The following is a 61,931-nucleotide window of genomic DNA, read 5'->3' on the forward strand; positions in this document are numbered from 1 at the left end:
CGTTCCATCTTGAGTCGATGGGTAGGCTGCAGTCTGGGATCTAGGAATAATGGTCATTTCAACTATTGAACGATTGATTCTATTTTTGGATAATATAATGTATAAATGTACACCAAGGTAATTATTTGTCATGCCTCTTCTAAGCAGTATCTGATGGTGAAAGGGGCTAGGCAACCAGGGAAGACTGGTAGGTGACAGCACTGACGTGAACGTTTACAGATGCAATACTTTATTCTGTCTGTGCAGCAAACACTGGACACGCCCGAAGCTGCAAAGACTGTAATGGGGTGGCAGGGTAGCCTAGTGGTTAAAGTGTTGGACTAGTAACCGAAATTTTGCAAGTTCAAATCCCCGAGCAGACAAGGTACAAATCTGTTGTTCTGCCCCTGAACAGGCAGTTAACCCACTGTTCCTAGGCTGTCATTGAGAATAAGAATTTGTTCTTAACTGACTTGCCTAGTTAAATAAAGGTAAAATACATTTAAAAAGGCAGTCTGACAAACCTCAAGTTGATAGAGGCTTTTCCCGATGACGTAAAACAAAAATGTGAGGAAGACCCGGGAGGCAATATTGATGAGGATGAATGGATACAGATATGTCTGAATTCCGAGTCATGTTCATGTAATCTCAGACATATATTACTGCAGTTTAAGGCCATCCATAGAACACACTTTATGCCAGTGAAACTGAATTCATGTAATTCCTCTGCTGGAGGTGGGGGACATTTGCATATGTTATGCTCTTGTGGAGGCAGGCTGAATTCTGGAAAAGAGTATATTCTTTTATCTCAGCATGTCTACAGAGTCTCCCTTTTCCATGTTTTTGTTTGCTTGGAAATGTTGAAGAAACTGTGTAACCTGTCATTTTTAGCGGCTAAGAAATGCATTAATTGGACGGTTGGTTATCATCCCACAATGTCACAATGGATGGCAGAAATGTCAAGTTATGCATCACTTCATTTGATTTATTACAAGATTAAGGTATACTGTGCAACTTTCATAAGGTCTGGATGCCTTATATGGAATACTGTCCAACAAAATAAGTCTGTATTTTCCTCCCGAGTGGCACAGTGGTCTAAGGCACTGCATCGCAGTGCTAGCGGTGCCACTAGAGATCCTGGTTTGAGTCCAGGCTCTGTCGCAGCCGGCCGCAACAGTGGAGACCCATGGGGCAGCACAAAATTGGCCCAGCATCTGGTTTAGGGGTTGGTTTGGCTGGAAGGGATGCTCTTGTCCCATCACGCACTAGCGACTCCTGTGGTGGGCCAGGCGCAATGCACTCTGACATGGTCGCTAGGTGTACAGTGTTTCCTCCAACACATTGGTGAGGCTGGCTTCCGGGTTTAGCGGGCCTGGTGTCAAGAAACAGTGTGGCTTGGCTGGGTTGTGTTTCGGAGGACGCACGGCTCTCGACCTTCGCCTCGCCCGCGTCCGTACAGGAGTTGCAGTGAGGGGACAAGACTGTAACTACCAATTGGATACCACGAAATTGGAGAGAAAAAGGGGGTATAAAAAAAGACAAAATAAATAGGTCTGTATTGAAAACATTCCCAAGTCAGGTGAGATGCCTATTTAGGCAATCCCTAGCTGCTGGGCTGCTCAGTCCTGGTCCTGGTCCTGGGGGTCTGCCGTACTGTTGATTATCACTCTGGCCTTGGCCTAACACACCTGACACCAATAATGAATGTTTCACTAAGATCCTAAAGCTGAGTGGGGTGTGTTGGCTTGGGGCGCTGCAGGGCGGTTGACCCCTAGGGGCAGGAAGGGGCGATCCAGCTATATTGTGTGCAAATGAAAAGAGCTCTACAGTACCATTGTACTAATTGAGGAGAATTAGAACAACCCTACAGTTCTTTTTAATCCTGTATCTTTTGACACATTCATGAAAATAGTCATGGCCTCGAAACCGTCAAGCTACATACTGGATCCTATTCCAACTAAACTCATGAACGAGCTACTTCCTGTGCTTGGCCCTCCTATGTTGAACATAATAAATGGCTCCCTATCCACCGGATGTGTATGAAACTCACAAAAAGTGTCAGTAATAAAGCATTTCTTGAAAAACCAAACCTTGCCCCGGGAAAAAAATATATACATGAAAATGGGCCTGTATCGAGTCTCCCATTCCTCTCAAAAAATTTAGAAAAAGCTATTGCACAGCAACTCACTGCCTTCCTGAGGAAAAATGTATACGAAATGCTTCAGTCTGATTTGACCCCATCATAGCATTGAGACTGCACTCATGAAGGTTGTAAATGACCTCTTAATGGTGTCAGACCATGGATCTGCCTCTGTCCTTGTGCTCCTAGACCTTAGTGCTGCTTTTGACACCATCGATCACCATATTCTTTTGGAGAGATTGCCTGGTTTAGATCTTATCTGTCGGAAAGATATCAGTTCATCTCTGTGGATGGTTTGTCCTCTGGCAAAACAATTGTAAGTTTCGGTGTTCTTCAAGGTTCCGTTTTAGGACCACTATTGTTTTCACTATATTCTACCTCTTAGTGATGTAATTCGGAAACACAATGTCAACTTTCACTGCTATGCGGACGACACACAACTGTACATTTCAATAAAACATGGTGAAGCCCCAAAATGTCCTACCCTGCAAGCCTGTGTTTCAGACATAAGGAAGTGAAGGATGGCAAATTTGTTTCTTTTGAACTCGGACAAAACAGAGATGCTTGTTCTAGGTCTCAAGAAACAAAGATCTTCTGTTGAATCTGACAATTAATCTTGATGATTGTACGGTTGTCTCAAATAAAACTGTGAAGGACCTCGGTGTTACTCTGGACCCTGATCTCTCTTCTGACAAACATATCAAGACTGTTTCAAGGACAGCTTTTTTCCATCTATGTAACATTGCAAAAATCAGAAATAGTTTTTCAAAAAAGTATGCAGAAAATCTAATACATGCTTTTGTCACTTCTAGATTGGACTACTGCAATGCTCTAGTCTACGGCTACCCGGAAAAAGCAATACATAAACTTCAGTTAGTGCTAAACACAGCTGCTAGAATCCTGACTAGAACAAAAAATGTGATCATATTACTCCAGTGCTAGCCTCTCTACATTGGCTTCCAGTTAAGGCAAGGGCTGATTTCAAGGTTTTACTACTAACCTATGAGGCATTACATGGGCTTGCTCCTACCTATCTCTCCGATTTGGTCCTGCCGTGCATACCTACACGTACGCTACGGTCACAAGACGCAGGCCTCCTTATTGTCCCTAGAATTCCTAAGCAAACAGCTGGAGGCAGGGCTTTCTCCTATAGAGCTCCATTTTTATGGAATGGTCTGCCTATCCATGTGGGAGACGCAGACTCTGTCTCAAACCTTAAGTCATTACTGAAGACTCATCTCTTCAGTAGGTCCTATGATTGAGTGTAGTCGGGCCCAGGGGTGAGAAGGTGAAAAGCAAGGCATTGGAGGAACAAACCGCCCTTGCTGTCTCTGCCAAGCTGGCTCCCATCTCTCCACTGGGATTCTCTGCCTCTAATTCTATTACAGGGGCTGAGTCACTGGCTTACTAGTGCTCTTCCATGCAGTCCCTAGGAGGGGTGCATCACTTGAGTGGGTTGAGTCACAGACGTGATCTTCCTGTCCAGTTTTGCAGGCTCGTGTGGTAGAGGAGATCTTTCTGGGCTATACTTAGCCTTGTCTCAGGGTAGTAAGTTGGTGGTCTGTTGATATCCCTCTAGTGGTGTGGGGGCTGTGCTTTGGCAAAGTGGGTGGGGTTATATCCTGCCAGGTTGGCCCTGTCTGGTGTTATCATTGGAAGGGGACAGTGTCCCCCGACCCACCCTGCATTATCTATGCTGCAATAGTCTGTGCCGGGGGGCTAGGGTCAGGCTTATCTGGTGTCCTGTGGGAATATAAGTATGCTCCCTCTAGTTCTCTTTCTCTCCTTCTCCTTCCCGAGGACCTGAGCCCTAGCATCATGCCTCAGAACTACCTGGCTTGATGTCTCCTGGCTGTCCCAGTCCACCTGGTCGTGCTGCTGCTCCAGTTTCAACTGTTCTGCCTGCGGCTAGGCAACCCTGACCTGTTCACCAGACGTGCTGGTTTTGACTCTCTCTCTCCTCTGATTAGGCCTATAATATGAATTACAGTGACCTCTAATTATTGGGACAGTGAAAGACTTGTTCTTTTGGCTCTATACTCCAAACGTTTGGATTTGAAATCAAACAATGACAATGAATTTCAAGTGCAGACTGTCAGCTTTCATTTGAGGGTATTATCATCCATTTCAGGTGAACCGTTTATAAATTACAGCACTTTTTGTATATAGTCCCCCCCATTTTAGGGGAGCAAAAGGATTGGGACAAACTCACTTGTATGTGTATTAAAGAACTTGGTCCCACATTCATAGCACGCAATGACTGCATCAAGCTTCTGACTCAACACATTTGTTGGATGCATTTACTGTTTGTTTTGTTTGTGTTTCAGATAACTTTGTGCCCAATATAAATTTATGGTAAATCATGTCATTTTGGAATCACTTTTTTTTGCAAATAAGAATGTTTCCAAACACGTCTACATTAATGTGGATGCTACCATGATTACGGATAATCCTGAATGAATCTTGAATAAAGAGGAGTGAAAAAGTTAGACGCACAAATATCATACCCCCAAGACATGCTAACCTCTCACCATTACAATAACAGGGGCGGTTAGCATTTTTAGTGGGGTATGATATTTGTGCATCTATAACGTTCACACTAGTCATTATTCATGATTCATTCAGGATTATCCATAATCATGGTAGCATCCACATTCATGTAGACGTTTTTAGAAACATATTACATTTACAATACAAATGATCCCAAAACGACCCCAAAAGGGTCAAATTACATTTTGTAGAAATGCAGGAAATGAGCTTTAGATGCCCAAAAAATTCAGAGGGAGGACCCCCAGACCCCCCCCCCCCTCCGCCAGTTTAGGTCCCCCCACTACTAAAACCAAAGTTCCCCCCCTGTATAGATTACTTTGATTTTATCATTGGCAAATTGGCTTAGTCTCATAGTGAGGAGCCTGTACAAACTACAAAACTAGCTAGCCAGCTATGAGTAATGGTAGCTAGCTACCTGACAGGAGAGCTAGCTATGTTAGCTTGCTAATGTAGGTACATTAATAGCTTTAGGTTGGTTGTTTTTAATCTCAACTTCAAGATTTCCACTAAGGACAGTGCCTCTCTGACCATCACTCTCCCTTGCAAGGGACATTTAAGGTACACTTGGATGTGACGATGTAAAACCTCATTCAAGTGCCGAGGGTTTAGGGCCTAGTGCTACTTTGAGTTTGGACTGCAGCCCCGGTTGCCTCAGCACGCATAATCTGCAGCTGGATCCTTCTAGTGGGGAAGAAGGTCAAACTCTAGTGTGTAGGTAACTAAACATGAAGAAATACATTTTTTTATTTTAAAACTATGTTTTGTATATGGCTTATATTTATTTTGTCATTTAGAAGAAACTATTTTGAGCCGAGTAGGTGAAAAATCTGTCTGTGCCCTTGAGCAAGGCAATTAACCCTAATTGCTTCTGTATGTTTTGTATATGGCTTATATACAGTGCCTTGCGAAAGTATTCGGCCCCCTTGAACTTTGCGACCTTTTGCCACATTTCAGGCTTCAAACATAAAGATATAAAACTGTATTTTTTTGTGAAGAATCAACAACAAGTGGGACACAATCATGAAGTGGAACGACATTTATTGGATATTTCTAACTTTTTTAACAAATCAAAAACTGAAAGATTGGGCGTGCAAAATTATTTAGTGCTTTATCCAGGTAGCTGGAAAGTAGAGCATTGCAGTAGTTTAGAAGTAACAAAAGCATGGATTCATTTTTCAGCATAATTTTTGGACAGAAAAGTGCTGATTTTTTGCAATGTTACATAGATGGAAAAAAGCTGTCCTTGAAACAGTCTTGATATGTTCGTCAAAAGAGAGATCAGGGTCCAGAGTAACGCCGAGGTTCTTCACAGTTTAATTTGAGATGACTGTACAACCATTAAGATTCAATAGAAGATCTTTGTTTCTTGGGACCTAGAACAAGCATCTCTGTTTTGTCTGAGTTTAAAAGTAGAAAGTTTGCAGACATCCACTTCCTCATGTCTGAAACACAGGCTTCTAGCGAGGGCAATTTTGGGGCTTCACCATGTTTCATTGAAATGTACAGCTGTGTGTCATCCACATAGCAGTGAAAGTTAACATGTTTTCGAATGACATCCCCAAGAGGTAAAATATATAGTGAAAACAATAGTGGTCCTAAAACGTAACCTTGAGGAACACCGAAATTTACAGTTGATTTGTCAGCGGACAAAACATTCACAGAGACAAACATATATTTCTGACAGATAAGATCTAAACCAGGCCAGAACTTGTCCGTGTAGACCATTTTGGGTTTCCAATCTCGCCAAAAGAATGTGGTGATCGATGGTATCAAAAGCAGCACTAAGGTCTAGGAGCACGAGGACAGATGCAGAGCCTCGGTCTGATGCCATTAAAAGGTCATTTACCACCTTCACAAGTGCAGTCTCAGTGCTATGATGGGGTCTAAAACCTGACTGAAGCATTTCGTATACATTGTTTGTCTTCAGGCAGGCAGTGAGTTGCTGCGCAACAGCCTTTTCTAACATTTTTTAAAGAAATGAAAGATTCGATATAGGCCGATAGTTTGATATATTTTCTGGGTCAATGTTTGGCTTTTTCAAGCGAGGCTTTATTACTGCCACTTTTAGTGAGTTTGGTACACATCCGGTGGATAGAGAGCCGTTTATTATGTTCAACATAGGAGGGCCAAGCACAGGAAGCAGCTCTTTCAGTAGTTTAGTTGGAATAGGGTCCAGTATGCAGCTTGAAGGTTTAGAGGCCATGATTATTTTCATCATTGTGTCAAGAGATATAGTACTAAAACACAAGTGTCTCTCTTGATCCTAGGTCCTGGCAGAGTTGTGCAGACTCAGGACAACTGAGCTTTGAAGGAATACGCAGATTTAAAGAGGAGTCCGTAATTTGCTTTCTAATAATCATGATCTTTTCCTCAAAGACGTTCATGAATTCATTACTGCTGAAGTGAAAGCCATCTTCACTTGGGGAATGCTGCTTTTTAGTTAGCTTTGCGACAGTATCAAAAATAAATTTCGGATTGTTCTTATTTTCCTCAATTAAGTTGGGAAAATAGGATGATCGAGCAGCAGTAAGGGCTCTTCGATACTGCACGGTACTGTCTTTCCAAGCTAGTCGGAAGACTTCCAGTTTGGTGTGGCACCATTTCCGTTCCAATATTCTGGAAGCTTGCTTCAGAGCTCGGGTATTTTCTGTGTACCAGGGAGCTAGTTTCTTATGAGAAATGTTTTTAGTTTTTAGGGGTGCAACTGCAGTTGGTGGTTAACTGATTTTTCTCCTCTGACGTCCTTGGGTAGGCAGAGGGAGTCTGGAAGGGCATCCAGGAATCTTTGTGTTGTCTGTGAATTTATAGCACATCTTTGATGCTCCCTGGTTGGGGTCTGAGCAGATTATTTGTTGCAATTGCAAACATAATAAAATGGTGGTCCGATAGTCCAGGATTATGAGGAAAAACATTAAGATCCACATTTATTCCATGGGACAAAACTAGGTCCAGAGTATGACTGTGACAGTTAGTAGGTCCAGAGACATGTTAGACAAAACCCAGAGTCGACGATGGCTCCGAAAGCCTTTTGGAGTGGGTCTGTGGACTTTTCCATGTGAATATTAAAGTCAAAGATTTGAATATTATCTGCTATGACTACAAGGTCCGATAGGAATTCAGGGAACTCAATGAGGAACGCTGTATATGGCCCAGAAGGCCTGTAAACAGTAGCTATAAAAAGTGATTGAGTAGGCTGCATAGATTTCATGACTAGAAGCTCAAAAGACAAAAACGTCTTGTATAAGGTAGTTGTGAAATTGTTAGATTACTTGTTAGATATTACTGCATGGTCGGAACTAGAAGCACAAGCATTTCGCTACACTCGCATTAACATCTACTAACCAGGTTTGTGAGATCAAATTTGATATATTGGACCAGCTAATCTGGCATTTATCAGATGGTCAATCCGCCCGTGTGTGATAGGATGGAGACTTGCTTAACTAGACTAAAAGTTGCCACTTTTATACTATTCAAGCGTAGGCCTATATTTTTAGGGCGTGGAACATAATTCTTTACATCTGCACTGATTTTTTTTATTTATGTAAATGGGCAGATTTGATCCATCCTTAATATGTAACGTATAAAAGATGTTTACATTGATAAGATTGGTTCCTTTGGAGCGTTATGCCATTCAACAGTAATGTACATTTGGTATGCCACTAGCACCCTCTAGTGAATTAAAGATCTCATTCCACAATGCGCATATTATCGTGGAAACATAGAACCAAGTAACCAAGATAAATACTGTACTTAGTGCTGTACACAGATTTATTCAATGAGACATTCCAACCAAATGCTAACATTCACTTCAATGTCATACTACTTTCTTAATGTTCTACTGTCAGGTCAGCACAGCAAATCACACTTTTCATTTTACATTTCTCACAAAAACAAAAATTATTTCAGACAAATGCAGATATACCACATTTGGAAACGTAAGAACCCTTGTTAATGTTTGTAGAGCAGATGGTATAGTTTACACTTAAATATTAAAGTGAACTTGTGTTCATTACATTTACCATGAACAGAAGAAAAATATTTACATATCCAATTACACATCAGATTGCATTTTGTTATGGTTTATCTGTAACAGTATATACAACTTCAATACACCGGCTTCACCTTCGCAATGCACACATGCAATTCTATGTTCTCCATTAAAACTAAAATTACACTGAAAAAAATATAAATGCAACATGCAACAATTTCACTGAGTTACAGTTCACAAGGAATCAGTCAATTTAAATAAATTCATTAGGCCCTAATACATGGATTTCACAACTGGGAATATAGATATGCATATTTTGGTCACAGATAAATAATGTAAATAAAAGTAGGGGCATGGATCTGAACATCAGTCACTATCTGGTGTGACCACCATATGCATCATTCAGTGCAACATCTCCTTCGCATATATTTGATCAGGCTATGATTATGGCATGTTGTCCCACTCCTCTGAGGTGGTGGCGGATGAATGGCACGATAATGGGCCTCGGGATCTCGTCATGGTATCTCTGTGCATTCAAATTGCCAACGCTAAAATGTAATTGTGTTTGTTGTCCGTAGTTTATGCCTGCACATACCATAACCCCACCGCCACCATGGGGCACTCTGTTCACAACGTGGACATCAGCAAACCGCTCGCACACACGATGCCATATAGTCTGCATGGTACAGTTGAAAACGGGATTCATCCGTGAAGAGCACACTTCTCCAGCGTGCCAGTGGCTATTGAATGTGAGCATTTGCCTACTGAAATTGATTACGACACCGAACTGCAGTCAGGTCAAGACCCTGGAGAGGATGACGAACGAGCACGCAGATTAGTTTCCCTGAGACGGTTTCAGATTTTTTTTGCAGAAATTCATCAGTTGTGCAAACCCACAGTTTCATCAGCTGTCTGGGGGGCTGGTCTCAGACAAAGAAGCCGGATGCAGAGGTCCTGGGCTGGCGTGGTTACAAGTGGTCTACAGCTGAGGCCGGTTGGACTTACTGCCAAATTCTCTTAAACGACATTGACATGACTTACGGTACAGAAATTAAACAAATTCTCTGGCAACAGCTCTGGTGGACACTCCCTCAACTTGACTGCACAAAGGAGAAATGCCCACTAACATGGATGTAAACAAATTTGTGCACAAAAGTTGAGATTAATATGTTTTTTTGTGCATACGGAACATTTTTGGGATTTTTTATTTCAGCTCATGAAACCTGGGACCAACACTTTACATGTTGCGTTTATATTTTTGTTTAGTGTAGTTTGGACCACTTCTTTGTTCAGCCAGATATTTAGGCTCTCTTTTCACGTACATCATTGATGATGGACAACACATTAATTCATTGATTACAGCTGTGACAATTGGTTTATTTGCCCCGATTGACTGGGTCTCCAAAAAGTTCTGGGCATCGCTCCTCTCCTTTTGAGATACTGTCACACTTGCGGAGTAAGTCGTAGTTTATTTTGTCAGTTATTACGCTGTCTTGCTTGTATTGAGTGTGCTTGTCGACAAACTCCCTCATCCACTTTGCTATGGTCATCAGTTCACCTACATCAGCAACAAGGAGAAAGAGAGAAATATCATGATTTTGGGGAGGGATTTGATAATTAAGATGTTACACTAACATATACACCAAAAACAAACAAGTTCATGTTTGGCATTTATAATCCTATACATTTTCATGTGACTTCAGTTCAGATTCAACACTAATGCACAAAGAGCTACCAAACCTTTTTGACAGTGTCAGGGAGCAAAATGTGACTTCCACTATTAGAATGCTGCGTGCTTTTACGAAATCCTATGAGCCACAAAAACATGTTACCCAACCCAGTGTCAAATTGTCATTGTCCATTCGCTAAATATACTGTACCTGAGGCGCGTCTCTTGATGAGCTTCAGGTAGTTCAGGATGGTGCATCTTGTATCGACGTCCACCTCCATGTTTTCCAGGTAGCAGTTAAGGATTGGTATCAGCCCTTGAAAAACTCCTTCCTAAATGATAAGAAACAACAACTGTTATAGTTGAAACTCAAGAGTGCAGACAGAGTGTTATCCTACGAAGCAAGCTAGATCTACTCCGGCTTTTAGAAATCTAGCCAGCTTCACATTCCAGGTCAGGCTTCATCCATACTACGAAGGTGGATATCGTTGTCCGCCCAGGGTCGCCATGTCCATGGTTTGCCCGCAAAAATGGGCTACTTTGAAAACAATGTCACAGGGTGAAAACGTATTGGTCGGAGGTTGCAGGATTTTGGGCCACTTCTAAATTGCAGCTGCCATGGAATTTTTCTTTAATTATTATTATTTTATTTCACTGTGACCTGCTACGGCTGACTATCAGGCAGTGAGTGGTGGGGAGGGAGGCAGTCATGACAAGTGATTTGAAAAACAACAAACGATTTAATTAGCACTAGCTAGATACTTCTCCCACTATAATTCTTGTTTGCCTCGTTCATTGTATCCTGACCCCCCCCCCCCCCCCCCCGCAGTCCTACTAATCACTAGCCTACTACAGGCAACACAGCAAGGGAGAGAAACTAAGAAATAGTCATCCAACAGTTTCAGAGAGAAGATCGAAGAATGTGCTTTCTCACTTGGTATGTTGCCAGGGCTTTAAATTAAGGTTGTCCAGTCCTCCCGGGGACGCAAAAAAAAAAAAAAAAAAAAAAAAAAAAAAAAAGTCTGGGATGGTTTAAACAGATTCTGGGACAGTTCTGGGACAACTACCATACATCAAATATTTAAAAAGCAATAATGCTTATGTAACAGATCAGAACATTTATCTTAAAATGTTAATACAATATTATTTCTTCACATTATAAGTGCAGCAATGTGCATACGGCAGTAGGTTACGGGAGAAGGTTCCAAAATGCAATTAGCGGGAACAAACTTCTTTAAAACGAGCATGGCACATGCAAGCGTTTTCATGTGACAGAGATTAAAATATGTTATAAATTTAGAAAGCGGAGATCTAAAGACGGAACAACTAGTATGGGTGTCTAATATGAGTAGGATGTGCCTTTGCCTGGTGGACAAGGAAGTCGATTTGAAAACCAATAGAATAGAAAAATACTGTTTTCAATGGCACATTTTATAGTGTTTATAAAAGAATTCCCTCAACATATGGTCTGATTTTTGCCTTTTAAATGACATAAAACCTCCAGGTTTTGAACAGTTAAGTTTATGGTTAAATAGTTGCAAAATGGGTAATGGCCTTTCTCTTGGCTCATGGCCATTTGATCTGAACGAATCATGCAGAGTATGTCAACAGAATCAAGACTTTATGTTGATTATCCGACATTACTGTCAAACATGACTGGCTTTTAGACTTTATGTATTTCAAAGTTTCATTGAAGTTAAGCTACATTTTCTGGCGCCTCCATGTCAGCATCGGGGTGGACATGATAGGCTGTAGCCAATATATATATAACCTAGGCTACACTTTTACATGTAGGTAAATTATTTCTGTACATTTATGCAAAATATTATTCCAATGTTGGCCTTTTTAGAGGATAAAAAAATGATGTACATTTCTGGCTCAGTTGACAGCTGTATTTATCTATTAGTAGTAGGCAACTCCTTAACTTTTGTGAAGGACCTAGGTCCTATGACCATAGCCATGTTGGCATATCAATCCCCCCAAAAATAAACTCGGCAAAAAAATAAATCCCTTTCAAAGATAATTTGTAAAAATGCAAATAACTTCACAGATCTTCATTGTAAAGGGTTTAAATACTGTTTCCCAGTCTTGTTCAATGAACCATTAACAATTAATGAACATGCAACTGTGGAACAGTCGTTAAGACACTAACAGCTTGCAGATGGTAGGCAATTAAGGTCACAGTTATGAAAACTTAGGACACTAAAGAGGCCTTTCTACTGACTCTGAAAAACACCAAAAGAAAGATGCCCAGGGTCCCTGCTCATCTGCGTGAACATGCCTTAGGCATGCTGCAAGGAGGCAAGAGGACTGCAGATGTGGCCAGGGCATTAAATTGCAATGTCCATACTGTGAGACGCCTAAGACAGAGCTACAGGGAGACAGGACGGACAGCTGATTGTCCTCACAGTGGCAGACCACATGTAACAACACCTGCACAGGATCGGTACATCCAAACATCACAGCTGCGGGACAGGTACAGGATGGAAACTGCCAGAGTTACACCAGGAACGCACAATCCCTCCATCAGTGCTCAGACTGTCCGCAATAGGCTGAGAGAGGCTGGACTGAGGGCTTGTAGGCCTGTTGTAAGGCAGGTCCTCACCAGACATCACCGGCAACAACGTCACCTATGGGCACAAACCCACCGTTACTGGACCAGACAGGACTTGCAAAAAGTGCTCTCCTCTAACGAGTCACGGTTTTGTCTCACCAGGGGTGATGGTTGGATTCGCATTTATCGAAGGAATGAGCGTTATACGAAGGCCTGTACTCTGGAGCGGGATAGATTTGGAGGTGGAGGGTCCGTCATGGTCTGGGGCGATGTGTCACAGCATCATCAGGCTGAGCTTGTTGTCATTGCAGGCAATCTCAACGCTGTGTGTTACAGGGAAGACATCCTCCTCCCTCATGTGGTACCCTTCCTGTAGGGTCATCCTGACATGACCCTCCAGCATGACAATGCCACCAGCCATACTGCTCGTTCTGTGCGTGATTTCCTGCAAGACAGGAATGTCAGTGTTCTGCCATGGCAAGCGAAGAGCATGGATCGCAATCCCATTGAGCACATCTGGGACCTGTTGGATCGGAGGGTGAGGGGTAGGGCTATTCCCCCCAGAAATGTCTGAGAACTTGCAGGTGCCTTGTTGGAACAGTGGGATAGCATCTCACAGCAAGAACTGGCAAATCTGGTGCAGTTCATGAGGAGGAGACGCACTGCAGTACTTAATGCAGCTTGTGGCCACACAAGATACTGCTACTTTTGTGGCAACTCCTCTGGCAACTCTGTTGCTGCGAGAGAGAGAGGAATTAAAAAATAAAAAAAAATAAAAAAAACACCTTGGGCCAGTTCTCAGGCTTGGGTGCGTTTTGAGTGGTCATTAGGATAGAAATTTTAGCTAGACCTGGCATCCCCGTGTTGGCGTGTAGCTAAATCTAGCAGGCATGTAACTGCACATGTATGAACAACATTGCTAGTCGAATGCAGAATTTTTCATTGAGACATTACTGAAACATCAAACATGCGTGAGTCAGTGCCATTTTCATTTGTGCTGAAATCAAAATGAAAGAACAGTTATCTTGCAAATTCAACATGCTATGGTGTGAAATAGGCTTTTAGAAGTGCAGCCTGTTTTATTATTTATCGTCATTGCCGGCTTTGCTGTTCTTATCAATGCATGATCACCATCTTCCAACTAATATCACTCCCAAGGAACAGCTTGTTGCATTGATACCATAGACGTGTTTTGGAACCTGGCAATTTGACTGTTAAACTCATGGGTACACTAACAATGGCTGCCAGTCTTGACTTAAATGGGAACTGCCTTTATGGATTATACACTACATGACCAAAAGTATGTGGATGTTGGGACATTGCTGTGGGGACTTGCTTCCATTCAGCAACAAGCGCATTAGTGAGGTCGGCACTGATGTTTGGCGATTAGGCCTGCTCGTAGTAGGCGTTCCAATTCACCCCAAAGGTGGTCAAACCATTTCTGTATGGACCTCGCTTTTTCATGCAAAGACATGAAAGTGTCTTCCTCAAACTGTTGCCACAAAGTTGGAAGCACAGAAATGCCCAGAATGTCATTGTATGCTGTAGCATTACGCTTTCCCATCACTGGAACTAAGGGGCCTAGGCTGAACCATGAAAAACAGTCCCAAACCATTATTTCTCCAAACTTTACAGTTGGCACTATGCATTGAGGCAGGTAGTGTTCTCCTGGCTTCCGCCAAACCCAGATTCTTCCGTCAGAATGCCAGATGGTGAAGTGTGATTCATCACTCCAGAGAACACGTTTCCACTGCTCCAGAGTCCAATGGCGGCAAACTTTACACCACTTCGCGGCTGAGCCATTGTTGCTCTTAGATGTTTCCACTTCACAATAACAGCACTTACAGTTGACTGGGGCAGCTCTAGCAGGGCAGAAATGTGACGAACTGACTTGTTGGAAATGTGGCATCCTATGAAATGTGGCATCCTATTTAATTAGTCTTCAACTCGTGGCTCAGACACTTCATTCCGGATAAATGGAGTATTCCCTGAGTTAGCCTGTTCGAAGCAGGTTAGTTCCGAAGGATTTGTTGCCATAGAAATTTACCTGGCTAAAAGGTGAGCCACTTTCGTGGTACCGGTTATACACATTTGAACTCAAGAGTTTACTAAAGTTACCTTACGAACTCCTCAAACCTGATTTGCATTAAAGGGCTCAGGAGAAAGATATATTAAATTAGAAATATTATTAATAAGCACCTTTCCATTGATGATTGTGTCAATGCTCATCAGTATGTACTCATTGTCACCCTCACTGTCCAAGCCGTTCTGGGCTGCTGAGGAGCTATCGAGGACAGGGTTACAGCCTATGACACAAGAGAAGAGGAAGCATTAAACTGTTTAGGCATTTTGACAAAACGCGCCCCGACCAGGTTTCAAAACACTGGACTTGTATCATCTCACCTTTATAGATGTCCTTCCGGAAGTAAAACATGCCCTCTTGGACTGCATTTCTTTCCTGGGCCACTTTCATGTTTTCGTCAACCTGTTCAAAGACAAGACAAAGCACACTAAAACAAATGGTGTTATATCACAGACCTATACAGTGCATTCGGAAAGTATTCAGACCCATTACATTTTTCCACATTTTGTTAGGTTACAGCCTTATTCTAAAATGTATTAAATAGTTTTCCTCATCAATTTACACACACTACCCCATTATGACAAAGCAAAAAACAGGTTTAGAAATTTTTGCAAAGGTATTAAAAATTAAAAAACAGAAATACCTTATTTACCTAAGTATTCAGACCCATTGCTATGAGACTCGAAAGTGAATGTACTGGGAACTCCACAAAAACAACCAGTCTAACTTAATTGAATTTCATAAAATTCAGCGAATGAAAAGTGTAACAAGAACAACCACATTCTCACCTTTGACAAGGGGATGAGAAAGTCTAGTTTATAGGACAGGATAACCCTGGTGAGCAGGACGATGAAAACAACGTAAGCAGAGTTTTCAAAATCGGTAAGTTGCACCTGAAATAAAAGAAAATGTCCACAAAATATTTCTACACTAACATTGTACAAAAAGAAGTTAAGACACAGTACATGTAAATCCTGTTGCAAGTATTGTTTGTTCACGTAACACTATTTAGCAGACATGCATAAATTGCCAATGAGCGCATTTCAGTTAAATATGCAAATTATATTCAATCTTTTGTGTCAGAGTTGTAAGACTTATGCTACCTCCATGGGGCGGAACTCAACTCGCCATCCGATGTCAGAGTTTGGAGGAGGAGGTTTGAACCTCATTGTCTGCCAGTTGGTTGACTGCAGATTCTACAAGAGAGATGTGAAAATACATTTTGATTATATAAACGAAGAATCCTCCTTTTAAAATCTGTCATAAGCATTGGTCTGGTTTTCAGCAGTAATGCAGCCACAGTAAATCAGTATAGGGTGGGTATCATTTTAACCTCAAAGTGATCCGACTCGTTTTCATCATCCAGGTGAATTTTCTCCTCAAAGAGTGACAGCGGATCCCGGATGAAAAGATGGGCTATGTGTTGGGCCAGCAGTTTGTCGATCCCTACAAAACACAGATTATGATCACTTCTCTATAGAACATTTTATGATTAAAACAAATCTAATAAACGTTTTTTTAAACATTGTCGGACAGGCAGTTTCAATGCTTAAACAATACATCACTTTTTGTATGATTATTTTACTACTCATTTTAAAATAATATTTTCCCTAGTCACTTATCATTCAACATGTTCTATTACTGATGTCTTTGTTACAGTGTTTACCTGCATCCAGCAACTGTTTGTTGATCTCCTCGTCTATTGTCAGATCTATGTCATTGTACTTATCGCCACAACTGGAGAGGTAGCTGTCGATTGAATCATATCTTGATTTCAAGATTCGAAATTTGTTGCTTTTCAAAGGCTGCAAAGACAACATTTTCATAGACATTAAAAGACCATGAATATGAAAAGTAGGAAAATCTTCTGACAATTCAACAAACAAATAACTGAAAATCTGCTCTGACTAACGTTACAATTGAACACCAGGAAATCAACAGAGAAATTCATAATGCCTATCTGAGCAGGACACTCAACCCCCTGAAGCAACTAGTGGCAAGGTCATGTTTCTTTAATTAGGGGCCAGTTTTTCATGATTCATCTGCTCACCTCCAGCCCTCTCTCTTCCCTGGTCCTGTCATCCACCGAGGCAGAAATAACTCCCCAGCGACAATCAATGTCTGACACATAGCCTCTGTAAAACGGCGAAGCAGCACTGAGGGCCATCTGTAAACGATCAACAATTAGCTTTCCAGTTTCCACCACACAAAAAGCACTCGAAACAACCAAAGCTTTAATGAATACTGTAATGATTCAAACAAAGCCATTTACGACACCTTTGATAAAAAAAATTACTACTTGATGCAATTTTTTCTGTACATTTTCTAAGCATATCTTACCACTATGGGGCAGAATGTTGCTAGTTGGTCATAAAGGTACCTCGCCTCTTCAATGCTGCAAGCTTGGAATGTCACCTGGAAAAACATAAAAAAGGTTCAAGTTAATTTAAGGACTAATCAACAGGCATATATAAACATGCCCACAACCTTTAAAAAATATTCTCTAGTATATGAACACGTAATTTATGATGTACGACTGAAAAAAGGAACATGCATCCAAAGACAAACAAATAACGACAGTATACAATGTTACTATTAGTATAATGTCTAGCATATACCTGAAGACAGCAGTTGCCCATTCCGAAGCCCATGGCATCCATGTAGATGTGATCAGGGAGAGCTGCTCTGGCAGCCTCCCCATCATCCTCCGGAAACTTCTCCACAAATGGAGATGGAGTGCACTTGTCTTTAAAGACTAACAAGGAGAAAGAAGCACAGTGAAAATTAGATACCGATAAGTATGTATCCTAAATTTGACCAGTGAAAATGACAAAATGTATTTGACTGAGTGGTGTAATTGTTAAGTGCAAATGGTGAAGACCGGTTTTTATTTACACTTACTGGGTACGTTGATCACTACCTTCTCTCCTCTTCTGTGACGAATGTTTCTGGTCAGGGTGCTGAAAAAACATTCAAATTTCTGTATTCAAGGGAATTCAAAAAAAAGAGCTCAAACTTGACATATCATAGCAGTGAGACAACATACTTTTGTGTATATATTGTATATTTGCAGTATGTGGACACCCCTTCAAATGAGTGGATTTGGCTATTTCAGCCACACCTGCTGACAGGTGTATACAATCGAGCACAAAGCCATGCAATCTCCATAGACAAATATTGACAGTAGAACAGCCTTTCTGAAGAGCTCAGTGACTTTCAACACGGCACCGTCATAGGATGCCACCTTCCCAACAAGTCAGTTCATCAGATTTCTGCCCTGCTGGAGCTGCCATGGTCAAGTGTAAGTGCTGTTATTGTGAAGTGGAAACATCTAGGAGCAACAACATCTCAGCCAGACCTCAGTAATGATCTTGTGGCTGAATAGAAGCAAGTCCCCGCAGCAATGTTCCAACTAGTGGTCGACCGATTAATTAGGGCCGATTTCAAGTTTTCATAACAATCGGAAAATCTGTATTTTGGGCGTCGATTTTGCGGATTTAAATGTATTTTTAGACCTTTAACTAGGCAAGTCAGTTAAGAACACATTCTTATTTTCAATGACGGCCTAGGAACGGTGGGTTAACAACCTTGTTCAGATTTTCACCTTGTCGGATCGGGGGATCCAAACGTGCAACCTTACAGTTAACTATTCCAACGCTCTAACCACCTGCCTCTCATTTCACTCCACGAGGAGCCTGCCTGTTACGTGAATGCAGTAGAAGCCAAGGTAAGTTGCTAGCTAGCATTAAACTTATCTTATAAAAAACAACCAATCAATCATAATCACTAGTTATAACTACACATGGTCGATGATATTACTTGTTTATCTAGCATGTCCTGCGTTGCATATAACCGATGCAACGGTGGGGGATGATTTAACAAAAGCGCATTTGCGAAAAAAGCACAATCGTTGGACGACTGGACCTAACCATAAACACCAATGCCTTTCTTAAAATCAATACACAGAAGTATATATTTTTAAAACCTGCATAATTAGCTAAAAGAAATCCAGGTTAGCATGCAATATTAACCAGGTGAATTTGTTTAATTTCTCTTGCGTTCATTGCACGCAGAGTCAGGGTATATGCAACAGTTTGGGCAGCCTGGCTCACTAATTTGCCAGAATTTTACATAATTATGACGTAACATTGAAGGTTGTGCAACGTAACAACAATAGACTTAGGGATGCCACCCATTAGATAAAATACCGACAGGTTCCGACAGGTTTAAATGATAGTTTCCGGATTCGACCATATTAATGACCAAAGGCTCGTATTTCTGTGTTATGTTATAACTAAGTCTGATTTGATAGAGCAGTCTGACTGAGCGATGGTAGGCAGCAGCAGGCTCGTAAGCATTCATTCAAACAGCACTTTCATGCGTTTTGCCAGCAGCTCTTGGCAAGCACAGCGCTGTTTATGACTTCAAGCCTATCAGCCTAATGGCTGGTGTAACCGATGTGAAATGGTTAGCTGGGTGTGCGCTAATAGCGTTTCAAACGTCACTCGCTCAGAGAAATCGTCCTATAAATAATATATTAACTACAACCTAAAACCTCTTACCTTGGAATATTGAAGTCTCATGTTAAAAGGAACCACCAACTTTCATATGTTCTCATGTTCTGAGCAAGGAACTTAAACGTTCGCTTTCTTACATGGCACATATTGCACTTTTACTTTCTTCTCCAACACTGTGTTTTTGCATTATTTAAACCAAATTGAACACGTTTCATTATTTATTTAAGGCTAAATGGATTTTTATTGATGTATTATATTAAGTTAAAATACGTGTTCATTCAGTGTTGTTGTAATTGTCATTACACATTTTTAAAAAGTAAAAAAATTGGACGATTAATCGGTATCTGCTTTTTTGGTCCTCCAATAACCGGTATCAGCGTTGAAAAATCATAAATCGGTCGACCTATGGTTTCAAGATCTACTGGAAAGCCTTCCCAGAAGAGTGGAGGTTGTTGTGGCAGCAAAGGGGGGACCAAATCCATATTAATGCCCATGATTTTGGACAGATGTTCGACGAGCAGGTGTACACATACTTTTGGCCATGTAGTGTATATGTGGAACAAAGGCTGGGGCTCAGCTGGGGCTCAGCTGGCCCCTCCCCAGATTGTGTTAAACGCTCTATAAAGCTTTTAGTGTCCAACATGCTTTCTCTGCCCTTAACCTTGTTCTGAACACCTGCAAAACAAAAAGGTCATGTGGTTTGGTAAGAAGAATGCCCCTCTCCCCACCAGTGTGCTTACTACCTCTGAGGGTTTAGAGCTTGAGGTAGTCACCTCATATCTGTACTTGGGAGTATGGCTAGATGGTACATTGTCCTTCTCTCAGCAAACATCAAAGCTGCAGGCTAAGGTTAAATCTTGACTTAGTTTCCTCTATTGTAGTCGTTCCTCTTTCAACCCAGCTGCCAAACTAACGCTGATTCAGATGACCACCCTACCCATGCTAGACTACGGAAACGTAATTTATAGATTGGCAGGTAAGGGCGCTCTCGAGTGGCAAGATGTTCTTTACAGTTGGGAATCAGATTTTCCACCAATGCTCCTTATAGGACACATCACAGCACTCTATACTCCTCTGTAAACTGGTCATCTCTGTATACATGTCTCAAGACCCACTGGTTGATGCCTATCCTCTTAGGCCTCCCTCCCCCTTATCTGAGATACCTACTGCAGCCGGCATCCTCCACATACAACACCTGATCTGCCAGTCACATTCCGCTAAGGATCCCCAAAGCGCAAACATTCCTGGGTCGCTCCTCTTTTCAGTTCGCTTCAACAAACACTCAAACTGGACTGTTCTCTCCATCTCTTCATTCAAAGACTCAATCTTACTGACAGTTGTGCCTGCTTCACGTGATGCATAGTTGTCTCTGCCTTCTTGCCCTTTGTGTCGTTGTCTGTGCCCAATAATGTTTGTACCATGTTTTGTGCCGCTACCATGTTGTGCTGCTGCCATGTTGTGTCGCTGCCATGCTGTTTTCTTAGGTCTCTCTTTATGTAGTGTTGTCTGTTGTCGTGATGTGAGCATTGCCCTGTTTTTTAATATATATATATAATAAAAAAAAAAAATATATATATATATAAATAATATTTTATTTTAACCTTTATTTAACTAGGCAAGTCAGTTAAGAACAAATTCTTATTTTCAATGACGGCCTAGGAACAGTGGGTTAACTGCCTGTTCAGGGGCAGAACGACAGATTTGTACCTTGTACTAGTCCAACACTAACCACTAGGCTACATTTTTGTTTTTTTTAAACAGCGCCCATCCCCGCTGGAGGCCTTTTGGTAGGCAGTCATTGTAAATAAGGATTTGTACTTAACCGACTTGCCTAGTTAAAGGTAAAATAATACACACAGAGTTGAAGTCGGAAGTTTACATACACCTAAGCCAAATACATTTAAACTCAGTTTCCCAATTCCTGACATTTAATCCAAGTAAAAGTTCCCTGTCTTAGGTGAGTTAGGATCACCACCTAATTTTAAGAATGTGAAATGTCAGAATAATAGTAGAGAGAATGATTTATTTCAGACTATTTCTTTCATCACATTCCCAGTGGGTAGGACGTTTACATACACTCAATTAGTATTTTGTAGCATTGCCTTCAAAATGTTTAACTTGGGTCAAACATTTTGGGTAGCCTTCCACAAGCTCGATGAATTTTTCCCCATTCCTCCTGACAGAGCTGGTGTAACGGATTCAGGTTTGTCAGCCTCCTTGCTCTCACATGCTTTTTCAAATCTGCCCACAAATGTTCTTTTGAATGGAGGTCAGGGCTTTGTGATGACCACTTCAATACCTTGACTTTGTTGTCCTTAAGCCATTTTGCCACAACTTTGAAAGTATGCATGGGGTCATTGTCCATTTGGAAGACCCATTTGCGACCAAGCTTTAACTTCCTGACGGATGTCTTGAGATGTTGCTTCAATATATCCACAATTTTCCTCCCTCATGATGCCATCTATTTTGTGAAGTGCACCAGTCCCTCCTGCAGCAAAGCACCCCCACAAGCTGCCACCCTCGTGCTTCATGGTTGGGATGGTGTTCTTCGACTTGCAAGCCTCCCCCAAGCCTCTACCCTCCAAACATGATGGTCATTATGACCAAACAGTTCTATTGTTGTTTCATCAGACCATAGTACATTTCTCCAAAAAGTACGATCTTTGTCCCCATGTGAAGTTGCATACCTTAGTCTGGCTTTTTTTATGGCGGTTTTGGAGCAGTGGCTTCTTCCTTGCTGAGCGGCCTTTCAGGTTATGTCGATATAGGACTCGTTTTACTGTGGATATTGATACTTTTGTACCAGTTTCCTCCAGAATGTTCACAAGGTCCTTTGCGGTTGATTTTCACTTTTCACAGTAAAGTACATTCCTCTCTAAGAGACAGAACGAGTCTCCTTCCTGAGCGGTATGACGGCTGCACGGTCCCATGGTGTTAATACTTGCGTACTATTGTTTGTACAGATGAAAGTGGTACCTTCAGGCGTTTGGAAATTTCTCCCAAGGATGAACCAGACTTGTGGAGGTCTACAATGTTTTTTTCTGAGGTCTTGGCTGATTTCTTTTGATTTACCCATGATGTCAAGCAAAGAGACACTGAGTTTGAAGGTAGGCCTTGAAATACATACACAGGTACACCTCCAATTGACTCAAATTATGTCAATTAGCCTATCAGAAGCTTCTAAAGCCATAACATCATTTTCTGGAATTTTCCAAGCTGTTTAAAGGCACAGTCAACACAGTGTATGTAAACTTCTGACCTACTGGAATTGTGATACAATGAATTATAAGTGAAATAATTGCATGCATGACACAAGACAAAATTACTTGTGTCACGCACAAAGTTGATGTCCTAACTGACATGCCATAAACTATAGTTTGTTAACAAGAAATTTGTGGAGTGGTTGAAAAACAAGTTTTAATTGACGCCAAGCTAAGTGTATGTAAACTTCCGACATACATACATACATAACATTACATAACATTACATAACATTACATAACATTACATTACATTACATTACATACAAGCCTACCTGAATCTTGGGTGTCCGTTTATGGCTTCATCTGGGAAGAACAGTGATTTGGACACTCCTTTTTCAACAGGTGTTGGGTTGTACTCTGGCTGGGTGAAGCCTGGACAACCTAACCTAAAACCATTGTTACAAGAATAACAATAATGTTAAGGTACTATAAATGAAATAAACAAAGTTTCAGATGGTTGAGTGAGTGACAAAATAGGTACTAAACTACCTTGGGAATGATGTGATGGTGGCAAGGGTTTCATTCTTATTCAGCACAGATGAGGCCTCTCGCCTCCTCTTTCCCATGTTGTCCTCCACTGTGTTGAACTCTGACATCGTCCCACCGTATGGCTGCCCCGGAGTCCCTTCGATCATGTAGCTGCCATACTCTGGCCTCCAAAGGGTAGGATGGCTACAAATAAAAACAAAGCATTATAAAAAATATAAAAAAGTAAAAGCCAACTTCCGTATTGAGGCCAAATGAATAATGTTGTCTAACAAAACAAGGTCTTTGATCAGATAGATCAGCATAACACAACGGACTCTTTCACATTAAAGTAAACATGTTTTTTAAATCTAATGTGAGACACTATGTCAGCAGGGGGGAAAATGCTGTGTTTGTGCTTCAGGGCACGTGCTCTTCAGTATGTGCGACAGAGGCAGTAATGAGGAATGCTACAGCTCTAGCTACAATTCCCCACTGACACTGGTATTTCCCCTGGGTTAAGTAGGCTTCACAGATTTAGGACATCATGGGCAGTTAGCAAGCAGACCATTACTGTGGGGCTTGTACAAACACAAGTACATCAAATGGAGATAAAGGCTTTTTAACCTGCAGAAGGAATTTAACAACCCACGGTGTAGCAGGCAGGGTGACTCAATAGTGTATTTGTTAGAGCATAGTTAAAAAAAAATTTTTTTTAAAGAAAGTAAAACTCATGCTGAAGTTGCACACATGTAAAGTAGCTTTTGCATGAGCGAGCAATAAGGGAAGCTCCTTTATTTATTTTTTTAAGTTGCTAAAGAGGCTAATGGAACACTGTCTTATGCAGTGACAAAATATGTCTTTAGTACCTGCAATGTAAAAAAAAATGATGATGCCATCTATTTGTGCAGTGCACCAGTCCCTCCTGCAGCAACGCACCCTCACAATATGATGCTGCCACCCTCGTGCTTCATGGTTGGGATGGTGTACTTCGTCTTGGAAGCTTCCCCATTTTCCCTCCAAACATAACGATGGTCATTATGGCCAAACAGTTCTATTTTTGTATCATCAGATCATAGGACATTTCTCGAAAAAGTACGATCTTCGTCCCCATTTACAGTTGCAAACCGTAGTCTGGCTTTTTTATGGCGGTTTTGGAGCTGTGGTTTCTTCCTTGCTGAGCGGCCTTTCAGGTTATGTTGATATAGGACTCATTTTACTGTGGCTATAGATACTTTTGTACTTGTGAAGATCCAATCAAATTTATTTGTCACATACACATGGTTAGCAGATGTTAATGCGAGTGTAGCGAAATGCTTGTGCTTCTAGTTCCGACAACGCAGTAATAACCAACGAGTAATCTAACCTAACAATTCCAAAACTACTACCTTATATACACACACACACACACACACACACACACACGTGTAAAGGGATAAAGAATATGTACATAAAGATACATGAATGAGTGATGGTACAGAATGGCATAGGCAAGATGCAGTAGATGGAATCGAGTACAGTATATACATATGAGATGAGTAATGGAGGGTATGTAAACAAAGTGGCATAGTTTAAAGTGGCTAGTGATACATGCATTACATAAAGATGCAGTAGATGATAGAGTACAGTATATACATATAAGATTAGTAATGTAGGGTATGTAAACATTATATTAAGTAGCATTGTTTAAAGTGGCTAGTGATATATTTTACATCAATTTCCATCAATTCCCATTATTAAAGTGGCTGGAGTTGAGTCAGTGTGTTGGCAGCAGACACTCAATGTTAGTGGTGGCTGTTTAACAGTCTGATGGCCTTGAGATAGAAGCTGTTTTTCAGTCTCTCTGTCCCAGCTTTGATGCACCTGTACTGACCTCGCCTTCTGGATGATAGCGGGGTGAACAGGCAGTGGCTCTGGTGGTTGTTGTCCTTGATGATCTTTATGGCCTTCCTGTGACATTGGGTGGTGTACGTGTCCTGGAGGGCAGGTAGTTTGCCCCCGGTGATGCGTTGTGCAGACCTCACTACCCTGTGGACAGCTTGACGGTTGTGGGCGGAGCAGTTGCAGTACCAGGCGGTGATACAGCCCGACAGGATGTCCTCGATTGTGCATCTGTATTAGTTTGTGAGTGCTTTTGGTGACAAACCGAATTTCTTCAGCCTCCCGAAGTTGAAGAGGCACTGCTGTGCCTTCTTCACGACGCTGTCTGTGTGGGTGGACCAATTCAGTTTGTCCGTGATGTGTAAGCAGAGGAACTTAAAAAACTTACTACCCTCTCCACTACTGCCCATCGATGTGGATAGGGGGGTGCTCCCTCTACTGTTTCCTGAGAGTCAGCAGGTTTTGGTTGCGGGCCGTGTCAGTGGCACTGTATTGTCCTCAAAGCGGGCAAAAAAGTTATTTAGTCTGCCTGGGAGCAAGACATCCTGGTCCGAGACGGGGCTGGTTTTCTTTTTGTAATCTGTGGTTGACTGTAGACCCTGCCACATACCTTGTTTCTGAGCTGTTGAATTGTCACTCTACTGTGTCTCTATACTGACGCTTAGCTTGTTTGATTGCCTTGCGGAGGGAATAGCTACACTGTTTGTATTCGGTCATGTTTCCAGTCACCTTTCCCTGGTTAAAAACAGTGGTTCGCGCTTTCAGTTTCACGCGAATGCTGCCATCAATCCACGGTTTCTGGTTTGGGAATGTTTTAATCGTTGCTATGGGAACGACATCGTCAATGCACTTTCTAATAATGAACTCGCTCTCCGAATCAGCGTATTCGTCAATGTTGTTGTTGGAAGCAATGCGGAACATAACTCAGTCCACGTGACTGAAGCAGTCTTGAAGTGTGGAATCAGCTTGGTCGGACCAGCGTTGAACAGACCTCAGCGCGGGAGCTTCTTGTTTTAGTTTCTGTCTGTAGGCAGGGAGCAACAAAATGGAGTCGTGGTCAGCTTTTCCAAAAGGAGGGCGGGGGAGGGCCTTATATGCGTCGCGGAAGTTAGAATAGCAATGATCCAAGGTTTTACCAGCCCTGGTTGCGCAATCGATATGCTGATACAATTTAGGGAGTCTTGTTTTCAGATTAGCCTTGTTAAAATCCCCAGCTACAATGAATGCAGCCTCAGGATATGTGGTTTCCAGTTTGCAAAGAGTCAAATAAAGTTTGTTCAGGGCCATCGATGTGTCTGCTTGGGGGGGAATATATACGGCTGTGATTATAATCAAAGAGAATTCCCTTGGTAGATAATGCGGTCGACATTTGATTGTGAGGAATTCTAAAATCAGGTGAACAGAAGGACTTGAGTTCCTGTATGTTCTTGTGATCACACCACGCCTCGTTAATCATAAGGAATACGCCCCCGCCCCTCTTCTTACCAGAAGTCGGCGCAATGCGTTTAGAAACCAGCTGGCTGCACCGATTCCGTTAGCGTCTCTCGAGTGAGCCATGTTTCCGTGAAGCAAAGAACATTAGTCTCTGATGTCCCTCTGGAATGCTACCCATGCTCGGATTTCATCAACCTTGTTGTCAAGAGACTGGACATTGGCAAGAAGAATGCTAGGGAGTGGTGCGCGATGTGCCCGTCTCCGGAGCCTGACCAGAAGACCGCTTCGTTTCCCTCTTTTACGACGTCGTTGATTTGAGTCGCAGGCTGGGATCCATTCCGTTGTCCTGGGTGGTAGGCAGAACACAGGATCCGCTTCGGGAAAGTCATATTCCTGGTCGTACTGATGGTGAGTTGACGTTGCACTTACAGTGCCTTGCGAAAGTATTGGGCCCCCTTGAACTTTGCGACCTTTTGCCACATTTCAGGCTTCAAACATAAAGATATAAAACTGTATTTTTTTGTGAAGAATCAACAACAAGTGGGACACAATCATGAAGTGGAACGACATTTATTGGATATTTCAAACTTTTTTAACAAATCAAAAACTGAAAAATTGGGCGTGCAAAATTATTCAGCCCCCTTAAGTTAATACTTTGTAGCGCCACCTTTTGCTGCGATTACAGCTGTAAGTCGCTTGGGGTATATCTCTATCAGCCCTTTACTTTCAGTACAGCAAACTCTCACCAGAAGTTCAGTGAGGATCTCAATGATCCAATGTTGACCTAAATGACTAATGATGATACATACAATCCACCTGTGTGTAATCAAGTCTCCGTATAAATGCACCTGCACTGTGAATAGTCTCAGAGGTCCGTGAAAAGCGCAGAGAGCATCATGAAGAACAAGGAACACACCAGGCAGGTCCGAGATACTGTTGTGAAGAAGTTTAGAGCCAGATTTGGATACAAAAAGATTTCCCAAGCTTTAAACATCCCAAGGAGCACTGTACAAGCGATAATATTGAAATGGAAGGAGTATCAGACCACTGCAAATCTACCAAGACCTGGCCGTCCCTCTAAACTTTCAGCTCATACAAAGAGAAGACTGATCAGAGATGCAGCCAAGAGGCCCATGATCACTCTGGATGAACTGCAGAGATCTACAGCTAAGGTGGGAGACTCTGTCCATAGGAAAACAATCAGTCGTATATTGCACAAATCTGGCCTTTATGGAAGAGTGGCAAGAAGAAAGCCATTTCTTCAAGATATCCATAAAAAGTGTCGTTTAAAGTTTGCCACAAGCCACCTGGGAGACACACCAAACATGTGGAAGAAGGTGCTCTGGTCAGATGAAACCAAAATTGAACTTTTTGGCAACAATGCAAAACGTTATGTTTGGCGTAAAAGCAACACAGCTCATCACCCTGAACACACCATCCCCACTGTCAAACATGGTGGTGGCAGCATCATGGTTTGGGCCTGCTTTTCTTCAGCAGGGACAGGGAAGATGGTTAAAATTGATGGGAAGATGGATGGAGCCAAATACAGGACCATTCTGGAAGAAAACCTGATGGAGTCTGCAAAAGACCTGAGACTGGGACGGAGATTTGTCTTTCCAACAAGACAATGATCCAAAACATAAAGCAAAATCTACAATGGAATGGTTAAAAAATAAACATATCCAGGTGTTAGAATGGCCAAGTCAAAGTCCAGACCTGAATCCAATCGAGAATCTGTGGAAAGAACTGAAAACTGCTGTTCACAAATGCTCTCCATCCAACCTCACTGAGCTCGAGCTGTTTTGCAAGGAGGAATGGGAAAAAATGTCAGTCTCTCGATGTGCAAAACTGATAGACATACCCCAAGCGACTTACAGCTGTAATCGCAGCAAAAGGTGGCGCTACAAAGTATTAACTTAAGGGGGCTGAATAATTTTGCACGCCCAATTTTTCAGTTTTTGATTTGTTAAAAAGTTTGAAATATCCAACAAATGTCGTTCCACTTCATGATTGTGTCTCACTTGTTGTTGATTCTTCACAAAAAAATACAGTTTTATATCTTTATGTTTGAAGCCTGAAATGTGGCAAAAGGTCACAAAGTTCAAGGCGGCCCAATACTTTCGCAAGGCTCTGTATATTCAGTAGTTATTTCCGACTGTATGTAATGAAACCTAAGATTACCTGGGTTACCAATGTAAGAAATAACACATAAAAAAAAAAAATACTGCTTGGTTTCTTAGGAACGCGAGGCGGCCATTTCTGTCTGCGCCGGAAGTATGTGATGCTGGAGGAAACAAGGTCCTTTACTGTTGTTCTGGGATTGATTTTCACTTCTCGCACCACAGTACGTTCATCTCTAGGAGACAGAACGCGTCTCCTTCCTGAGCGGTATGACGGCTGTATGGTCCCATGGTGTTTATACTTGCGTACTATTGTTGGTACAGATGAATGTGGTACCTTCAGGTGTTTGGAAATTGTTCTTTTTTTCTGAGGTCTCTTGATTTTCCCATGATGTCAAGAGGCACTGAGTTTGAAGGTAGGCCTTGAAATACATCCACAGGTACAACTCTAATTGACTCAAATTATGTCAATTAGCCTATCAGAAGCTTCTAAAGTCATAACATCATTTTCTGGAATTACAAGCTGTTTAAAGGCACAGTCAACATAGTGTATGTAAACCTCTGACCCACTGGAATTGTGATACAGTGAATTATAAGTGAAATAATCTGTCTGTAAACAATTGTTGGAAAAATTACTTGTCATGCACAAACTAGATGTCCTAACTAGAGGTTGACCAATTATATCGTAATGGCTGATTAATTAGGGCCGATTTCAAGTTTTCATAACATTCGGAAATCTGTATTTTTGGGCGCCCATTTCCGCTTAAATTTTTTGGGGAAATTATATATATTTGTTATACCTTTTATTTAACTAGGCAAATAAGTTAAGAATCAAATTCTTATTTTCAAAGAGTGCCTAGGAACTGTGGGTTAACTGCCTTGTTCAGTGGCAGAAGATTTTCACCTTGTTAGCTCGGGGGATCCAATCTTGCAACCTTATAGTTAACTAGTCCAACGCAATAACGACCGTTGCAGTCCACAAGGAGACTGACTGCCTGTTACGCGAATGCAGTAAGCCAAGGTAAGTTGCTAGCTAACATTAAACTTATCTTATAAAAAACAATCATAATCACTAGCTATAACTACTAATCCAGTTTAGCAGGCAATATTAACCAGGTGAAATTGTGTCATTTCTCTTGCGTTCATTGCACGCGGAGTCAGGGTATATGCAACAGTTTGGGCTGCCTGGCTCATTGCGAACTAATTTGCCAGAATTTTACATAATTATGACATATATTGAAGGTTGTGCAACGTAAAAAGAATATTGAGACTTGAGAGGGATGCCACCCGTTAGATAAAATACCGAACGGTTCCGTATTTCACTGAAATAATAAACGTTTTGTTTTCGAAATGATAGTTTCCGGATTCAACCATATTAATGACCAAAGGCTCGTATTTCTGTGTGTTATGTTATAATTAAGTCTGATTTGATAGAGCAGTCTGACTGAGCAGCAGCAGGCCCGTAATCATTCATTCAAACAGCACTTTCATGCGTTTTGCCAGCAACTCTTCACAAGCACAGCGCTGTTTATGACTTCAAGCCTATCAGCCTAATGGCTGGTGTAACCAATGTGAAATGCCTAGCTAGTTAGCTGGGTGTGCGCTAATACTGTTTCAAACGTCACTCGCTTTTAGATTTGGAGTAGTTATTCCGTTGCGCTGCAAGGGCCGCGGCTTTTGTGGAGCGATGGGTAACGATGCTTCGAGTGTGGCTGTTGTCGATGTGTTCCTGGTTCGAGCCCAGGTTGGGGCGAGGAAGGGGACGGAAGCTATACTGTTACACTGGCAATACTATAGTGCCTATAAGAACATCCAATAGTCAAAGGTATATGAAATACAAATGGTATAGAGAGAAATAGTCCTATAAATACTATATTAACTACAACCTAAAAACCTCTTACCTTGGAATATTGAAGTCTCATGTTAAAAGGAACCACCAACTTTCATATGTTCTCATGTTCTGAGCAAGGAACTTAAACGTTCGCTTTCTTACATGGCACATATTGCACTTTTACTTTTTTCTCCAACACTGTGTTTTTGCATTATTTAAACCAAATTGAACACGTTTCATTATTTATTTGAGGCTAAATGGATTTTTATTGATTTATTATATTAAGTTAAAGTGTTAATTCAGTATTGTTGTAATGGTCATTATTACAAAAAAAAGTATATATAAAATAATAATACTAAAATTAAAATAAATATCGGCCGATTACTCAATATCGGCTTTTCTGGTCCTCCAATAATCAGTATCGGCGTTGAAAAATCATAATCGGTCGACCTCTAGTCCTAACCAACTTGCCAAAACTGTAGCTTGTTAACAAGAAATGAGTGGAGTGGTTGAAAAGCGAGTTAATGACTCCAACCTAACTGTATATAAACTTCAGACTTCAACTGTGTATGCAATCACTACTCTAAGTTGCTCTGGATAAGAGCATCTAATAAATTACTAATGTTTGAGCCCCCATACTGCACAACGAGGATGAGGAAGTGAAATCGCTGGTTGGGGCAAGATTCTTAAAAATAAGTTAGATAGCAAAAACTGTCTGTACCCTTTTAGAACATGGCATTTACATCAAAAACAGCGATATGAGTGTAAAATAGAAATATTCTACTTTAACATAAGGCAGATAAATAGCAGCCAGTTTCAACTCAACACGATAATGGTGTCATTTTCTAAACAGATTTAAAGCTGACTTACTTGGGGTTTGTCTTTTCACCTTTGTCTTGAAGGGTTTCCAAAACCTCCCCACCATTGAGAACAAGACGAACCTTTTCATTTTTCTCATCCATTTCAATCAACATGTATTCCACCTAAAAAAGGGGAGAAAAAAACATTTTGCATAACCAGTTTATATTTGAAGCCTGAAAAACTGTGTGCAAATGCAATGCATATCATGCTGAAATCCAATAGGCCTACAGCACATGTTGACATCACTGACAGCACCCATTGGCTAAAAACTGATTGGAAGTAGAATCAAAGCTCGTGTTGATTAGTGTTAACATAATGTAGCCCGATGCTGCATTCATAACCAAGTGGGAAGGTGGGAATGACCAGTTGTGAAGTGAATAAATCCTAGGGTCGTTTCACCTCAAAAAACAAGAAAGAGGTCACCCACCATCTCAGATAGAAAAGATTTCATAACTATCTAATCAGTGTGTCGGCTGCAAGTAGACTAGAGATTTGGCTAAATGAATTGAGCTGCGAGTTGGAGAGGCTGATCTTTAGTCTCTCTTTCGTCACATATGCTGTGTGTGTGTGTGTGGCTGCAGGTTTACCTCCGTTTTCAAAATGTTTGAAGCCTACTATCGTCAGTGTTAATTCTAGATGGGAGCGGGAGATACACAACATGACCAATAATATATGGACACCTGTTCGTCGAACAAAATAATGGGCATTAACATGGAGTTGGTCCCCCTTTGCTGCTATAACAGCCTCCACTCTTCTGGGAAGGCTTTCGATTGATGGAACATTGCTGATGGGAATTGCTTGCTTTCAGCCACAAGAGCATTAGTGAGTGGGGCACTGATGTTGGGCGATTAGGCCTGGCTCGAAGTCGGCGTTCCAATTCATCCCAAAGGTGTTCGATGGGGTTGAGCTCAGGGATCTGTGCCTGCCAGTCAAGTGCTTTCACACCTATCTCGACAAACCATTTCTGTACGAACCTCGCTTTGCGCATTGTCCTACTGAAACAAGAAAAGGGCCTTCCAAACTGTTTCCACAAAGATGGAAGCACAGAATCGTCAGTGCTAAGAGCCATTAAAAATAGCTCCCGACCATTATTCCTACTCCACCAAACATTACAGTTGGCACTATGCATTGGTTCTCCTGGCATCCAGTAGGGTTCTCCTGGCATCCGCCAAACCTTGATTCGTCTGTAGGACTGCCAGATGGTGAAGTGTGATTTATCACTCCAGAGAACGCGTTTCCACTGCTCCAGAGTCAAATGGCGGCGAGCTTTACACCACTCCAGCCGACGCTTAGCATTGCGCATGGTGATCTTAGGTTTGAGTGCGGCTGATCAGCCATGGAAACCCATTTCATGAAGCTCCCAACGAACAGTTATTGTGCTGACATTACTTCCAGAGGCAGTTTGGAGTGTTGTAACCAAGGACAGATGATTTTTACGCACTACGTGCTTCAGCGGTCCTGTTCTGTGAGCTTGTGTGGCATAACACTTCTCGGCTGAGCTGTTATTGCTCCTAGACATTTCCAATTCACAATAACAGCACTGACAGTTGACCGGGACAGCTCTAGCAGGGCAGAAATGTGATGAAAAGGAGCATTCTATGACCGTGCCACATTGAAAGTCACTGAGCTTTTCAGTAAGGCCATTCTACTGCCAATGTTCGTCTATGGCGATTGCATGGCTGTGTGTTCGATTTTATACAGTTGTCAGAGCAACAGGTGAGACTGAAATAGCCAAATCCACTCATTTGAAGGAGTGTCCACATACTTTTGTATATAAATGAAATCAAATGTTATTGGTCACATACACATGGTTAGCAGATGTTAATGCGAGTGTAGTGAAATGCTTGTGATTCTAGTTGCGACAGTACAGTAATATCTAACAAGTTAACTAACAATTCACCAACAACGAGCTAATACACACAAATCTAAAGGGAGGAATAAGAATATGTACGTATAAATATAAGGATGAGCGGCATAGGCATGGTGCAATAGATAGTATAAGGTACAGTATATACACATACAGTTGAAGTCGGAAGTTTACATACACCTTAGCCAAATATATTAAACTCAGATTTTCACAATTCCTGACATGTCATCCAAGTAAAAATTCCGGGTCTTAGGTCAGTTAGGATGACCACTTTATTTTACAGAATGTGTAATGTCAGAATAATAGTAGAGAAAATGATTTATTTCACGTTTAATTTTTCAGCACATTCCCAGTGGGCCAGGAGTTTACATACACTCAATTAGTATTTGCCTTTAATTTGTTTAACTTGGGTCAAACATTCCGGGTAGCCTTCCACAAGCTTCCCGCAATAAGTTGGGTGAATTTTGGCCGATTCCTCCTGACAGAGCTGGTTTAACTGTCTGGTTTATAGGCCTCCTTGCTCACACACTCTTTTTCAGTTCTGCCCACAAATGTAGTATAGGATTGAGGTCAGGGCTTTGTGATGGCCACTCCAATACCGTGGCTCTGTTGTCCTTAAGCCATTTTGCCACAACTTTGGAAGTATGCTTGGGGGCATTTTATAAAAGTGACCCGTGATATGAGTCTGTAGTTAGCAGCCTCTCTGAGTTAGTGATTGTTGTTTAACAGTATGATGGGCTTGATTGTGCATGTGTTTGAGGGTTTCAGGTGACAAGCCAAATTTCTTCAGCCTCCTGAGATTGAAGAGGCGCTGTTGCGCCTTCACCACACTGTCTGTGTGGGTGGACCATTTCAGTTTGTCTGTGATGTGTACGCAGAGGAACTTAAAACTTCACACTTTCTCCACTACTGTCCCTTTGATGTGGATGGGGGGTGCTCCCTCTGCTGTATCCTGAAGTCCACGATCATCTCCTTTGTTTTGTTGACGTTGAGCGAGAGGTTGTTTACCCTGACACCACACTCCGAGTGCCCTCCCCTTCTCCCTATAGGCTGTCTCGTCGTTGTTGGTAATCAAGCCCACTGTGGTGTCGTCTGCAAACTTGATGATTGAGTTGGAGGCGTGCATGGCCACGCAGTCATGGGTGAACAGGGAGTACAGGAGGGGGCTGAGCACACACCCTTGTGGGGCCCCAGTGTTGAGGGTCAGCGAAGTGGAGATATTGATTCCTACCTTCACCACCTAGGGGTGGCCCATCATAAAGTCCAGGACCAAATTGCACAGGGCGGATTGAGAGCCAGGGACTCCAGCTTAATGATGAGCTTGGAGGGTACTATGGTGTTGAATGCTGAGCTTAGTCAATGAACAGCATTCTTACATAGGTATTCCTCTTGTCCAGATGGGATAGGGCAGTGTGATGGCGATTGCGTCATCTGTGGACCTGTTGGGGTGGTATGCAAACTGAAGAGGGTCTAGGGTGGCATGATCCTTGACTAGTCTCTCAAAGCACTTCATGATGACAGAAGTGAGTGCTACGGGGTGGTGGTCATTAAGTTCGGTTATTTTTGCCTTCTTGGGTACAGGAACAAATGGTGGCCATCTTGTCAGACTGGGATAGGGAGCGATTGAATATGTCCGTAAACACACCAGCCAGCTGGTCTGCGCATGCTCTGAGGATGCGGCAAGGGATGCCGTCTGGGCCAGCAGACTTGCGAGAGTTAACACGTTTTAATGTCTTACTCAAATCCGTCACGGAGGAGCGGTGTTAGCGGGCCGCGATGGTGGCACAGTATTATCCTCAAAGCGGGCAAAGGTGTTTAGTTTGTCTGGAAGCGAGATGTCGGTGTCCGTAACGTAGCTGGTTCTCTTTTTGTAGTCAGTGATTTCCTGTAGACCCTGCCACACACGTCTCGTGTCAGAGCCGTTGAATTCCAACTCCACTTTGTCTCTATAGCAACATTGCTTGTTTGATTGACTTGAGGGAATAACTACAGTTAATATTAATTTGGCCATATTCCCAGTCCTCTTTCCATGGTTAAATGCGCTTTCTGTGTTGCGCGAATGCCACCATCCATCCACGGTTTCTGGTTAGGGTAGGTTTTAATAGTCAGTGGTACAACATCTCCAATGCACTTCCTTATAAACTCACTCACCGAGTCAGCGTATAGATTGGTGTTATTCTCTCAGGCTGCTCGGAACATTTCCCAGTCAGTGTGGTCAAAATGATCTTGAAGCGTGGATTCGGTAGGCGCAAGATGAATGCATGTATGCCTTGTATGCATCGTGGAAGTTAGAGTAGCGGTGATCGAGTGTATTGCCCGCGTAAGTGCTGCAATCAACATGCTGATAGAATTTAGGTAGCCTTGTTCAAATTTGCTTTGTTAAAATCACCAGCTAAAACAAATGCAGCCTCAGGATGTTTGGTTTCCAGTTTGCATAGAGTCCAGTGAAGTTCCTTGAGGGTCGTCGTGGTGTCTGCTTGAGGGGGAATATGCACAGCTGTGACGATAACTGATGAGATCTCTCTTGGGAGATAATATGGCTGGCATTTGATTGTAAGGAATTCTAGGTCGGGTGAGCAGAAGGACTTGAGTTCCTTTATGTTGTGATTACACCATGAGTCGTTAATCATGAATTATACACCCCCGCCCTTCCTCTTCCCAGAGAGGTGTTTATATATGTCAGTGCGACGCATGAAGAAGTCAGGTGGCTAAACAGATTCCGAATCCCGAGAGAGCCATGTTTCCGTGAAACAGAGAATGTTATAATTTCATCTACCCTGTTGTCAAGAGACTGGACATTGGCGAGTAGTATGCCCGGAAGCAGTGGGCGGTGTGTACATCTACGGAGTCTGACCAGGAGGCCACTCCGTCTGCCTCTTCTGCGGTGACGTTGTTTTGAGTCGGCTTCTGGGATTAGATCTACGGTCCTGGGTGGTGGTCTGAACAAAGGATTAATTCTGGAAAGTCGTATTCCTGGTAGTAATGTTGGTAAGTTGACATTGCTCTGATATCCAATAGTACTTCCAAGCTGTATGTAATAACACTTGTGATTTTCTTGGCTAACAAAGAAATAATACTTACACTAAATACTGCATAGTTTCCTAAGGACTCAAAGCGAGGCGACCATCTCTATCTGCGCCATCCTGCTAATGATATAGGTATATTGTGTAGCTGTCTAATAAAATGTTTCTACAAGCACCGAATACTGGCCAGGCACCAAGAAAGCACCACCACCACTACCAAACCTTGAACCAGCTGCTAAAAAGGCAGCATACAAGTAGAAAAGGACACAAAAACTAATTCTGACCTGGAAAGAGGAGTTCCATGGGTTCGACATGACACGAAGGGAGATGTCAGGTACTGCTCGAAGTATCAGCATTTCCCAAGTTTTGCAGACACGTACAGTGCATTCGGAAAGTATTCAGACCCATTGACTTTTTCCACATAGTTACATTACAGCTTTGTTCTAAAATGTATTCATTTTTCCCCCTCATCAATCTACACACAATACACCATAACGGCGAAGCAAAAACATTTATTTATATTTTTAAGAAAGGTTTGCAAATATAGATAGATAAATATAAACTGAAATATGACATTTACATAACTATTCAGACCCATTACTCTGTATTTTGTTCAAGCACATTTGGAAGCGACCTAGTCTTCTTGGGTATGATGGTAAAAGCTTGACACCTGTATTTGGGGACTTTCTCCAATTCTTCTCTGCAGAATCTCGCAAGATCTGTCAGGTTGGATGGGGAGCGTCGCTGCACAGCTTTGTCAAGTCTCTCCAGAGTTGTTTGATCGGGTTCAAGTCGGGGCTCTGGCTAGCCACTCAAGGACATTCAGGGTCTTGTCCCGAAGCAACTCCTGCATCGTCTTGGCTGTGTGCTTGGGGTTGTTGTCCTGTTGGAAGGTTGAACCTTACCCCAGTCTGAGGTCCTGAGAGCTCTGGAGCAGGTTTTCATCAAGGATCTCTCTCTGTACTTTGCTCCATTCATCTTTCCCTTGATCCTGACTAGTCTCCCTGCTGCTGAAAAACATCCCCACAGCATGATGCTGCCACCACCATGCTTCACCGTGGTGGTGGTAGTTTTTTTTTGGTACTCTTCCCAGATCTGTGCAGCGACACAATCCTGTCTCGGAGCTCTATTCCTTCGAACTCATGGCTTGGATTTTGCTCTGAAATGCACGGTCAACAGTGGAACGTTATATACAGTCGTGGCAAAATGTTTTGAGAATGACACAAATATTAATTTCCACAAAGTTTCCTGCTTCAGTGTCTTTAGATATTTTTGTCAGATGTTACTATGGAATACTGTAGTATAATTACAAGCATTTCATAAGTGTCAAAGGCTTTTATTGACAATTACATGAAGTTGATGCAAAGAGTTAATATTTACAGTGTTGATCCTTCTTTTTCAACACCTCTGCAATCGGCCCTGGCATGCAGTCAATTAACTTCTGGGCCCCATCCTGACTGATGGCAGCCCATTCTTGCATAATCAATGCTTGGAGTCTGTCAGAATTTGTGGGGTTTTGTTTGTCCACCAGGCTCAAGGATTGACCACAAATTCTCAATGGGATTAAGGTCTGGGGAGTTTCCTGGCCATGGACGCAAAATATCAATGTTTTGTTCCCCGAGCCACTTAGTTATCACTTTGCCTTATGACAAGGTGCTGGAAAAGGCATTGTTCTTCACCAAACTGTTCCTGGATGGTTGGCAGAAGTTGCTCTCGGAGGATGTGTTGGTACCATTCTTTATTCATGGCTGTTTTCTTAGGCAAAATTGTGAGTGAGCCCACTCCCTTGGCTGAGAAGCAGCCCCACACATGACTGGTCTCGGGATGCTTTACTGTTGGCATGACACAGGACTGATGGTAGCGCTCACCTTGTCTTCTCCGGACAAGCTTTTTTCCAGATGCCCCTAGCAATCAGAAAGGGGATTCATCAGACTCCCCAGCAGTCCAATCCCTGTACCTTTTGCAGAATATCAGTCTGTCCCTGATGTTTTTCCTGGAGAGAAGTGGCTTCTTTGCTGCCCTTCTTGATACCAGGCCATCCTCCAAAAGTCTTTGCCTCACTGTGCGTGGAGATGCACTCACACCTGCCTGCTGCCATTCCTGAGCAAGCTCTGTACTGGTGGTGTCCCGATTCCGCAGCTGAATAAACTTTTTAGGAGACGGTCCTGGAACTTGCTGGACTTTCTTGAGCGCCCGGAAGCCTTCTTCACAACACTTGAACCACTCTCCTTGAAGTTCTTGACGATCCGATAAATGGTTGATTTAGGGGCAATCTTACTGGCAGCAATATCCTTGCCTGTGAAGCATTTTATGTGCAAAGCAATGATGACAGCACGTGTTCCCTTGCAGGTAACCATGGTTGACAGAGGAAGAACTGATTCCAAGCACCACCCTCTTTTTGAAGCTTCCAGTCTGTTATATCGAACTTAATCAGCACAACAGAGTGATCTCCAGCTTTGTCCTCGTCAACACTCACACCTGTGTTAACGAGAGAATCACTGACATGATGTGAGCTGGTCCTTTTGTGGCAGGGCTGAAATGCAGAGGAAATGTTTTCTGGGATTCAGTTCATTTGCATGGCAAAGAGGGACTTTGCAATTAATTGCAATTCATCTGATCACTCTTCATAACATTCTGGAGTATATGCAAATTGCCATCATAAAAACTGAGGCAGCAGACTTTGTGAAAATGTATATGCGTCATTCTCAACTTTTGGCCACGACTGTAAACATCATCCTTTCCAAATCATGTCAAATCAATTGAATTTACCACAGGTGGACTCCAATCAAATTGTAGAAACATCAAGGATGAGCAATGGAAACAGGATGCACCTGAGCTCAATTTCAAGTCATAGCAAAGGGTCTGAATACTTACGTAAAAAAGGTTTTTATTTTTAATACGTTTGCAAAAACGTCTAAAAACCTGTGTTTTCGGTTTGTCATTATGGGCTATTGTGTGTAGAGTGATGAGGGAAAACAATTTTATCCATTTTAGAATGAGGCTGTAACGTAACAAAATGTGGAAATGACAAGGATTCTGAATATTTTCCGTATGCAATAAATTAATCAAAATAGTTTCAACTATTCTAGCAAATGTTGATTTTAGCAACCCGTTACCAACTGACAGCTAAGTTATCTAGCTAGCTAAAGTTAGCATAGAAGGCAGGCTAACGTTACTTGCCAGTCCATTTTTGTTTTTTTACACCTTTATTTAATCTTTATTTAACTAGGCAAGTCAGTTAAGAACACTTATTTTTAATGACGGCATAGAAATGGTGGGTTAACTGCCTCGTTCAGGGGCAGAACGACAGATTTTCACCTTGTCAGCTCGGGGGATCCAATCTTGCAACCTTTCAGTTAACTAGTCCAATGCAATAACGACCTGCCTCTCTCTCGTTGCACTCCACAAGGAGACTGCCTGTTACGCAAATGCAGTAAGCCAAGGTAAGTCGCTAGCTAGCATTAAACTTCTTATAAAAAACTATTAATCAAGCCTCCAAAGTGGCAGAGTGGTTAAGGGCGCTGTACTGCAGCATCTGGGTTCGCGCCCAGGCTCTGTAGTAACCGGCCGCGACCGGGAGGCGATGCACGGGTTAGGGAGGGTTTGACCGGTAAGGAAAACATTGTCTCATCGCGCACCAGCGACTCCTGTGGCGGGACGGGCGCAGTGCGCGCTAACCAAGGTTGCCAGGTGCACGGTGTTTCCTCCGACACATTGGTGCGGCTGGCTTCTGGGTTGGATGGCGCTGTGTTAAGAAGCAGTGCGGAGTGGTTGGGTTGTGTATCGGAGGACGCATGACTTTCAACCTTCGTCTCTCCCGAGCCAGTACGGGAGTTGTAGCGATGAAGATAGTAGCTACTAACAATTGGATACCACGAAATTGGGGAGAAAAAGGGGTAAAATTCAACAAAAACACAAATCAATCATAATCACTAGTTAAGTACACATGGTTGATGATATTACTAGATATTATCTATATGTGTTGCATATAATCTGACTGAGCATACAAGTACCTATCTGACTGAGCGGTGGTAGGCAGAAGCAGGCGCGTAAACATTCATTCAAACAGCACTTTCGTGCGTTTTGCCAGCAGCTCTTTGTTGTGCGTCAAGCATTGCGCTGTTTATGACTTCAAACCTATCAACTCCCGAGATGAGGCTGGTGTGACCAATGTGAAATGACTGGCTAGTTAGCGCGCGCTAATAGCGTTTCAAACTTCACTCGCTCTGAGCCTTGGGGTGGTTGTTTCCCTTGCTCTGCATGGGTAACGCTTCGATGTGGTGGCTGTTGTCGTTGTGTTGCTGGTTCGAGCCCAGGGAGGAGCGAGGAGAGGGACGGAAGCTATACTGCTACACTGGCAATACTAAAGTGCCTATAAGAACATCCAATAGTCAAAGGTTAATGAAATACAAATGGTATAGAGGGAAATAGTCCTATAATAACTACAACCTAAAACGTCTTACCTGGGAATATTGAAGACTCATGTTAAAAGGAACCACCAGCTTTCATATGTTCTCATGTTCTGAGCAAGTAACTGAAACGTTAGGTTTCTTACATAGCACATATTGCACTTTTACTTTCTTCTCCAACACTTTGTTTTTGCATTATTTAAACCAAATGACGGCCTAGAAATGGTGGGTTAACTCCCATGAAATGTAAACCATCTTATAGAGAACAAAACCTCTCCATTTTCTAAGAGATTAGTATTCATACAAATTGGTTCCATAGCCTAAATAACTGAATAATAAATAAGTTACTGAACAAAGTTGTCTAAATCAAAAAAAGTTATGCCGGTCAGCTGCTTTGAATGGGTTCAATGTTTATGGACAGAGTATAAACATCGAAGCATCCATTTGCAGGGGTGGAAGTAACGAATTAAAACTACTCACGTTCCTGTAATTCAGTAGCTTTTCTGTGTACTTTGAGTATTTTTCAAAGGCTGTACTTTCACTTAAGTACATTTTCCAAACTATCCATTACAGAGTACAATCTGGAAAAAAGATACACATCATGGCAAGCACATACATTTTGCACCTTTTGTAGCATCTCGAAATATTCACTTGTTTGTCAGTGACAAGTAACATGACCAGATGGACCAATACAATTCAATTCCATGCATCGCACAAAAACAGCCCCATCATAGCTGTGTATGCAAACTAAATGATCGGTAGCAGGATTTTCTGGCTGTAAAAAAAGGTAGCTACATGCCATTAAAAATAAATAATAAGCTCTGCTTATCAAAGATGGTGGAGGTGGCTGGCTACAAAAATTCTGCATCAAACTTGAGGAAACATGTAATGGTACAAAAAGTAAATTTATAAATATATTTTATCACCATGAATGGTGTTTGTTGTGTAGGTTAACAAAGTGTTGCTATGAGCCATTTGCAATCAATCTGTAGCATAATACTAACATTAGCTGGCTCATCCTGTTGCTAGCTAGTTAGAAGCTAACCCTGACCAACGTCTTTACACAGCTTTATAAGCTGTAGTGCGGGCTACAACCGCATTGACATTATAGTGGCTAGTAGCTAGCCATCCGCGTGGTGCATCTCACAGGTAACCGTTGACAAGCTTGTCATTAATTTGATCTGTGAGGGCCAAAACCCATTCTCTGTGGTCGAACAACCAGCTTTTAAAGAGTTGGTAACCACCCTGCATCCTCAATGCAAAGTAATCTCCAGACCAACTGTTCGTTCAAGAATACATGAATCTGGCAATCACACCTTGGCAGGGTAAATTATATTGACACCATCACCGATCGTTGGACAGCTCATCAAAGGAGTTACATCGTGGTCACATGTCACTGGACAGATGCAGAAACTCTGGTGAGACCTTCTGCTGCATTAGTTTGCAAGAGATTGAGAGGTTCCCACACATTTGATGTGCTTGCAGGTGCCCTCGATGACATCCATTGTGCATACAGGATCAGGGTGAAAGTGATAAGATCCACAACAGACAGTGGATCAAACTGCATCAAAGAATTCAATATTTTTGGTGAGCAGAGCCAGCAGACCGATACTCAGATGCTGAAGAGCCAGCAGAGCAGGTTGAATACCAAGACTCATATTCCATCCTGGTTAATGGCCTAGAATATAAACTCCCTCAGCATCAACAGTGTGCATGTCACCTGCTGAACCTCAGTGCTACAGATTCTGTGTTGGCAGAAACAAATAGTGATAGCTACAAAAGGTTGTCCAGGTCATCTTTTGCCAAATGTGGAATAAAATGGGGCGGTCAACCTTAGCTGCTGAAGTTGTAGAGAATGAGTGCAAACTGCAGTTCATCCATCCAAATCAAACACGTTGAAACTCAACTTCCCTGGCTGTGGAGAGGATCACACATATCATTCAAGAGAAGGGAGAGGATGAGAAGAAATGAGTGAAGAATTAAGTGAAAATGTGAGTAGCAATTATTTGAATCAATGTTATGTTTTCTTCCTATTACTGTAATATTTATTGTCCATGAAATTTTAGAATTCTAAGAGGTAGTACATTATCTTTCAGGCTGAGCCCGGCAGAAATGTCCTTCTTGAATGAGAACTTCAAAGTGATGAAGCCTTTGGTCTTAGCTTTGAACATTCTACAGTCTGAGATCAACACGCATGTGGTGGCTGCTGCCAGTGATCTTCTTACTAAAAACAAAACTTCAAAGGCTGGAAGCATCTTGCCAAATGTACCTACCACTTATCAGAGCCATTCAGAACAGTCTCCAAAAGCACTTTGGAGAAATGATGGAGGAGCCACAGCTTATTGCTGCTGCAATCCTTCTGACAAAGTTCAAGACGTCTTGGACTGACAAAGCTGATGTCATCACAGCCGGTATGATTTCTTTACTCCAAAAGGTTAAAACCTCATTGTCCATATGATGATATATTTTAGTCTGAGTCTTTTCTTTGTTTTTTTTGTTATGTTTTCTTTTTTTCCATTATTTACAGGTATTGGACAATAATTGTCCAGCATTACAGGTGCTGGACAATAACCTTTTCATATAACTATGTTTGGGCACAGCCAGACATGGACTCACCTCATTAGAGAATTTGTTGCGTCTGAATGTATTTGAACAACTCAAATCAATCTCAGTATCTCAGAATAACAAGGGCCGGAAGTCTGTGTTAGAGCGATTTCTTCATCACTGACAACCAAACGGTCAGAAGGTACAGGGGAGCTGGATGGGTATCTTGCTAGTCCATTGGACGAAATGGATTTACTTCATTTGTTTCCGTACATAAGAATTTGCCGCCTGTGAGCGTCTTTGTAGCTGTGCTGGACTACGCTTCACTGCGAAGTGAGCTAGGATAGACTCAATTAACTTAGAAAATCAGCTCCTACTGAAACAGAATGGCAAATTCAGAGACAACTGGAGTGAGTTAAGTGTTCAATAGGCAGTTCCACAAAAAAATGCCTTTTGAACATTTGTATATGTGAAGTGTAAGATTTAACATTAAAATCAGCTGTGCTGAATCTTATCTTGTTGGTTATTTTCTGGTGTTTTATGGAACATTTAGCTTGTCAAGCATTACATGTAAACAATATTACATATACAGTAGTATATAGAAACGTTTTTGTAAAAGTTCTTAGAAAAGGAGAATAAAATTAACCATCAAAATTTAAATAGCTAATTATTTTTGAACTTGGTAACTTTTACTCTGAGTACATTTAAAAAATGTCCTACTTTTTACTTTTAGTTGATTCGTTTATATTTTTTTTTTTACACCAGTACTTTTACTTCTACTTGATTAAAATGTAATTAAAGTAACAGTACTTACTGCTTGAGTAGGATTTTACAGTACTCTTTCCACCCCTGTCCATTTGTGTGATTAATGGAAACATTTGTATGATTATCATTTTGTATGATCTACTGTACTGATGCCCAGATGTGACTGATATCAACACTAGTTACTGTAAATCGGTTAGACGTTTCATCATCACAATCAAGTTGGCATGTTGTCAACATAGTTGCAAATTCACTGGTGATAGAGCACACTCACTGACTGACATTACTGAGATCACATGGAATGAAAAAACACGTTTATGTAAAAGTTCGGCCATGGCAGCCTTACCTCATCGCCCCATAACAATACATCCTTCTGTCGTTCTTTCACCTTGTTATAGATGTTGAGAAACTGAACGATGCCATGCTTCCTGACATGGTCTGCATACTTTTTGGTTTCTTCCCAGTTGAGCGGTGACCCTTGTGACAGCAAACCCATAGCACAAGCGTTCGGCACCAACAGCGAGACTAGCGCGTACAATTTTGTTAAGCTACCGTTAGCTATTAATTTTGCTCGTTAGCTAACGTTATTTAGCCAAGTTCAGCAATGTAGCTAGCTAATTACTTTCAACAAAACAAAACTCAAGCAAAATTAACACTGATGTAGTTATTTAAATTGTAACGCTGATACTTATTAGCTAGCTAGACAAAAAGGGGGAGGCCTTCACATATCTCTTGCTATCTAGAAAGCTAATACAATGTCCCACGCGCGGAATAGAAATGCCAAGGTTGTTACCCCATGCAATACCTATGTAATTCAGAATAGCAATTACACTTAAATATATTTCCCCGTGATTGAATCACTTCCTTATAACGTTAGTGAGAAACGGTCAATTCAATCCGCTAGCCAAGCATCCACTGTTTGAGTGTGCAAAATGTCCTAGTTCACAGACTTAACGTTGACTGAACACACGTGACCGTGTGGCGCGCGTCATGTTATGACTCAGCAATCTTTCCCCTCCTCCCTCAAAACCTTCAATGAACATTATTCTTAATTTGGCATGCCAAAACCAGTCTACTAAGTATGTATACAATATATATATATATATATATATATATATATATATATATATTTTTTTTTTTAAAGATTATTATTATACGTGTATGTGTATTTTTTTCCATTGTATTGTAAAATAATTAATAAATAATCTTACCAAAAAAAAAAATGTATTTTTGTACACACACTTTAGTAGACTGGTTTTGGTAGGTCTACTATAACATAATGTTAATTTAAGGTTTTGAGGGATGAGGGTAAGATTGCTGAGTCATAACATGACCCACCCCCACACAGTCACTTGTTCAGTCACATCACCACCCCAGACCAGCTGCTCACACCCCAGCTCCAGCACCCACATCACTCTCTGCCACATGGCCTCAAACTGGACCATTTTGTTTATCTCCTTCACCCACACACTTTCAACATTTAGATAATAAGCATTTTACCTTTCCATTGAGTTAACGATGGAGGGCTGGTTGATTTCCAGTTTTCAAGTCTGTGTTGATGAGAAAAGTATCTTCCAACCCATTGGGTATCTCACTGCACCTTCATATGCCATATCTTTAAATATGCAGACAGACAGATTAAAAGTACATTTCCATTGTAATACTTCCAACAGCCAACTTTCTAACTCTGCCCATAATTTTGGGACTTTATAGCATTCCCAGAAGCCATGGACTATTGAATCATTGTTAGTTTTACACTAAAGACATAACTCTGCTATTGTGCTGCAGAATTTGTGAATTTTGTCTCTTGTGTAATACATTCTATACATTAATTTATACTGGATTAAGCACACATTTTCGTCAACTGCAATTTAGTTAGTTACGTTCCAACATCCCCTCCATCTTGTGCCAATATCAGTTATTGTTATCAGTATATATTGTCTTTGTTCCAATAGTTTATGCTTTTTCTTAGAGAATGTCAGTTGGATCGGTCTCTTCAAGGTTTTGTATATCTTAGCAATCATATAAATATCATTTTCTGACACAAACATTCAATTCTGTAACCGGAGGAAACTTAACCCATCCCAGAAACACATCCAGCCCACCTTTGAGTCTGACTCAAAGGTCAGACTCAAAGGCTCACTGCAGTCAGACTCAAAGGTGGGCTGGATGTGTTTCTGGGATGGGTTAAGTTTCCTCCGGTTACAGAATTTAATGGTCCTTTTTGGGCAGTGGAGAAGAGTTGCATCCGTCAGAGACACAGCCTTGTGATCAGAGATGACTCGCCCCTCGACGACATGGTCAACCTGTACAGCAGCACTTTAAGTAATACTCTAAATATTCTTGCCCCTGAAAACACGTGTGAAGTAACATTCCAAAACTCGTCTCCTTGGTTCACTGACAAACTGGGCAGAATAAAGACACATGGCAGTAAGCTTGAGACAAAAATACATGTTGGTAGTGATTGACAGTTACTTCAAATGGACTGAAGCTTTCCCTACATCTAATGAGGAAGCAAGAACTGTGGCCAAATGCCTGCTACACGATATTGTTCCACGATTTGGAGTACCACAATGTTTAGATAGCAATAGGGGGACACATTTCACCTCAAAGATAATGAAAGAACTGTATGACATGAGGCAAGTGAAAATATGTTTGCATGTACCGTTTCACCCGTAAAGTTCTGGAATTGTAGAGCGCTTTAATGGCATTCTGAAAAATAAACTGGTGAAGATATTTGCTCGAACCGGACTTACCTGGGTGGATGTGTTACCTATAGCCTGTTTTCAAAGAGCTCCACCATGGTCAGGAAAACTGGCCTCAGTCCACATGAGGTACTGATGGCCCGTCCCACCAGCAGCAGTCACAGTATCTGTTGGATGACAGTATGATGAAGTACTGTATAGCTCTGACTAACTGTACTCTGACTAACTGTTCACTCACAGGTCTCTGCTGCCCAAACTCCCCCGGACGACCTGGAGCCTGGAGATTGGGTATTGGTCCGGGACAGTGGCGGTCAGTGCCATTTAATATGGAGGACTATTTTTCTGAGCATGGCCTTATTTCTATTACAGCATATTGGATGACTGTCATTCATATTCCATTCATCCAGTTCAATGTAACATTGATAGGTTTAGGCTATTACATGATACTCTAATTTTCCCTATGCCCCTAATGAAGTTGCTACAACCTAGCCTATGAATGAAAGATTACAACGTAGTTGAACACAGGTTGAGAGAAAATGTTGAAGGGACAGACAGTGACACCTGGACAGACAGCGATACGTTCAATACCGCCTTGCACACCTTTGCCTGCATCTAGCTGATCTAGGGTGTAATCATTAGTCCAACAGTTTCTATTGGACAAATTCAGGTATGTTTATCCCCATTTCATTATGTTTGCTTCTGTTTAAGAAACGTTTTTCAACTTAACCAGCGAAATGAATACACCCCTGGTCACGCGTAAACACAGTTCACATCCATAGCAGCCAAGTTGTATTCCTTCTCGCATCTATGTGCTCTCCTCCTCTCACCTTTTCTCTTCGTTCTCTTCGACTTCAATGCACAACACATCAGCTGTTTGTGACCAGGCGAAAAAACCTTTCCAAGCCAAACCATATCATAACTGCTACACACAACCGATATCGTTGTCATCATATTAGCTAAAGTAACTTCACAGTCAACAAAATTCTTATTTTCAATGACGGCTAGGAACAGTGAGCTAACTGCCTTGTTCAGGGGCAGAACGACAGATTTTTACCTTGTCAACTCGGGGATTCGATCACTTGGTAGCCTAGTGGTTAGAGCATTGGGCCAGGAACAGAAAGTTTGCTGAATCGAATCCCTGAGCTGACAAGGTAAAAATATGTCATTCTGCCCCTGAACAAGGCAGTTAACCCACTGTTTCCCGGTAGGCTGTCATTGTAAATAAGTATTTGTTCTTAACTGCCTTGCCTAGTTAAATAAAGGTTAAATAAAATGTTAAGAAAGCAAGCACACCACCATGCCATCTCCATAGACAAACATTGGCAGTAGAATGACCTTACTGAAGAGCTCAGTAACTTTCAATGTGGCACTGTCATAGGATGCCACCTTTCCAACAAGTCAGTTCATCAAATTTCTGCTCTGCTAGAACTGCCCCGGTCAACTGTAAGTGATGTTATTGTGAAGTGGAAACGTTGAGGAGCAACAACGGTTCAGCCGCGAAGTGGTAGGCCACACAAGCTCACAGAACGGGACCGCTGAGTGCTGAAGCATGTAGAATGTGAAAATCATCTGTCCTTGGTTGCAACACTCACTATCGAGTTCCGAACTGTCTCTGGAAGCAACGTCAGCACAATAACTGTTTGTCGGGAGCTTCATGAAATGGGTGTCCATTGTCAAGCAGCCATACACAAGCCTAAGATCACCATGCGCAATGCCAAGCGTCGGAGTGATGTAAAGCTTGCTGCCATTGGACTCTGGAGTTGTGAAAATGCATTTTCTGGAGTGATAAATCACGCTTCACCATATGCCAGTCCGACGGGTGAATCTGGGTTTGGCGGATGCCAGGAGAACGCTACCTGCCCCAATGCATAGTGCCAATTGTACGGTTCGGTGGAGGAGGAATGACGGTCTTGAACTACGAGCCAGGTCTAATCCCTCAACATCAACATTAGTGCCAGATCTCACTAATGCTATTGTGGCTGAATGGAAGCAAGTCCCCGCAGCAATGCTCCAACATCTTTTGGAAAGCCTTCCCAGGAGAGTGGAGGCTGTTATAGCAGTAAAAGGGAGCAACTCCATATTATAGACCATGATTTTGGAATGAGACGTTTGACGAGCCATGTCCACATTCTTTTGGTCATGTAGTGTATGTATGTGTGTGGGGGGAAAGCCTATTATTATCTTCCTACAAACTAGTCAGGATCATGCTATGCTGCCTATGTTGTTCCTGCTGTGCGTGTTACCCCAGTACCGCCAAATCACCCTTTCTCCCACTTGTATAGGAGGACCATTGTAGCAGGCCCTGCAAAACATTTTGTTCTCTGCATTCATTCCCAATTAAGGCATAACAACTGTGCTTGATTCCATTAGGGAACTAGCATGTCTGCACCTGAACACAAGGCCATTGTGTTCTGGAACTGTAGCTTGTATTAAATTACTGTTGTGTAAATGATATGATTGTATTATCACCTCCCACTATATAAGGGACATGGAAGTCTATTGATGCACCGATATGACATTTTTGGCCGATACAGATGTTTTCCTTGCCAAAAAAACGATACCAATAACCGATATTAATGATCGGACCCTTTTAAAAATGTTTTGCCTAAAATGACATACCCAAATCTAACTGCCTGTAGCTCAGGCCCTGAAGCAAGCATATGCATATTCTTGATACAATTTGAAAGGAAACACTTTGAAGTTTGTGGAAATGTGAAAGGAATGTAGGAGAATATAACGCATTAGATCTGGAGAAAAAAAATTGTACCATCATCTTTGAAATGCAAGAGAAAGGACATAATGTATTATTCCAGCCCAGGTACAATTTAGATTTTGGCCACTAGATGGTAGCAGTGCATGTGCAAAGTTTACACGGATCCAATGAACCATTGTATTTCTGTTCAAAATTTTGTGTCAAGACTGCCCAAATGTGCCTGGTTTGTTTGTTATTAACTTTTCAAGTTCAAAACTGTGCACTCTTCTAAAACAATAGCATGGTATTCTGTCACTGTAATAGCTACTGTAAATTGGACTGCGCGGTTAGATTAACAAGAATTTAAGCTTTCTGCCAATATCAGATATGTCTATGTCCTGGGAAATGTTCTTGTTACTTACAACCTCATGCTAAGCGCATTAGCCTATGTTAGCTCAACCATCCCGTGGGGGACCCACCAATCCTGAAGTAGTTTTAATGGTGGTCGGACCCATCTATGTGAAGCTAGCCACAATAAGGATTAGCCACAATAGTGGACTTTGCAGTTAGCCTTCAAAATAAAAGTTTGTCATTGACATTCATGCAAATGAATACAAATAGTAGAATTATGCCATAATTGAATAGATCATGCTAAACGAGGTTGGAATGTTGTTATATAAAATCAACAGAAGACAATAATTTGTTAATTTGTCAAAAATCTGTTCAAATCACACTGGATGTATTATACTTTATAATTGCATTGGGGCATACTTATTTCACTGTACAGCCTTACCAATGGATTGTGGATCAATGACATGGGGTATCAGTCTATTCAGTGTCACCCAGAGAACATTAGCGTCGTTGCTCTTATTACATTTATTGTCAACCTATGTGTATTGAACACTATTCCTGAGGAAAAACAATACAGTGTGGATGTTTTGGAGAAAAAATTGCTTGGGTATTGATGTCACGCCTTGGTCATTGTATTTTGTGTTTTCGTTATATATTTGGTCAGGCCAGGGTGTGACAGGGGTTTATGTTATTGTATTTCGTATTGGGGTTTGTAGTATTTGGGATCGCGGCTGATTAGGGGTGGTGTATAGGCTTGGCTGCCTGAGGCGGTTCTCAATCAGCTGTCAGGTGATTCTCGTTGCCTCTGATTGGGAACCGTATTTAGGTAGCCTGAGTTTCGCTTTGTCTTTCGTGGGTGATTATTCCTGTCTCTGTGTAGTGTTCACCAGATAGGCTGTAATTAGGTTTCACGTTCCGTTTGTTGTTTTTGTATTTATTTAGTTATTTCATGTATCGCCGTTTTCTTTATTAAAGATCATGATTAACCACCACGCTGCATTTCGGTCCGACTCTCTCTCAACAAACGAAGAACGCAGTTACAGAAACACCCACCACATACGGACCGAGCGGCGTGGTTACAGGCAGCGACCGCAGGAAAAGCGAAAGGAGGAATGGACATGGGAGGACGTTATGGACAGCAATTGCATGGAGTATACGACGTGGGAAGAAATCGACAGGTGGGCGGCCGACCCAGAGAGAGTGCAGGAGCCCGCATGGGATTCGCTTGAGCAGTGCGAAGAAGGCTATAGGCGAATGGAGTCGAAAAGGAAAACACGGCGGCGCAGAGCAAAACCCGAAAGTCACCCCCAAAAATGTATTGGGGGGGGGGCTCAGGGAGAGAGTGGCAGAGTCAGGAGTCAGACCTGAGCCAACTCTCCCTGTTAATCATGAGGAGCGGCGATATAAGGACTTCTGGTCTTGGGAGATGATATTAGACGGAAGAGGACCCTGGGCTCAGCCTGGTGAATATCGCCGCCCCAAGGAGGAAGCAGAGGCAGCAGGAGATAGGAGCCGGCGATACGAGGGAACACGGTTGGCAAGGAAGCCCGAGAAGCAACCCCAAAAAATTATTGGGGGGGGGGGGCTTACAGGGAGTATGGCTATGCCAGGTAGGAGACCTGCGCAAACTCCCTGTGCTTTCCGGTGGGCTAAAGAGACCGGGCAGGCACTGTGTTATGCTAGTGAGCGCACGGTGTCTGCAGTGCGGGTGCATAGCCCGGTACGGTTCATGCCAGCCCTTCGTATTTGCCGGGCTAGAGTGGGCATCGAGCCAGGTAAGCTTGGGCAGGCTCGGTGCTCAAGAGCTCCAGTGCGCCTGCACGGTCCGGTCTATCCAGAGCCACCTCCACACACCAGTCCTCCGGTAGCAGCTCCCCGAACCAGGCTTCCTGTGCGTGTCCTCGCTCCAGTATCACCAGTGCCCGCACCACGCATCAGGCCTACAGTGCGCCTCGCCTCTCCTGCTCTGTCGGAGTCTCCCGCTTGTTCAGCACAGCCAGAGCCTTCCTTCCCTCCTGCGCTGTCGGAGTCTCCCACCTGTTCAGCGCAGCCAGCGTTTTCCTCCTCTCCTGCGCTGTCGGAGTCTCCCGCCTGTTCAGCGCTATCAGAGCCTTCTCTCTCTACAGCGCTGCCGGAGCCTCCTGCCTGTTTGAAGCAGCCTGAGCTGCCAGTCTGCATGGAGCTGTCAGTCTGCAAAGAGCTGCCAGTCTGCAAGGAGCTGCCAGTTTGCAGGGTGCTGTCAGTCTGCATGAAGCAGCCAGAGCTGTCAGTCTGCAAGGAGCTGTCAGTCTGCAAGGAGCTGTCAGTCTGCAAGGAGCTGCCAGTCTGCAAGGAGCTGCCAGTCTGCAGGGAGCTGTCAGTCTGCAAGGAGCTGTCAGCCTGCATGGAGCAGTCAGAGCTGTCAGTCTGCATGAAGCAGCCAGAGCTGTCAGTCTGCATGAAGCAGCCAGAGCTGTCAGTCTGCAAGGAGCTGCCAGTCTGCAAGGAGCTGCCAGTCTGCAGGGTGCTGTCAGCCTGCATGGAGCAGTCAGAGCTGTCAGTCTGCATGAAGCAGCCAGAGCTGTCAGTCTGCAAGGAGCTGCCAGTCTGCAAGGAGCTGTCAGTCTGCAAGGAGCTGTCAGCCTGCATGGAGCAGTCAGAGCTGTCAGTCTGCATGAAGCAGCCAGAGCTGTCAGTCTGCAAGGAGCTGCCAGTCTGCAAGGAGCTGCCAGTCTGCAAGGAGCTGTCAGTCTGCAAGGAGCTGTCAGCCTGCATGGAGCAGTCAGAGCTGTCAGTCTGCAAGGAGCTTCCAGTCTGCAGGGAGCTGCCAGTCTTCAAGGAGCTGCCAGTCTGCAAGGAGCTGTCAGTCTGCAAGGAGCTGTCAGCCTGCATGGAGCAGTCAGAGCTGTCAGTCTGCAAGGAGCTGCCAGTCTGCAGGGAGCTGCCAGTCTTCAGGGTGCTGTCAGCCTGCATGGAGCAGTCAGAGCTGTCAGTCTGCATGAAGCTGCCAGTCTGCAAGGAGCTGTCAGCCTGCATGGAGCAGTCAGAGATGTCAGTCTGCATAGAGCAGCTAGATCCGCCAGTCAACCAGATTCTTCCAGATCAGCCTGTCAACCAGAATCTTCCAGATCTGCTAGTCAACCAGAATCTTCCAGATCTGCTAGTCAACCTGAATCTTCCAGTTCCGCCAGCCAGCCAGGATCTACCGGAGCCTACTACCTACCTGAGCTTCATCTCAGTACTGGGCTTCCTCTCAGTACTGGGCTTCCTCTCAGTACTGGGCTTCCCCTCTGTTCCGGGCTGCCCCTCAGTTCCGGGCTGCCCCTCAGTTCCGGGCTGCCCCTCAGTCCCGAGCTGCCCCTCAGTCCCGAGCTGCCTCAGTCCCGAGCTGCCCCTCAGTCCCGAGCTGTCCCTCAGTCCCGAGATGCCCCTCAGTCACGAGCTGCTCCTCAGTACTGTGGGGTTCTGGGTGAGGACTATTAGGCCATGGTCGGCGGCGAGGGTGGATAATCACAGGACACGAAGGGGAGGAACTAGGACATTAATGAAGTGGGGTCCACGTCCCGAGCCGGAGCCGCCACCATGGACAGACGCCCACCCGGACACTCCCTATGGTTTTGAGGTGCGTCCGGGAGTCCGCACCTTGGGGGGGGTTCTGTCACGCCTTGGTCATTGTATTTTGTGTTTTCGTTATATATTTGGTCAGGCCAGGGTGTGACAGGGGTTTATGTTATTGTATTTCGTATTGGGGTTTGTAGTATTTGGGATCGCGGCTGATTAGGGGTGGTGTATAGGCTTGGCTGCCTGAGGCGGTTCTCAATCAGCTGTCAGGTGATTCTCGTTGCCTCTGATTGGGAACCGTATTTAGGTAGCCTGAGTTTCGCTTTGTCTTTCGTGGGTGATTGTTCCTGTCTCTGTGTAGTGTTCACCAGATAGGCTGTAATTAGGTTTCACGTTCCGTTTGTTGTTTTTGTATTTATTTATTTATTTAATGTATCGCCGTTTTCTTTATTAAAGATCATGATTAACCACCACGCTGCATTTCGGTCCGACTCTCTCTCAACAAACGAAGAACGCCGTTACAATTGAGTAGACTGATACCCCATTTCATTGATCCCCAATCCTTAGGTAAAGCTGCACAGTGCAATATGAATGTCAATACACACAATAGGCTGACTGGGGAGGTGATTCACACAGTCACAGTCCCGCGAAAAGAGCGATAGTACAACGCTAATATTTGAGTAAACTCTGCACAGTTGTGTTCTGTGGGTGACGCCGAGTAGACTGATACCCCATTTCATTGCTTCACATTCCAACCTTGTTTCACGTTATCTTGTCTAAAAATGTCATGATTCCACCAATTGTAACCTTTCAAAGAGGTACTTTTATTTTGAAGGCAAACTGCAAATTCCACAATTGTGCCTAATCCTTATTGTGTCTAGCTTCACAACACATAACCCGGTCTGGTCGAGCCTCACTAGCCAGTTGAAGCTAGGTGGCTGCTTATAACGTTAGCTTTGGGCAAAAGGGTTAAGTAGTTGGCTAGCTATTTATTTTCATGAACTGAAGTTCAATTTCAATAGGCGAACAACAAGTGGCTACCGAGCTAATACTTACTCACAAGGATTCCTAAATCATTGCTAAGAATAATGAAAATGACTGCAGTTTCTACTGGTCATTGTTTTCGGGCTGGTTGTATTGGTGCTAGCTAGATACCAAGCTAAAGCTAGCTAGCTACCCCAGAAGTTGCGATCAAATAAATAATGCTTTATTACCAACGCGGTATTGTAAACATATCGTTCGTGGCTGGTGTTTGCTTGTTTGCAGACTTTTTGGTACAGCTTTGACAGTCCTACTGATAGTTGTGGTGGCGCTTGGCTTGCACGTGCAAATTCAGAACACACAGCATTCTATAATAGAACTGTGTTTTTTGATGTGTAAAACTAATGCTTATTTAATGCATCAAGTAGTGTTATTATTAACTAGTGTTATCTGACTTATCTTTTTTGACACGGAAAGACCCAAACGGCGTTCCATAGTATGTCGTGAAACTAATAGCAGTGACACTTTTACTGTGTATCTCCGATAGGGCAACATCTGAATGCTATTACTGTGTAACTCAGGTAGGGTAACATCTGAAAAATAGCTCACTTGGTAGTGTGTACCGGTGCTCAACCAGTCGCGAAAGCCAACATCACCCACGACAGAGAACGGTTGATTGTCAAGGGCAATGAATTCCATTATATTGGTGTTAATGGATTTCGCTTTTGAGTTGTCTCGCTGACATTTTCTTACTCTTTCAAATGACCGCTCGATTTGTTGACTGCTTGATCCACACAACATACATTGTGGGCTTGGTTAAGAATGCTGTGTTGCACGTGTAGCACAGCATTTTACGTGGGTCATTACGTCAAAAAGCTCAGCAAAACAAGAAACGTCCCTTTTTTAGGACCCTGTCTTTCAAAGATAATTCATAAAAATTCAAATAACTTCACAGATCTTCATTGTAAAGGAATTAAACACTGTTTCCCATTTTGTTCAATGAACCATAAACAATTAATGAACATGCGCCTGTGGAACGGTCATTAAGACACTAACAGCTTACAGACAGTAGGCAATTAAGGTTACAGTTATAAAAACGTAGGACACTAAAGAGGCCTTTCTAGTGAATCTGAATGTGGCCAATAAATTGCAATGTCTGTACTGTGAGACGCCTAAGACAGTGCTACAGGGAGACAGGACGGACAGCTGATCGTCCTCGCAGTGTCAAACCACGTGAAACAACAACTCCACAGGATCGGTACATCCGAGCATCACACACGGCACAACCCAAGGGGGGGGGGAGTGACGCACCCCTCCTAGGGACGGCATGGAAGAGCCCCAGTAAGCCAGTGACTCAGCCCCTGTAATAGAGTTAGAGGCAGAGAATCCCAGTGGAGAGAGGGGAACCAGCCATGCAGAGACAGCAAGAGTGGTTAGTTGCTCCAGTGCCTTTCCGTTCACCTTCACACTCCTGGCCCAGACTACACTCAATCATAGGACCTACTGAAGAGATGAGTCTTCAATAAAGACTTAAAGGTTGAGACCGAGTTCGTGTCTCTCACATGTGTAGGCAGACCATTCCATAAAAATGGAACTCTATAGGAGAAAGCCCTGCCTCCAGCTGTTTGCTTAGAAATTCTAGGGACAGTAAGGAGGCCTGCATCTTCTGACCGTAACTTACGTGTAGGTATGCACGGCAGGACCACATCGAAGAGATAGGTAGGAGCAAGCCCATGTAATGCTTTGTAGGTTAGCAGTAAAACCTTGAAATCAGCCCTTGCCTTAACAGGAAGCCAGTGTAGAGAGGCTAGCACTGTAGTAATATGATAAAATTTGGGGGTTTTAGTCAAGATTCTAGCAGCCGTATTTAGCACTAACTGAAGTTTATTTAGTGCTTTATCCGGGTAGCCGGAAAGTAGAGCATTTGCAGTAGTCTAACCTAGAAGTGACAAAAGCATGGATACAGATTTTTTGCAATGTTACGTAGACGGAAAAAAGCTGTCCTTGAAATATTCTTGATATGTTCGTCAAAAGAGAGATCAGGGTCCAGAGTAATGTCGAGGTCCTTCACAGTTTTATTTGAGACAACTGTACAACCATCAAGATTAATTGTCAGTTTCAACAGAAGATCTTTGTTTCTTGGGACCTAGAACAAGCATCTCTGTTTTGTCTGAGTTTAAAAGTAGAAAGTTTGCAGACATCCACTTCCTCATGTCTGAAACACAGGCTTCTAGCGAGGGCAATTTTGAGGCTTCACCATGTTTCATCGAAATGTACAGCTGTGTGTCATCCGCATAGCAGTGAAAGTTAACATTATGTTTCCGAATTACATCACCAAGAGGTAGAAAATTGTGGTCCTAAAATGGAACCTTGAGGAACACCGAAATTTACAGTTGATTTGTCAGAGGACAAACCATCCACAGAGACAAACTGATAAGATCTAAACTAGGCCAGAATTTATCCGTGTAGACCAATTTGGGTTTGAATGTGGTGATCGATGGTATCAAAAGCAATACTAAGGTCTAGGAGCACGAGGACAGATGCAAAGCCTCGGTCTGACACCATTATAATCTCATTAACCACCTTCACAAGTGCAGTCTCAGTGCATTGATGGGGTCTAAAACCAGACTGAAGCATTTTGTACACATTGTTTGTCTTCAGGAAGTCAGTGAGTTGCTGTGCAACAGCTTTTTCATTTTTTTTGAGAGGAATGGGAGATTCGATATAGGCCGATAGCTTGTTTATATTTTCTGTTTCAAGGTTTGGCTTTTTCAAGAGAGGCTTTATTACTACCACTTTTAGTGAGTTTGGTACACATTCGGTGGATAGAGAGCCGTTTATTATATTCAACATAGGAGGGCCAAGCACAGCAGTTTAGTGGAATAGGGTCAATATGCAGCTTGAAGGTTTAGAGGCCATGATTATTTTCATCATTGTGTCAAGAGATATAGTACTAAAACACTTGAGTGTCGCACTTGATCCTAGGTCCTGGCAGAGTTGTTGAGACTCAGGACAACTGAGCTTTGGAGGAATACGCAGATTTAAAGAGAAGTCCGTAATTTGCTTTCTAATGATCATGATATTTTCCTCAAAGAAGTTCATGAATTTATCCCTGCTGAAGTGAAAGTCTCGGGGAATGCTGCTTTGTGACAGAATCAAAATGCATTTTGGATTGTTCTTATTTTCCTCAATTAAGTTGGAAAAATAGGATGATCGAACAGCAGTGAGGGCTCTTCGATACTGCACGGTACTGTCTTTCCAAGCTAGTCGGAAGACTTCCAGTTTGGTGTGGCGCCATTTTCGTTCCAGTTTTCTGGAAGCTTGCTTCAGAGCACGGGTATTTTCTGTATACCAGGGAGCTAGTTTCTTATGACAAGTGTTTTTTTTATTTTTTTATGGGTGCGACTGTGTCTAGGGTGTTGCGCAAGGTTAATTTGAGTTCCTCAGTTAGGTGGTTAACTGATTTTTATACTCTGACGTCCTTGGGTAAGCGGAGGGAGTCTGGAAGGGCATCTATGAATCTTTGGGTTATCCGAGAAGTTATAGCATGACTTTTGATGATCCTTAATTTGGGTCAGAGCAGATTATTTGTTGCGATTGCAAATGTAATAAAATGTTGGTCCGATAGTCTAGGATTATGAGGAAAAACATTAAGATCCACAACATTTATTTCATGGGACAAATCTAGGTCCAGAGTATGACTGTGGCAGTGAGTAGGTCCAGAGACATGTTGGACAAAACCCAGTCGATGATGGCTCCGAAAGCCTTTTGGAGTGGGTCTGTCGACTTTTCCACGTGAATATTAGTCACCAAAAATGTGAATATTATCTGCCATGACTAAAAGGACCGATAGGGATTCAGGGAACTCAGTGAGGAACGCTGTATATGGCCCAGGAGCCCTGTAAACAGTAGCTATAAAAAGTGATTGAGTAGGCTGCATAGGTTTCATGACTAGAAGCTCAAAAGACGAAAAGGGCTTTTTTTTTTTAATTGAAATTTGGCGTCATAAATGTTAACAACACCGCCTTTGCGGGATGCGCGGGGGATATGGTCACTAGTGTAACCAGGAGGTGGGGCCTCATTTAACACAGTAAATTAATCAGGCTTAAGCCATGTTTCAGTCAGGCCAATCACATCAAGATTATGATCAGTGATTAGTTCATTAACTATAACTTCCTTGGAAGTGAGGGATTAAGTAGCCCTATTTTGAGATGTGAGGTATCACAATCTCTTTCAATAATGGCAGGAATGGAGGAGGTCTTTATTCCAGTGAGATTGCTAAGGTGAACACCGACATGTTTAGTTTTGCCCAACCTAGGTTGAGGCACAGACACGGTCTCAATGGGGATAGCTGAGCTGACAGTGCTAGTGGCAGACTCCACTAAGCTGTCAGGCTGGCTAACAGCCTGCTGCCTGGCCTGCACCCTATCTCGTTGTGGAGCTAGGGGAGTTAGAGCCCTGTCTATGTTCGTGGATAAGATGAGAGCACCCCTCCAGCTATGATGGAGTCCGTCCCTCCTCAACAGGCCAGGCTTGGTCCTGTTTGTGGGTGAGTCCCAGAAAGAGGGCCAATGATCTACAAATCTATCTTTTGGGAGGGGCAGAAAACAGTTTTCAACCAGCAATTGAGTTGTGAGACTCTGCTGTAGAGCTCATCACTCCCCATAACTGGAAGGGGGCCAGAGACAATTACTCGATGCCGACACATCTTTCTCGCTGATTTACACGCTGAAGCTATGTTGCACTTGGTGACCTCCGACTGTTTCATCCTAACATCGTTGGTGCCGACGTGGATAACAATATCTCTATACTCTCTACACTCGCCAGTTTTAGCTTTAGCCAGCACCATCTTCAGATTAGCCTTAACGTCGGTAGCCCTGCCCAGTGTATGATCGCTGGATGATTCGTTTTAAGTCTAATACTGCGGGTAATGGAGTCGCCAATGACTAGGGTTTTCAATTTGTCAGAGCTAATGGTGGGAGGCTTCAGCGTCTCAGACCCCATAACAGGAGGAGTAGAGACCAGAGAAGGCTCGGCCTCTGACTCCGACTCGCTGCTTAATGGGGAGAATCGTTTGAGAGTTTCTGTCGGCAGAATGAGCGACACCGGTTGAGCATTCCTACAGCATTTCCCTCCAGAAGCCATGAGAAAGTTGTCCGGCTGCAGGGACTGTGCAAGGGGATTTATACTACTATCTGTACTTACTGGTGGCACAGACGCTGTTTCATCCTTTCCTATACTGAAATGACCCTTGCCTAAAGATTGCGTCTGAAGCTGGGCTTGCAGCACAGCTATCCTCGCCATAAGGAGATTGTTCTCCTGTATATTATGAGTACAGCGACTGCAATTAGAAGCCATCATGTTAATGTTACTACTTAGCTTCGGCTGGTGGAGGTCCTGATGAACCACGTCCAGATAAAGCGAGTGAAAAAGTTAAATGACAAAATTAGAGCGAGGGAAAAACAAAAAATATAAACAGTAATTAAAAAGTAAAAACCCTAACGTTGTCATGTAGCAAAGTAAGGTTAGCAACAAAACACACAGCAGCACGTAAACAAGTCTGCCAGAAATTTCCGGGAACTTGCAGGGGCCTTGGTGGAAGAGTGGGGTAACATCTCACAGCAAGAACTGACAAATCTGGTGCAGTCCATGAGGAGGAGATGCACTGCAGTACTTAATGCAGCTGGTGGATACACCAGATACTGACTGTTGCTTTTGATTTTGACCCCCCTTTGTTCAGGGACACATTATTCCATTTCTGTTAGTCACATGTCTGTGGAACTTGTTGAATCTTATGTTCATACAAATAGTTACACATGTTAAGTTTGCTGAAAATAAACACAGTTGACAGTGAGAGGAAGTACATTTTTTTGCTGAGTTTAGGTATGCACGTCAGCTTTGACATTGGTTTTGCACATCGGCATTAAACTAGACATCGGGCCGATATCGATGTTGCCATTTTTAGCTAATATTGGCCGATTCTTATATGTTCACCGATATATCGTGCATCCCTACATGGAACGATTTCATCTCTGAGCTCCTTCCCTGACTGAGATCAGAGAGGGATCTACCTTGTAGTTGCTGGTATTAAAGATTCACTATTATACCTTAAATAGTCTCTGCCTGGATTCTTTGGATACAGTTTTCCACAACAGAGGCATAAACGGTCGCTTAGGGTCCTCGGCCACTATGGGGCCGCCGACTCCTGAGTTTTTTAGAAACTCAGTCGGGGATCTCAACTTACTATTGAGAGTTGAATAGTAGAATACACAAGGTGCAAGTTCGAAATTTGGTTGTGCATCAGCAGTTTATATCTTGTTTTGTCAGTCACTGACAGTCTCTCAATTAACCATGTCAGCTAATAATTTTTGATTGGTAAGTTAGTTTAGCCAGTTATCTATATGGACCGGGAATGCAGGGCACATACATGCCCAGGGGCCCTTACCTCCAGAGAGCCCACATTGTTTTTCTTCGTCACCCTCACTCAGATATCATTAACATGGTATATGCCATGGCAAAATTAGTAGAACTGCAGGAAATATGGTTTAAAACTGAAAAAAATGGTCTGCCCTATGGTAACATTTGTAGAATTACATTAAATGTATTATGAAATTGCAAACATTTTTCCTCGCCCCACGGCAGAATGAGTAGAATTGCATGGAATTTGTTAAACAACTGCACAAATGTCTCTCTGCCACATGGCAAAAGGAGTAGAATTGCATGATATTTGTTATAAAATTGCAAAATGTGTAAAACTGCTTTAAATTTGTTTTAAAACTGCAACATTTTCTCTACTTCCTTTTGCAAATATGTCGAATTTCAGTATGTTAACTTTAAAAAGTGACTGCCCCTAAAAAACAACTAATCCCTTGAAAATGGCCTATCCGGCGTCGATATGAGTCAGAAACTGTAACGATGTTCGCTGAGAGTCAGGAAACATTTCAAGGAATGAATGTTTTAATAAAATAAACAGAATAGAATAGAATAGAATATAATATAATACAAAACAAGAACTTCGAACAACGCACAGACAATGATGCCTGGGAAAGGAACCAAAGGGAGTGACATATAGGGCAGGTAATCAAGGAAGTGATGGAGTCCAGGCGAGTCTGACTATGCGCAGGTGTGTGTAACGATGGTGACAGGTGTGCGCCATAACGAGCAGCCTGGTGACCTAGAGGACGGAGAGGGAGCACACTGACAGAAACAGTTATTCTAGTGGCAAAATTACTACAAAGTGCAAATAGGATCATTTTGGATATAAATCAGTCTGATCTAAAACCTCGGTGTGTCACAACGAGTAAATTATGGTTGGTTTTGGATTACAATTATGTCAGCAAATCATGACCCCTTTTGCCAAACTCCACTTGCAAATCGCCCCTCCGGCCACTTCGCTTCCCATCATTGAATTGGGGCTCCCATGTTTCATAGCCCCCAACCAAAGTGTTCAACAGATCACGGCCGTTTGAGATTGAAAAGCCCTTTATGGATTGACCATGCAATGCATGCTAGCAGCAGGATGCACTGCCAACAACTCAGTTTTGGCTTGGAAACATTCCAAAAGAAAGCAAATTATTAGTCGGAAAAACATTTGCCATGATTGTGATGTCGCCAGATTGACTTTAGATATAACTTTAACCAGCTAACTAAGATTGATGGGTCCACTTTATTTTAGCTAGCCAACTTTAGCATTTCTAGCTATTTTTGACTAACTTTGATAGTA

At 42.6% G+C, this 61,931-nt stretch overlaps 1 protein-coding gene across 1 annotated transcript; it reads right to left on the bottom strand.

The window, feature by feature from the left end:
- Positions 1-8,409: 8,409 nt before the first annotated feature.
- LOC109899867 (glutamate--cysteine ligase catalytic subunit) lies at positions 8,410-44,902 on the bottom strand. The gene is made up of 16 exons (XM_020495475.2): positions 44,286-44,902; positions 31,344-31,456; positions 23,232-23,414; positions 23,015-23,128; positions 17,865-17,923; positions 17,582-17,718; positions 17,304-17,378; positions 17,014-17,130; positions 16,630-16,768; positions 16,297-16,409; positions 16,067-16,159; positions 15,752-15,856; positions 15,284-15,365; positions 15,080-15,186; positions 10,538-10,658; positions 8,410-10,215 (listed from the first exon to the last, which is right to left on the bottom strand). The coding sequence occupies exons 1-16, from the start codon at positions 44,433-44,435 to the stop codon at positions 10,034-10,036; spliced, it is 1,890 nt and encodes a 629-aa protein (XP_020351064.1). The 5' UTR covers positions 44,436-44,902; the 3' UTR covers positions 8,410-10,033.
- Positions 44,903-61,931: the final 17,029 nt, after the last annotated feature.

This window comes from Oncorhynchus kisutch, linkage group LG11, assembly GCF_002021735.2.
Source record: "Oncorhynchus kisutch isolate 150728-3 linkage group LG11, Okis_V2, whole genome shotgun sequence".
NCBI lineage: Eukaryota > Metazoa > Chordata > Actinopteri > Salmoniformes > Salmonidae > Oncorhynchus > Oncorhynchus kisutch.

What these genes read in the sequence shown, in the direction of transcription:
- LOC109899867 (XM_020495475.2), bottom strand. Translation starts at nt 44,435, where the DNA reads ATGGGTTTGCTGTCACAAGGGTCACCGCTCAACTGGGAAGAAACCAAA. An exon ending in GGTAGTGATCAACGTACCCA is followed by an intron (nt 17,719 to 17,864) that starts GTAAGTGTAAAT and finishes TCTCCTTGTTAG; the next exon opens with TCTTTAAAGACAAGTGCACT. An exon ending in GGGAAGAGAGAGGGCTGGAG is followed by an intron (nt 16,769 to 17,013) that starts GTGAGCAGATGA and finishes TTGTCTTTGCAG; the next exon opens with CCTTTGAAAAGCAACAAATT.